Source organism: Musca domestica, unplaced genomic scaffold (genome assembly GCF_030504385.1).
Source record: "Musca domestica strain aabys unplaced genomic scaffold, Musca_domestica.polishedcontigs.V.1.1 25, whole genome shotgun sequence".
In the NCBI taxonomy this organism is placed as follows: domain Eukaryota; kingdom Metazoa; phylum Arthropoda; class Insecta; order Diptera; family Muscidae; genus Musca; species Musca domestica.
This window is the reverse complement of record NW_026712277.1, coordinates 10,598,811-10,670,899: the sequence shown is the minus strand read 5'-3', so window position 1 is coordinate 10,670,899 and position 72,089 is coordinate 10,598,811. Positions and strand designations below refer to the sequence as shown.

Here is a 72,089-nt window from a genome sequence, read left to right as displayed (position 1 = left end):
TATGTGTGTATCTTTATGCCTGCATGCCTATGTACATATATCTATTTACAACTAAATGAACATCAATAAAATTAAAAATATTGCACTAGGCGATTACAAGCTGATAATTATTATGATGGGAGGACATCCTTCTTTTTTTTTGTTGTGTGCACATCAATAAATAACAGTTTATTGATGTAATTCTGAAATTTAAAGGCTAAATAAAATAGACTTATATTCCAAGAGGAGAGGGGATTGGCGGTATGTCAGCCCTCACATCAACTGTTATTGTGGTTGATACCTTTAAACATAAAATATCCTCACATTTCCCATAGCAGACTCGATATTTTGGTGTGGCGTTATAACATTTTCATGCAAAACATGTTCCCAACTCCCCCACCCCACCAACATCCAACATTTCGTCATATGAAAAACGTTTTCTGTTTTGCGCTTCTTTATCGGATACATCATCTCTGTAAAGAGGTTAGCACCGTTATAGCCAAACATATTTTTGTTTGGGGCCGGGACAACTAACATAAACAGCTGTTTGGTTTATTTGCTGTTGCTACTTCCAGTGAGAGTAACATTTGCAATGTTTACTCTCCGCCATGGATTTAACTCTCAAAATGTGCTTAACATTGGGGCTATTTCACTTCCAATGAGAGTGTGCAAAAAAGGTAAACAATGTAAATATGCTCTCCATACAAATGGTGAGCTGGGGGTTCAGTGTGTATTTTATAGCATGCCAGAGAAATGTTATATCATGATAGAAATAGAATAAGTAAAACTGTAATTGTTATAACATGATATGAAATTTGGCCATGTTAATATAAAAAATCTTTTTTTGAATATATAAAATTTAGAAAATAAATGGATTGGTTGATTTTTTTATTTGATTTAGTTATAAAAATTTTAGATCTCGAATTATATTTTGAGGATCTTCTGGAAGAGATACAAAACTAGACCTCTTATAGCGATGGAAGCATTGTTTTATTAAATTATAAAAATTTTCGACATCATTTTTATACCCTCCATCTTGAAAAATTATGTTTATTAATATTGTCATTCCGTGTGATCGAAACACGCGTTGCAATGGCGTGGTGGTGAGCTGAACATATCGCAATATTCCATTCGGCAAATATTGAAAAATGAGCTCGCCATTGAAATTCTGAAAAGTGCAAGAACTTACACCGCAACAGAAAGAAAATAGACTCAAAACACCTAAAAAGTTGATTCGCTTGGCCGAAAGTGCTGAACTGCCGAATATGGATTTCTCCGTTAAGAAAACATTCGCTGTCCAGCAGTTTGTAAACAACCAAAATGATCCGCTCGTGTCTACTTGTCAAAGAGGTCAGCAGAAAATGTGCACCTTCGGTTGGCCACCAGAACTCAAGGGCCAGCCATGGTGATGGTGTGGGTCGCCATAATAGCCGATGGTCGCTCTCCGTTCGTATTAATCGATCGTGGCATCAGAGCATATGCCGAATAATATCGCGAAAATATTCTGGAGGGTGTATTAAAGCCTTGGGCACGCAAACATTTTGGCCGCAGACCTTGGACATTCCAACAAGACTCAGCACCATCGCACTCAGCACGCGCCTCCCAAGAATGGTTACAAAATGAGGTTCATCGCTTCATTTCCAGCGCACAATGGCCACCAAAATCTCCGGATACCAATCCGTTGGACTACTGTGTCTGGAGTATTTTGGAAAGCAAGGTTGGCACTAAAAAAAAAAACAAAGTGTCGATCACCTCCAGCAAGCGCTTCGCCGGGAATGATACAAAATACCGCAGAGCAACATTCGGGCAGCGTGTGACAATTTCATGGACTATTTGAAGGCCATATTTCATGACAAAGGTGACCAATTCGAACAAATCTAAACTTATTCTGAAATTTGGTTCTATTTCCGACATTTTTGCTTTCATTCAATAAAATTAAAAAAAGAAATTATGGCGTTTGACTTTGTTGCAGTTTTTTTTATCTCACCCTGTATAGTCCTTTGTATTAGCTTTTTATAAATAAAGTCCTTATTTCCTAAGGATTATAGTAACGTAATTTATACGAAATCTATTTCCTAAATTACTCAGAGGATTCTGTCCCTAAAAATAATTTTAAACATATATTTTGGGTTCTCTACCCTTCAAAAAAATCCCAACCTCCCCCCAAACTTGTCTACATTTCGTCGTAGACTTTTTGTTCGCCTAAATCTCCATTTGTTTTTAATTTTAAGTTTTTATTAATTTTTGTTGCCTCCGTGTTTTGCAAGGCTGAGAGAACAGCAGCAGCAACAACTACAACTCGTATGCAAATAAATGTGAATATTAAAATATCCTTTTAGACGAACTCAAATCTCCATTGGGTGTGAGATATGAGAAAACATTTTAATATTTGCATAAGCGAAACTAACTTAGTCTATGTGAGTGTGTGTGTGTATGAGAATGTGTCAGTGTATGTGTGTTTTAAGAGTGGGCGGTTTTGTGTAGAGCGCGTGTACTAACTACAGAAGTTATGCAAACAGAAATTCTTTTCATAAAAATTCCAGAATTAATAATCACCATTAAGATGATGATGATCATCATCATCACCGTAATTATGATGGAGAATGGCACATGTGTGTTTGTGCAAATTTTGACGAACAACAATGAAATGGAATGCTTGGGGCCAACACCAGACACTAAATGCCAAAACAGTGGTTAAACGCCCAGAGTACAACAACATGAAATTCGATTTTTTTTGTGTGTTGCCCGATACAACGACCAGCAGAGCAAACGAATCAACAAGCAAGAAAACAAACAAACAGAAAAAAACCATCATTACTGTCATCAGCATATTCTTGGGTGCTTCGTCTTGGGCCATAGCCACCGCCACCACCAGCTACATCAACAACGTTGACGCGCCATGGTCCTTGCCATCATCTTCGACAGCATATGATTGGTTATTACGCGCAATTAATATGCTAAGTGCAATTATTGAATACTAATGAATTTTAATAAACACCACCACCAGGAGCCGAAGTCGAAGCAGCAGTAGCAGTAGCAACAACAATGCCAACAAAAGTCATTCTCATTGTCTTTGGCAAGCTATTGGCGTCTTCCTTGGCATTGTTGTCTGGAGGTTAGTAGAAGTTTTTCAAAGTTCTCTTTTTTTTTAAAGAAAATTACACAAGGATGTTGTAAGTTATAATTCCTATATATTATATACAGATATTTAGATGAGTAACTGACTAACTTTATGTCTGTCTGTCTGTGTGTCTGTCCTATCCATCTGTCGATAAATATGACTGACTGCTTGTCGTCCTTTTGTGGAACGCTTGGCAAATCATTATTGTTTAAGGGAGCAGCATTTGGGTTCGCCTCGAAATACTTGAAAGTGTTCGGCAGCAAAATTAAATTTAATAATATTCCTTAATGCCATGTTGCTGTATTGAATATTAAGTTTACATTATTCTTCTTCTTAATTGATTAACCCATTGTGGGGGAACGTTTGTGGAGTTCTATGGAGTTTAAACGTTTGATATGATGATGAGACACATAATGTTAGACATATGCGATGCAACTTTTTCCCAATTTTTCTTTAGAATGTTTATAGCATACTTTTGGGCGCTCATACATTTTTTTATGCATATCATAGGTATAGTATTAGAGTATAGTAAAGTATAGTATAGTATAGTATAGTATAGTATAGTATAGTATAGTATAGTATAGTATAGTATAGAACAGTATAGTATAGTATAGTATGCTACAGTAAGAAATATTTTTTCCTCTCCTGAATAATTTTTCGTAAATCTTCTTATAGCTCGGATCTCCCTACCAGTAGTGACCTTTTTATACCCTCCACCATACTATGGAGGGTATATAACCTTCGTCATTCCGTTTGTAACTCCTCGAAATACTCGTGTCAGACCCAACAAAGTATATATATTTTTGATAAAATTCTAAGTCGATTTAGCGATGTCCGTCTGTCTGTCTGTCCGTCTATCTATTGTAATCTCTTCGCTATCTTTCGAACGAATTGAGATATAAAGCTAAAGTTTAGCTCACATGTTTATTTTTTCCAGTAGGCAAGCTAAGTTCGTAAATGGGCCATGTAGGTCCACGTTTTTATATAGCCCCCTTATAACGGTACCTCCCGATATTCAGTATTTTGATGATTTTAGCGATATTATTCACCGGAATTCTTTCAAATTTGGTGTTTGAATTTCGTAATAAATACTACAGCCTAAGACAGAAAATTTTCTGTGCAGGTGCACGTCCTTCGTATAGCTCCCATATAAGGTACCTCCCAATATTCGGTATTTTTATGATTTTGGCGTCATTATTTACCAGACTTTTTTCAAATTACTTACTTAGAATTCGTAATGGGAACTATAGTCTGTAACAGAAAATTGTCTATGCAAGTCCAGTATAGGCCCTATATATACGTACCCCTCTATATTCGGTATTTTGACGAGTTTAGGTACAATACCCACCGAAATGGTTTGAGATGTCGTATTTCAAGATCGTAATGGATGCTACAGCCTATGACAGAAAATTGTCTATGCTGGCCCAGGTCTTCGCACAGCTCCGATATAACGGTACCTCCCTATATACGATATTTTGAAGATTTTAGCTACATTATTCACCGTTGATTTCAAGTTTTCGAATTTGAATATGGTAATGTCTTATGACAAATATTGCCTATGTAGGTCCATGTCGTGCAGACCCCAATATAACGGCCATATTCGGTATTTTTTAAATTTTAACAGAATTTTTTAAGAATTTTATTTTCTGTAAAATTCCAAATTAGTTCCAAATGGTGGAGAGTATTCAAAGTTCGGCCCGGCCGAACTTTCTGCTTTTTAACTTGTTCCAATTCAATTTATATTATTTTCCGCATAAAATGCAAAGTTTGTAAGTGAATAAAATTTTTATTTGCTTTTTTCAATTTACAAATCTTGATATTGGGACAGCGCTCCGCAAGGGGTTAATGTCACACCATCTCCATCGCCAGCAATTATTTCTATTTCAACAAAGAACACACACCGTGCGACGTTCTAGCCAACCAACCAGCCAGCCATCCAGCCCGCCAAACAGACAGACCATGAAACATTTACTTTAAAATAAAAGTAATGATTAATGACTTGACCAGTCAAGAGAGTCAAATAGAAATGAAATTTACGCGCATTTTGCAATGCCACCAACAAAGTGCAGCTCGCTGCGGAATGCCCGAGGAAGAGCAACAGCAGCAGCAAATGCAATTGCAAGTCTGGTGAAATGCCGGGCAAACATTCTGCAGTGGTCGATGGCTCATTTAGAAATATTAAGGATGGTGTGCAATATACACAACTTATGTGTTGGTTCTGGCCGGGCATGCTTGCCCCCTCATCACATACCTCCCTGTATCTCTCCCTCCTTAGCCCTGCCAAAAATGAAAATCTTTTAAAGGTATGACTGATTATGCGAATGCTTTGTCTAGTCACTGTCATTTAGTGGTCCCTGACGCCATGCCACTGCACAACAAGCCTGACAAAACCGAACAGAAATCTCAAGCGCATGGCAAGCGCTTGAGTGACTTGACAAGCGAACTGCGAAAAGAGTGAGACAATATTTTGCCAATCGTCCAATGCAAGTAGTGGTCTGTGTGTTTGGTCTTAATTCTTTTATGACTATTTCAAATGGCACTGGAATAGCTCCGCCGTAGAATACATCACATCATGGCCGACGTGTTCTTTTAACCAAAACAATATCTCATTGTCATAATGGACATGGTTGACAATAAATTAAAGTAGGTTTATATTTCGTTGGCAACAACAACAGCAACAACAACAAAGCTGTCATAACATAACATGTTACTGCTCTAGCAGCCAACAGCAAAAGTTAAGCATTGTCATCATGAGCCACGATTATGCAATGCCTTATTCTGTGTGTCCTGCCACTTGATGTTCTAGCTGGAGAGCTGACTGGCTGGCTGGATGACTGGAGCATATCCCGGGCCCAAAAGTGGTTTATTATGAATTATGTTTTGCTGTGGTTTATTGAAATTCGTCTGTCCGCCCGTACGCAATGTTCGTCATAATTGCTTCTTGTAGAATGTGTTTCTTTTTTTTGTCGTCCATCTCCCGGTGATAGTTTGGAATTTTTAAAGTGGAGTTGTCATCATTTTGTAAGATTTTGTTGTAATCTATTTTTTTCTTCTTTCTTGAAAGTTGAAAGCCCACCAACTTAATTTGCGGACAGGTAAACTTAGCAGTTATAGTTTTTTCTTGGACACAATAAAAGAGGACGGCCATAATGTTAGGCTTTGAAGCACACTAAACCACAGACGAAACGATTAAAATAACAATCATGACAGGTGGAGTGTGTTAGAGCCTACGTGCTCTTGGGCCTACTGCTCTTCAAAATTCGTATTTTTCACAAAGATATAATCATTTTTTGGAGACAGGTTCGTAATCATATGGAAAACTTTGCGGAGGGGGTTTGAATGGGGTAAAATACACTTTTTCCTCAGCTCTCTCTTCAAACTGTACAGGTGTGTATAGGGACAATCAATTGAATTTCAAAGGACCTCTTTTACATCGGCTCTGAAATTGTTTTCGTTCTGTCGGCCGATGGCTTTACCAGAAAAAATCCTCTGAAGTGATTGAGCCAGAACCTTGAAATTTCGCATGAAGGTCATGCAGGTGCTAGGTATGAAATTTTTTAAATTCGTACAAAATGTCCTAAAAACAGCAAAATATTGAACTTTTGCAATTTTAATTTTGAAATTTACTGAGTCGTTTCGTAATGCGAAGTCAAACTGTTCTGCTCAAACCGATTCAAAAAAGGACTTTTTGAATATTAACAAGTAAAAAAACATTAAGTTCGGCCGGGCTAAACTTTTAATACCCTCCACCTAAGGGTAAAGGAAACATTAGAAGAAATGTGGCAAAAACCATTAAAATGCCGAATATCGTTATAGGTATCGTTATATGGGGGCTATACCAAATCGTGGGCTTACACATGCAATGTTTCATCAACGAAGCTAGAACCCATTATAACCTACAAATACCAATTTTCAGACAAAAGAGTGAAAAAATGTGGCAAAAACAATCAAAATACCGAATATCGGGAGGTACCGTTATATGGGGACTATACCAGAACGTGGGCCGATATATCTCATTTTAGACAGACAAACGGGCATCGTTAAATCGACATAGAATTTTATGCTGATTATAAAAATATATAAAATTGTCAATAAATTCAGAAACTTTGTAATTTGGTGGAGGTACCCTCCATTATGGTATTTGGTGTATTCAATTATCATCATCCTCACCAATATATGGGCCTAATACCACTATCTCCACTTGAACAACACCCCAGATAAAAACCCAAAAATTGTTACACAGTATTATTTTTTTTATAATCCCCTATAAAACCCTGTCTTGTAGATACAAACCCCATAAGCTTCCCATTATATTTCCCAACTTCGTGTACTCCCAATACCTTACCTTTTCTATTAACCGATAACCAAAGCCAAGGCAAAAAAATATCCACTTCAACTAATAGCCCACTATGATATGAGATGTTCCACCATTGATGCTATAATGACTCTTCGCTGTCATTATTGATGGGTGGTATTCGCTGCTTAGCAATTGTTTGAGTAATTTTTCTTCAGCTGCTTAGAGCTGCTCCTGCCAGGCCTATTTTGGTTGTAGAAAAATTTCACAAAGCCTACATCTCATTCTGGGTGATCACTAACCAGGTTTGTTTGTATGTAGTTTGTCCTACCTATGATGGCACTGCCTGGCCTTGTTTGCTGACATTGTCATTTGTGAAGGAGTGTGAAGGAAGAAAAAGGAGGAGTGAAGGAAGAAAAAGGCCTTAAGCATTTTTTAAAAGATTTTATTGGTTGTTATCAACGTGAAACCACTCTAAATGTCACTTGGACCAACAGACACACACACACACGAACGCCAAATAATATCCTGGCCAAACATGCGGACACGTTCATTATGATGGCCCTATACAACATAGCTGATGATGGCCATTATTATTGGTCTGGTTTATTATTACTAAATGGAGGTTGCTGTTGTTGTTGTGGTTGTTGTTCGCAAAGTTATGACCATCATTGTCATTTTATGTTGCCCAAGTCATGCGTTTCCTCTTTTATTTCTGTCTGTTATGCTTTGACATTTATCATCACATTTTTCATATCAAACAATGCCATCCGAAGCTTGGCCCGGCTGACTATTGCGTTTCTTTTGCAGGCTTCCTTTTGTCATAGTTTGTCATGCCACCAAAGTAGTCCTCTTTGCACATCATTTATTTAATTGTTGTTTCTATTCTTGAGTTGGAGTGGGAGTTAGACGGTCAGTCAGTTACAAAGTTGGGGCCAGTCAGCCGGAACTGATGGGTGATTTGACAGAATAAATGGTTTCATTTTGCCTTGGGAGTTAAATCATTAATTGCGTCATCAAAAATTCGATTGGTAATTACGTTTTGAATACGATGTAGTGAAGAGACCCTTGCTAGCCGATTTCACAACAAGGCAGATACGTTGATAAATTAGAATTAAAAAGAAAAGGGATTTACATGTGAACAGGAACACAAAAGTAATACACAACTTCGAAAGCACCTTAAATCGGTTGAGGTCATCATATGGGAGCTATATGTCCCGTTTTCATTCTGTTTGGAAGCTTTCTACAGCTCCCCTGACACCAATTTTCAAATGTATGTGTGGTGGTTTCTTTATAAATATTATAAGTCTAGCTTCTTCTTCTTCCTTAAGGTATGCAGTATATCCGACTCAATTTTTAATTATATATGTAGGGTATATTAAGTTTGTCATTCCGTTTGTAACATCTCGAACATACATTTTAGACCTCACAAGGTATGAATATGAGTGTGAGTGATGTGTGTTTGTTCTACAGGACTTTTGTTATTAAAAAAGGGTCCAAGTAGGTACACGTTCTGGTATAACCCCCATATAACGTTACCATCCTATGTTCGGTATTCTCATAATTTTATCGACTTTATTCATCGGAATTTTTTCAAATTTCCTATTATAAGTTTGTAATGTGGTAAAGCCTGTGACCGAAAGATACAGGCCCAGGTCTTCGTATAACCTCCCATGTAACTCCAAATGATTTTAGCGACATTATCGCTGGAATTGTGCCAAATTTCGTAATAAAAATTCACCATTGGTGCTACAGCCTGTAACAGAAAATTGTCTATGCAGGTCCAGATCTTCGTATCGCCCCCACATAACGGCACCTCCCTATATTCAGTATTCTGATGATTTTTGCGACTTTATTCACTGGAATGCTTTAAAATTTTGTATTATAAGTTCGTAACGGGTGCTACAGCCTGTAACCGAAAATTGACTATGCAGGCCCAGGTCTTCGTACAACCTCCATATAACTGTTCCTCCAAATATTTGGTATTTTGATGATTTTAGCGACATTATTCACCGGAATTGTGCCAAATTTCGTATTTGAAGTTCCAAATGGGTAATACATCCTATGACATAAAATTGCATATGCATGCCCAGATCTTCGGATAGCCTTTTTATGATTTTAGCAGTATTTTCCAAGAGTTTTTTTTTTTTGTAAAATGCTTAGTTCGGCCCGGCTGAACTAAGTGCTTTTTTACTTGTTTTATTTCTCAGCGATGTAAATTACAGACTCTAGTTTCAATAAAAATAAATGAATATCCAACTCTGCATCAAATTATGGGAAATTTTGAGCCATTCCTATACTATTCTAACATGCCACTCGATTTTAGCCCTACTTTTTTGAAAAAATCCATTTAAGACTTGCTATAAAATCAGTGCTCCTAAATGGAATAATGTGGAGAAAATTGGTTCTTATACTATTCAGTAAGCTAACTCTTACCCGAAGCCCTTAAAATGGTTGAATTTCTGCCCATTTTCTGCTCAAATTTGGAATAGGGTAACTCTCTCTCCCACAGACATACGTTAGACCTTCAATAATATCGATTAAACATCCATTAAATCAGCAATCTGTCTCAAATATCCCTCATTCCCAAATTTTGTTATTTATTTTTATCGTGAAATTATTCCGAAAATATATTCATTTTAACAAAATGTCTTCGTTGGTTTCACATGGCCATGGTGATGTTGCATTCCGCTGGGACATGGTCAGCAAAAGATCGAAGACCGGCCAGCAGCCGAACAAGAATCACAATTTATAATCTTTTCTTTAAAGTACAATTTATGCAAATTTGACAGTCAACAAAGTGTGCAAAAGAGAGTGGAGTAGAGATTCATCCCCTCACCCTTCCCCTCTGTCCAGTGTGGTGGTGGAACTTGCAGGACTCAGTCGAACATTTGTTTGTTCAATTCAATGCTAACTGACTCGACTGAGCTGGGCCGCATTAACATATGGCAATCGAGACTTGTTGTGTATGGCTGGCATGGCGTGTTCGCATCCCATTGAACAGCAAAAAAAAAAATCGGCTGGATGTCGCCGTCACACAACAGCAATCAGTGTAGCGTGTTATAAACCAACAAAAAAAACCAGGGAAAATAAACAACAAACCATGATTTAACAGCCAGGGGAGGAGTTCACAAAAAAATGATCAATGATCATAAGGCTGCTGTTAGAGAATTTCATCAAATAGCCAGTCTCCCCAGCAGGCAAGGAGGCAAGGAACCCAAATTGTCGATGCTTCTTCTTCTTCGGCTGGGATCCATGAATCTGCTCCAACCACTGCATGTGTTGCCGAAGTGAAGATTATTTATTTTTTGAGGCACGCTTAGAGGATTTAAAGCCTGAGCATGTGTAAAACGAACATTACCGTCCACTATTTGTTGAAATGTTCAATAATCTGCTGGCACATACACACACACACACGCCCACACATGCGAGCACAGATTTGCAACAATGGGGCTGTGGTGAGTTGTTATGCTTAGTTGCAAGTTAATTTATGCAAGATACAAAATTGTTTTGCTTAACTTGTTGTCTGTCTGTCTGTCTTCGCGGCCTGTCTTCCATTGTATTGTCACTGTTGTTGGTTTTGTTGCTAGACTTAATACCAGAATCCTGTGCGAGGGGAGGAGGGATAATTTTAGTAAACGATTTGAGATCAGTTAATTGCCTTTGAGTGTTTATACATTTAAGAATTGTTTCTCGAAGATTTTAACCTTCCTAATCCTGTCAGCCATTGTTAATAATAAATCAGGAGTCTATAGCAAGGTCTCTGATTGGCCTGGCGTATACAGTTTGATAATATTACTCCATGTAATAGTATATTGTCTTCAATAATATTGCTGAGAAAAATACGAGAATTATTTTGGTCAAAAATATTAACCCTCAATCCAGTCAAAAAACAGGGTCTTTGTGGTCCTTTTTTAAAATAGGATTAAAAAATTCGTTTAAACGGTATCGTAGCGAGTCAAAATTATTTTTCATCAAATTTTACTAGGCCCCTGAAAACATTGAAAGTATGAATGCAACCTAAATGCAAGGAACTTATAAATATTAAAAACACATTTTAGTGTTAAAGCCGTAATTGGTGTGATTATAAGCAAAATTCTCCTACAAAGCCGCACTTTAGGAGGATGATGTAAAAGACAAAAATATTCCAGATCAAATTTCACTATAAGTCACCAAAAAAAAGAAATCTCTATTTCGATTACATATATAAAAAATATTTGCATCAATGTTGCCACAAAAATGCGAAAATAATTAAATAGAGAAAACAAACACATAAATAACTAAATATATTTTTCATCATTTTCTCCTCGGCCTTTTTTGATGCATGAAAGTACCAAAAAATTTCATTTTAGGAAGAAAGTGTCAAAAGATGAACTGTTCTATACAAAATTTCACTGCAAATCTTAGAATACACCATACATCTAGGTCTACTAGGTTTTAAGAAAATTGCACTTGAAATGTATATATTAAAAGTGAAATATATATGTTCACGTTTTTCACTGACAATTGAACAGGTTTCCATTTTAAGTCTAAATCTCTCACAAGACTTGATTTTTTGTGTAAAGTCTCAAAGGAAGAAATGTTCTTAATCAAATTTAAATGCAGTTCTCTGAACGAAAGATACGTGTATGATTAGTTTGTTCCATAAAAAACATCATCAATTTTTGTTTATAAAAAAAACATTTTTTATTTTCACATCTTTGCCGAATTCACTGCAAGTTTTTATAGTTCTCCTATCCAATAGGCAATCTATGTTGCAGGAAATTCCAACTAGATTTGTAAGTACCTGCTTTGTAGATAAAAACTGGAAAAGAGTTTCGGTTCTTGGACCAAACTTTTTCAGGCCTTTATATCTATTGTCCTCATGCAAAGGAACCTCAATATTTTGAAGTACATTTAGCAGGAAATTTATGTTTATATCTCACAAACAATCTGAATTTCTAAAAACAAATATTTAACCAACTGACCATACCTTCCCTAACTGCCTCATTTTTTTATTCTCCTCAATAAACTTTGGTCCTGATGATCTTTTGGCTTATTGCCTGCATTGCATGGTGCAATGTATTGCCTAAATGACATACAGCACCCAGTGAAACTTGGAACGAGAGAAGAGACAAAGACGGGGACCGCAGGAGAACTCAATGCAAAGAGGCTCAACGAGAAAAAAAAAAAAGAAATCAAAAGCGCAGAAATCATTTAAGTGTTAAGCGGTTGATTAAAATTCTTGTTACAACAACACTCTTGACTTGGTACAATCTTGTTGTGTGCAGCTCAGTTGTTGGTCAGGCAAATGTTGCGTGTTGCCTGCCAGATTGCCAGCCTTTCTGCTCCTTACGTATCTCGTATCTTGGCGGTGATGTTGGTCCGACGGTTGTTTAAATTGAATTGATTTGCATATTTCACGCAGGCGGTAGTTAAAGTTCGTCGCCGTTGTTGTCGCTGTATTTTTGTTGGTCGTCATCATTGTCAGCATGTTTGCATGCGTTCGTTCCTTTATTTATTTATATTTTGTTGTACACCAAAGCGCGCGCGAGAGAGAGCGAGAGAGAGAAACGTTTATTTAAAGTTAATTTATTAAGATATGTTTAACTTTCGTTGTCATATCCTTATAAATCCATGCATTCAAAACGCACTCACGTCCCCGGCGTTGCATTGTTAAACGCTGTCCCATAATGAACTCAAACGTCGCGCACGTTTTGGCGAACTGTTGCTTGGCCCGCTGACAATAACTTTAACAATGGCCAATACATTTGACAAACAAACAGCCTGGATCGATGCGGACCAAACAACAGTCGGCAGTATAAATATTAACATATTGTGGGAATTTTATTGAAAATTAACTGACGAATGGTGGCAAAGGAGAACAACAATGGCTGGTTACGCATCGTTAATTCAACAGTTGCAGTTGCACTCTGGATGCCATGACCATGCCAATCATGTAAAAATGCAATTCAATAAACCGTTTTTTGATTAATACTCAAAATGGTTTTAACACTTGAATAGAGAGAGAGAGATAGGAATAAACGTTTTAATGCCAGACGACCAGGGATGGGAAGTTGGACAATTTTGTGAGGTTTTTATGAAGTAATATCGAGGATATAAATATGGGACACCATAGAAAAAACTGCCACCAACTTCAGACTGCTGTCATTTCTAAGCCACTCGTCCGACAGCTGTCAGAATTATTCCAGTGACATCTCATTATATTGTTTACAAGCGTACAAAAGCATTCTGGCGAGAATTTTCCAGAAAAAATATTATTCGTGATGGAATTAAAGCGTGATAGTGTGATTTCTTTATATTTGGCTGGAAACCCACATGTGGCTATCGTTAGAGCACTCCAGCATTTAAATGCGAATAAATCTTTTGCGTCTCGTACCATCGCTCGTTACCTTGATACTGCTAAAGTAACCCGACGTCAAGGAAGTGGACGAAAGAAACCAGCAACACCAGATGAATGGATTCGAAAAGTAAAGAAGCGACTTGACCGTAACCCGCACCGCATTGGCCGAAACATGACTCGTGAGCTGAACATATCACAAAATTCCATTCGGGAAATATTGAAAAACGAGCTCGGGGTAAAGCCATTGAAATTCCAAAAAAATTGAAGAACTTAGACCACTACAGAAAGAAAATAGACTCAACAGAGCTAAACAGTTGCTTCGCTTGGCTAAAAGTGGTAAACTGCCAAATTTGGTTTTCCCCGATGATAAAACAAAAACACATTCGGTTGGCCACCAGAACTCAAGCGGCGGCCATGGTGATGGTGTGGCCGCCATAACAGCCGATGGTCGCTCTCCACTCGTATAATTCTACTGTGGCATCAGAATAAATGCCGAATATTATCGCAAAAAAATCTGGAGGGTATATTAAAGCCTTGGGCACACAAACATTTTGGCCGCAGACCTCGGACATTCCAACAGGACTCAGCACTAACGCACTCGGCACGCGCCACCCAAGAATGGTTAAAATGAGGATCCTCGCTTCATTTCCAGGGCACAATGGCCCCCAAAAACTCCGTATACCAATTCGTTGGACTATTGTGTCTGGAGTATTTTGGAAAGCAAGGTTGGCTCTAAAAAATACCACAGTGTCGATCACCTCAAGCAAGCGCTTCGCCTGGAATGGGCAAAAATTCCACAGAGCAACATTCGGGCAGTGTGTGACGGCCGTTTGAAGGTATTAATTCGTGCCAAAGGTGACCAATTCGAACAAATCTAAACTTATTTTAAAATTTGATGCTATTTCCGACATTTTTTGCTTTCATTCAATAAAATTTAAAATAAATGTGAAAATTATGGCTTTTGATTTAGTTGCAATTTTTTATCTCACCCTTAAAAATATTCAATATGCAGTTCCAGTTAGTATCGACGTTTTTTTAATCGGAGTAATTTGCTCTGTTCCAGTATCTCCAAGAATCTACTATTTTTGCAACTTTCCTCAATGTTATAAAGGGAAAATCGGCTATCGTAGAAAAAACTTTTAATTCTTGTAGTTCCGGAATCAACCAATTTTATGACTAAAATTTTAATTATTTCCAAATTTACATATTCTTTAAACATTTTTTGTTATTCAAATAAGGATTGACATTTTTGGCATATTGTGACAACCAAAATGGTGGTCAGATGTTATCACCCCCACTGCCTTGAGCATATTTTCCCAATAGTTTACATTCAACTAAAAATGTCTCAACGGAATATGACTTGACCATCTAGCTCACTTTAGAAACTAAGCCAAAAAAGGAAACCACAAAAAAAATCAATATTCCCTCGGCACGGGTGAAGAAAAAACCCGCAGTCTGCAGAAAAAAACAAAAAGTCAGCCGAACACGCATAAATATTGGGTCACATGCTGTAATCCAATAAACTGAATTTCTCAATAAAAATAATGATAATGTTCAATTTGGAATGATAAACACACCAAATGAATGTGAAACCGAAACAGACAAAAAATAAAAGGGAACAGGACTGATGCCGCAACAAAAAACGGAAGCACAACAAACCAACACACAAAAAATCCATATAAAATGTTGCCTTTTCGGCAAAAGCGTTGGGATGTGAAAGGAAGGTCCAAAGAGTAAATTAAAAAAAGGATATGGGAACATTTGCCCACCCCACCACCAGGAGTGATGTTGCTGACTTTGTAAACCCAGTCCCCAGGTTTGGGACTCATTGAAAATATTCATATTAAATGGACTATGGCAGTGGCTTTGTTGGTAGGTCGGTTGGCTGGTTGGTTGTTTGTTCGGTGCGACTGCAACATTTTTCTCCTTAGGACTTTCATCCCCATGTGTATCTGGGTGTGTGTGTGCATGTGCGGAGGAAGGGCTGTAAAACGCTACGTTTTTGGAATTTTAATTTTGCATTGTGGCCTATGTAAGGGTTTCGGATTTGTTTACGCTCGTTTAACACTTGAGCTTAAAATGAGAATCAGAATGAACACCAGCAACAACTACACCACCATCGCCCCCACCACGACCATTTCGTAGTGAAGATAGACTGCTTGTCTCACATTTGACTGTTTTGAAATGCTGTCTCTCTTTTCTGTTGCTAGGTTTGAGTTCAGTTTGATTGAATGGTTCATACATTGATGTTGTTGCTGCTTCTGCTGTTACAGATATTGCCAAGTTTGATTGCTGGGCCAAAAAAAAAAAAACGAACGAACTTCATTTGTATGCATAATGCGAGTTACTCTCTATTTTCTTGGTTTCAGTTTTGGATTTTGGTGTTTTTGTTTCGTTTGGAGGTTTCTTCTGCTGCCGCTTCTTCTTCTACTACTTGAGTTTGGCAAATTGTAAAATGAACTCTCCTTTTTCATTTCAATATCGACCTAGTGCCTTGTTTGTGTTGCAGGATTCCATGATGGATGGGTTGCAATCCAACATCCCTTATCGAAAGGGGTTAGCAGAACAATTCTAAACAAGGCAATTATTGAGGTTTCAAACAAAGATACAAATATTTGTTTAAAACTGACTTCACCGACTGACTGAGTTATTAATTTCCAGGGGGAGGAGAGCGAGGAAATAAATAAAGAAAAATGTTTCTTTCAGCTTTAAGTTGAGGGAATGGGATTTAAAGGTGATCGGCACTTTGGTATTTTTTAGTAACAACCTTGCTTTCCCAAATACCCCAGACACAATAGTCCAACGGATTGCTATCCGAAGATTTTGGTGGCCATTGTGCGCTGGAAATGAAGCGAGGAACCTCTTCTAACCATTCTTGGGTGGCACGTGCTGAGTGCGATGGTGCTGAGTCCTGTTGGAATGTCCAAGGTCTGCGGCCAAAATGTTTGCGTGCCCAGGCTTTAATACACCCTCCAGAATATTTTCGCGATAATTTTCGGCATTTATTCTGATTAATACGAACGAAGAGCGACTATCGGCTGTTATGGCGGCCCACACCATCACCATGGCCGGCGCTTGAGTTCTGGTATCTGGTGGCCAACCGAAGGTGCACATTTTCAGCTGACCTCTTTGGCAAGTAAACACGAGCGGATAATTTTGTTTGTTTACAAACTGCTGGACAACGAATGTTTTCGGAGAAAACCAAATTCGGCAGTTTACCACTTTCGGTCAAGCAAAGCAACTCTTTAGCTCTTTCGAGTCTATTTTGTTTCTGTTGCGGTGTAAGTTCTTGCAATTTTTGGAATTAAAATTTGCCGGCATTTTTCGATCAAGTCGCTTCTTTACTTTTCGAACCATTTCTACTGATGTCGCTGTTTTCTTCCCTCCACTTCCTTGACGTCGGGCTACGCTACTAGCATCACGGTAACGAGCGATTATCGAATATTGTCAAAGACACTATAAACCAAAAATGCAAGGATTCCATGGTGTCCTTAATGCGGAAATCTCTGAAAATTTGAAAGAAGCAGGCACTTCCCCTCTCAATTTAGGGTACCTTGCGTTCTAAACTTTCCAAAATGTCGATACACGTGTTTTCTATTTTTAGCTCTCCTTTCATAGTCGGCTGAGGTATGTTTGTTGGCCAGTTTTAATTGTCGTTGAAGCTTTGAAGTCCACCCAATTTTATTTTCAGAAAAACATTCATACACATCACACTTGCCTGCTTACAATTTTCTCCTCAAGCTCTCGCATTTTGAGGCTAGGTTACTCCAAAAAGCAGTTAATATCCCACATAACAGTTCATAAGGTCAAATAGTGGAACAATCTTTATTTTCCTTCCCATTGTCGATTTTTCTTTTCTAGCTTTCTTGTAATTTGTAACCATCTAAGACCTAGACATGTGCCAAAGTAATAAAATTATCAATAAACCGACCATAAAATCATTAACGTTATATATGAATGTCTGACAAACGCCACACACGCATTTTATTTCGCAAAAAGAAATTGAAGAGTTTTCCGCATTTCTGGGAAAAACGGAAACCCATAAAAAACTATGCTGTCGACAAATTCTAGCCAACACTATGAACAACTAGCATTACATTTGGGTGGCCCAAGAAGGAGACTTAAGTCAGTTAGTTGTGTAATCACCAGCCAACCGACAATCGAACACAAGACATTCACCCACCTCCCTACACCTATACGAAAGGCAAGAAATTCAATTAATTTTTTATGATCAGAAGTGAGGAAGACACAAAAATAAAAACGTGAAAAAGAAATTGCATTTTTGTTTTGCCCTCAATGGAACTTGAGCAGCCAAGCGTTTGTGGGAATTCCAAAGTGTTGGGCAAATAATTACAAGCCGTAAGGGTAGGCAGGATGCCACTGGGCAGATGAAAACTTTCTCTTTCATCTGCGGCATAAAAAAACATATCACAACACACACATGCTCACACACACATGTATATATACGTGTATGTAACACACTCGGATTGCAATTCCATGTTGAATGTGTCATTCTCGCTGTAAGCTTGAGTGTCTGCGTTAATGAAAAATATCTTTAAATTAATTTCAACGCATGAATTCTTTTAATTTCCTACTCATTTTCCTTTGCCAGGCAAAGGGAGGGTAGGTCGCCGAATAAAAAACATTTGTAAAGCCATCTCCAAATAAAAACACCAAAAATAATCTGCAAGCGAAACGCATCATTCAACAGATTGCTTCAACTAAATGACAATAATGGCTGTCCTCTCTCTCTCTTTCTCTCGACATGGTGGGTGGGTGTTTGGTACACCACCATCTCCATCATCATAATTCTCTTCTCCTGAATACCATTGCCGCCGTCGCCGATGTTGACGGTATCGTCATCATCATTAACATTGACGTTGGCATGTCACGTTCACACAGGACACATGTGCAAATTTAATTACATTTATATTATGTGTCTCTGTGTTGGGCGAGTCGGACCACCACCACCACGATCTATACGAGCGCAAGATGGCCCATTGTCGCATAAAGCTATATTCCGGCGTCTGGCGACTCAAGTCTATGGACTATGGCTTTCCCATTCCCGGCGCTCCTGTTATAGCCGCCGTTGCTGCTGCTGCTGATGCACGGAAATAAACAAATAATCAACGCGGTGGCAACAGCGAAAGGAAATCATAGCTTTGTTCGCCATAGCTGTCATTTATACCCGGCAATTCTTCCTTCGTCCATTCGTTGATGTCGTCAATGTTGAATAATGCGGAAAACGACAATTAAGACAGAAATGGTGGATCATGTCGTGCGTGTTTTGGCAAACATCCTTCATGTTGACCCATCTGTGGCTTCCATGTGTGTGCCAAGATGTGTGTGTGAGTAAAACATTTCTCTCCGTTTTTGATATGGTTTCAATCATATTGCTGTCTGAATGCATGTTGGAATTTAAGCCTTAATTTGTGTGTATCATATCCATTTAAATGATCATTAATGAAAGAAATGTGAATTTATGGTATTGCATACTTTTAGGAGTTGAGGTTGTGGTTTAATATACCATGTGCTTCTTTGAGAGAAGAATTTTAATTTTAAAAAGAAAATTTGCAACTTCTATTTTTTATTTATTTTATTTTTTTATACAATATTTTTATTATTATTATTATATATATTTTATTTTATTTATTTATTATATTTTTTGAATATAGGTGGAAAAAAAATTGAATCTAATTTTTATAAGTCGACGTTTCGGTAGAATTTGACAATTTACTTATGTACAACCTCTGCGCGGGATGTACCATAAAATTTGGACCTACATATCCCGTATTTTCTCTAAATTTTATTTTTGATGATTTAGATCAAACTCTAAGTAAAAAAGCTGTAGCTCCATGAGATTTAGAGATATAGGAAGATATAAGAGAATTTGATAGAAGAAAAAAATAAGATTCGTAGAAAAAAATATATATTGCTAATTCATTCATAATTCGATAGCTATTATTCGTTGGCAGAAATTCCTCTTTATAAGCTATCATATCCAATTATTTTTCTATCAATTTTTATTATTTTTTTTTTTTTCAATTTTTATTTGAAATTAATAATAAATTATATTTTTTCGTTCCAAATGGGTCAGTACCAGGTTAAAGATTGATTGTTCTTTCTCCAATTACACTTCATCCATTTGTTGTAAAAATAGTTTACCACATTATACTGCACTTTTAATGAATGTAAATTCATTTTCCAATATCTCCACCTGATCAATTCTTTGAGATGGCACCTCACATCCGCATGAATCTTTTGTGTTCTCATCAATCCACTCCAGATATTGGCTAACACGTGTATAAACGCCAGGATAATCCTCACGGGCACAACCTTCGCCCCATGAGACCACACCGGCCAGGTGGAAAGTATTCAGGTCCCCATTTGACACCATCAAGGGGCCGCCACTATCACCTTGGCAGGCATCAAGACCACCCTCAGCGGCTCCAGCACAAAGCATATTTTCAGTAATGCGATCCTTACCATATTTCGTTGCATGACACGCCATTTGGGAGAGAATGGGAACTTTGACCTCCTAAAAGTACAATTCAAAGCAATTATTAAGCACGAATGTAGAACCACAACTTACCCTCAATGTCTGTGACACTTGGCCACCCTCGCTGGTAACACCCCATCCGGTTATGACAGCCAACTCATCGTCATAGCTCCTCTCAGATATGGCCAGGCACACTGGCCTCATTACACTGGACATTTCCACCACTTGATCCAATTTCACCAAACCAATGTCATTGTCATTATTCGACATGGAATACTTTGGATGCACCACCACCTTGTCGGCCCTTCTATCAATCACCCGCACCGTGCGATCCTTTAGATTATGAGCCATTAAACGCACACTCACAAATGGCCGTGGAAAACTCCTCAAACAATGAGCAGCTGTCACAACATAACGGTCGCTGATGAGCGATGCACCGCAATAGAAGTGACCTCGAAACAACAACATGGCCATCCAGGGATACTGGTTTACCTGAGTCTCATAGCCACCCACAATGCGCCGTATGGAATTGGCTGCACCGCATTTACAGGCCTCACAAGCACTTGGTTCGGTCGTCACCGGTGCTGTAGTTGGGGGCCGACCAGTTGTGGGTATAACACTAAACGGTGGAATGGTTTGGAAAATCGACAGCAACCACTCAAAGAAATTGTTTTGCCTCAGCACTGATGTCGATGAGAATCCTTGTGGTGTGGAATTTGCACCCAGCACAGGGGAGGTCAGCAGCAGGAACGTCCATGGCAAAACAATTTGCCAATGTCGCTTATAAGCGTTCATGACGTTCACAAAGTGATGTGTGTGTTGTAACGGCCACAGATGTGGGCTAACTAACTTAGCCCAGCCAGCGATTGAAATAAAAGTTTTTCTTCTGCATTTTTTTCTTTTTCATTGCCGGCCAGCGTTTTTCCCAATAAACTAGCTTCTTGGCAGCCGCTTGGTTGCCGGCCAAAAGTGAACGCATTAATATGCTCTGCACATATGTCGTGATACCCCATCCCACCGTTCCATGTGCATGCATGTCGGCCATACAAGTTGTCTGTGCGAAAATAAATCGCTGCTGTCTGAACGACTTCAAGTGCATTCAAATTGAAATCCTACAATGACTTTGCAGAAAACCGGCTTTTTTGCCTACCAACCTGTGGTCAGTCTGTCGGCCAGTCAGTCTGTCTGTCTGTCTTGGAGAAATGAAAAAAGAAAGTTTCTTTTGCACGTCTTTTTTTTTTTGCTCTCTGGCACAGATAAATGTTGGCACTAGCAGATAAGTGTTTATTTCATTTTCAACTTAATTAATAATAATAATAAATAGCAATAAATAAAATACAAATAGGTTAATTTTATAAATAAAAAATAAATCCGTTTATCTTCTCATGGCTGGCTTTACTTTTTGATTTTCTTCGTCTCCGAGTGACAAAGACAGGCATTTTTGGTTAGGGTCTTTATCCAGGTGCCGTAACGATTGACACGAGCATAGACACCAGGGTAGCCTGGCTTAGCACATCCCTCGCCCCAGGACACAACACCGGCCAATTGGTGTTCCCTGGTCCCAGTGGCCACAATGTGCAATGGTCCACCACTATCCCCCTGGCAGCTGTCCTTCATGCCATCAGGATAGCCAGCACAGAGCATATTATCGGTGATACGTGATGCGCCATAGCGTGTTTTGCGACATTCATCTTGTGACATTATGGGAACTTTTACTTCCTGTGGCGTGGTATCAAAGGAAAGAAAGAAAATGTGTGTTAGATAAAATCAAAATAAATAAATAAATAATAATAAATAGAAATTGGAATTATTCGAATTCAGAGATCATTTTATGTTGTATAAATAAGTATGCTTCTATAAATGTATAAAGAAACTAGAAAAACATGACGGTCAAGCTCCATACTTTTGTCCATTCAAAATCAATTTGAAGACCACGTCGAAGAGCTTTTGAATAATCATATCGGATATTTAATAAGAAATACTCTCATTTAGAGAAAAAGAACCTATTTCAAGGATTGTTGAAAGAACTCACATACAGTCAAACTTAAATTACTCCCACATCCCTCTTTATAAGATCAAAAATGTGAGGTTGAGCTCTCCGAGAACTTTAAGCACATGACTCACAAAAGAGAGACCAAAAATATGCACCTCTCTACTACTATTCTTCATTAGTGTATACCCATACAAAATGTTGCATCGGACTCGAATCTTTATAAAACTGATTTGTAAGTTCTAGAATATTCTCCACATATCAGCAATAGATACATTTTAAACACCTTCTATGTATGATTCGATCTGAGTCGACAAATATGTTTTTAAACACCTTTTTTTTTAAATACATTTTTGCTTGAGATCGGTCTGGAACAATGATGTGCATAACTAAATTGAGAGTGAGTGTATGAGCATAACCGAGAACTCACCATCAAAAATCGGTGACGAAAAGAGAGGATAGAGAATACACGTATAATCAATATAATCTATGCGGCCTACGTACGTTTTTGGTTAATTTCGCACATCATTGGTCGGAACCGATATTTAAAAAATGATACTGACTCTTATATTATTCGAGGTCATTAATTCCCATTTGGATATTTACTCGAGAAATACTTCCAAGCTTAAACTATTTTAATGGAGCTTGGGTATTTGGATGAAACCTCAAAATTAATTTCTGACTCCATCAAATCCTTTTCTATCGATTTTAATCGATTTTTCTCTGAGCGATTGAGTTCGATCTCCCACTCTCATGCGATATGCATAAAGTTGTGCCTCAGACACTTTCATCAAATTCCATCAAACCACATCTTATGTAAATAGTTCTAACATATCTTACCTGCAACGTGTTCGAAGTAAATCCACCCACTTTCAGGGCACCCCAACCGGTCACAGTGCCCGTTTCACCCTTAAACGATTTTCCCGGGGTAGGCATACAGACGGGATGCAACAAATCAGTCATCTCCACAGGTTCATTCAATTTAATGATGGCAATATCATTGTCATAGGTTCGAGCATTATACTTTGGATGGGTGGTGATCTCTTCAACCTTACGATCGATTTTCTGGAAATGTGATGCATTACGATCATGCTCCAACAGACGAACACTAATACGTTCCTTGCGAAAACCATAGACGCAGTGGGAGGCAGTGACCAAAAACTGATCATTAATCAAGGAGCCAGCACAATAGAAACGTCCGCCATAGAGAAGCTGGGCCATCCAGGGATATTGATGGACCTCGGTTTCTTGACCACCCACAATACGTTTCTGAGTGTTGGCAATGCCACAGACACAGTCCGAGCAATTGCGTGGTGGATTGAGTACTGGCGGAGGTGTGGGGGTGGTAGATGGGGGTGCTGCAGTAGTAGTTGTTGTTGTCGAAGTGCTGACAGTCGTTGAAGGTGATGGTGCAGCAGTTGTCACTCTCTCGGTGGTGGTGCTGGTAACTTCAGCAGCTGCTGTTGTTCTGTGTGGAGCTGCAGTGGTTGTAGTTGTTGTTGCTATTCCCAGAAATCCTGTTAATGGGTCCAAGCTAGGCCTCTGAGGCACCAACGACAGTACCCATTCGACAAAGGTACTCTGCGACTGTTTGAGAGTTTGTTCTTGTTCCTCATTGATGGGAGTGGTCTTGCGTCGTGCTCCATGCAGCGGCATGGGTCCACAGATGAGCAGCACTGCCCCAACAAATGTTAACAATTTCAAATTTATTAACATTCTGTTCACCGTTTAGCCGAACGATATTCAAATGTATTTCACAAGCTAACCTTTTTGGCGACTGAACTATTTCTATTTCTACGAAACCGTTTGTTACGTTTGACGCTTAAAAACCGACTGTGCATATTTTTCATTTCGTATTCAACAGGGAGCCGTGATTTCTTTAAGCTGCGCTCGACGCTGTTGTGCGCTTCTTTCACTTTAATTACAGCGCACTCTCTTGGCCGGTGAGACGCAGCAGCGATGCCAAGCGTTGACAAAGCTGACAACTTGTTGTACCACAAAGTGGTGGTCTATTTGGCTGGCCGTTTTTATTCATGCTCCAGTGTTGCGGTCAGTCGGTGCTGCTACTGTGGTTGTCATTGCTGTATTTGCGCATGCGTGGGTGCCTAGTGGCCAGTTTTGCTGTTTTAGCCAAGCGGTGATGTTGTATGTTTTCGCAGTAGCCACTTAAGTGGCGAAAGTTTATCGATTTCGCTATCAATTAACATTGTCAAAGAGGGCAGTATGGGAATGCGGTTGAAGTGGATGTAAACAAACCCACTCAAGCCGTATTGATGTGTATGACTTCCCCCAATTTAGCATACCCCCCTGTGTGACAACCAAACACAGGGGAGTGATTTACGACTTTGTCGTATTATCAATTGATGGCTCTGTTGGCCATCTCTACGTGAAGTGTATGAATAATAATGGCCCTTCTCGCCTTCAAAGTCAATGGGTGTTGATGGGCTACGTAATTTTCGGTCATATATCTATTTATTTCATAAATCTATTATTTTGGTGTTTTGTTTTGCTGTTTTTGGTTTTATTTTTTTTGTTTACTTTTTATTTTAATTTGGCTATCTGCCGTTGTTGGCCATTGTTTTTGGTTGACTTTTATCGAGAATCCATATTTGGATGAATTAAAATGTGATTGTTTGTGTGTGTGTGCGTGAGCATTTCTGTTCCATTTACAACAACAGCTGACTGCCAGCCACTCGAACTGTTATTTTTCGTATTCGATTTATTTTGCTTGGTTTTCTTTCTCCTCGCATTCGTATTTTTTGTTTGGTATTATGAATTTTAATTGAATTATGGCAATGTTTTGTTTTTCGAGTTTTTTTTCGAAATCTCTCATTTTTTTTGGTGAGTCTAAAATTAGGTCAGTTTTTTCGCTCTTCAATAAAGAGTTAAATTAGAATCTCTTTGACGTGAGTTCTCTTGAATGACAAAGTAGTGCAGAGCAAAGTAGTTTGATGTGTTCGATATTTATATTTTAAGCTGAAACACTATTTTGGAATAGGATTTTATACTCTTAGTTTTGGATTTTGAAATCTGTAAGTAACATTGGTTTATTAGGAATCTCCGTTCGTAATTTAACTTATTTATTTATTTTTTTTAATCTTGGTTCGCATTTCGAAATGATTGATTTACGATCATTCGAGGTGGTGCAAGTGAAACATATAAAAGCAAAAAACTGTTTTATTGAATATAAAACTTTCTCCTTATCTTCGATTGTGAAAGGAGTGTCGAAATTCACAATATTTAAAAAAACAGAAAAATTTACGAATTGCGGTCTCTTGAATATACGAGGATTTCCCTCCTATGTTCCCTTTAATGTAATTATTGGGCATTTAGATCCTACAATATAAAAAGTTTCTTAAAATTATATTTTGATATTTAATGTTTCCCCGTTGTAGCTTTTTGATTGAAGGGCACACTCTTTTCTAATTTTAAATTTTGAGGTGAAGATAACACTGCCCAACACAAAAAAAAAGCGAAGCAGATTATGAAAGAGAGGCTAATAACAACAACAACAAAAAATACGTTTTGAAAATTTGGTTCGAACCTAAACGTAGCCGACAAATTACCCCTTCTCCAAATTTATTTTTTTATTTTATTTTGTTTTTTTTTTTTTGAAACATTCGAATTAAGATTCCTTGGAATCAGTGCATTTTAGGGATGTAGTGTCTTCGACAATATTACTGATAACAATAGTAGGACTATTTGGATCGAAAACGGTAACCTCCACGCGAGTCACCAAAGGGGTATTTTGTTTTTCGGAATATAGCAAAAACTCCCTTCCGCAGTCTTTAACATTTTCGGTATAAGATTCCTTGGAGACCCTTCATTTTATATATAGTGTCTTTAGCAATATTACTGATAAGAATTCATGGATAATTTTGGTTAAAAAATGAAACACTTATGGGAGTCACCAAACGGGTCTTTTAGGTCCTTTTTTCAAAATATGTTAAAACAGGATTTTTACCTACAAAATTATTTGCCACAAAATTCTACTATAGGTCCCAGGATACATACAAAGTCTAAATCTTACATAAATGTCAGGAATTCACAAACATTACAAACACAATTTAGGGTTAAAATAGAACATGATGGGACTTTATCTGAAATTCCCCTACAAAGCATAATTTTAGAAGGATGGTGTCAAGGGCAAATATACTCCTCATCAAATTTCCCTATAAGTCACCAAAGAAAAGAAATATCTACTTCAATTATATATCAAGAAAATATTTGCATCAACGTCGCCAAAAAAAAAAAAAAACAAAAATATTTTCAAAATTTTGTTGGTCAATTCGTGATCGGTTTTTTAAATTCTTGCACGAAGATAACATAAAATTTTATTTTGCACAATAAATGATAAAAAAAGAAATATTCTATACAACATGGACAAAAATATTCCTCATTAAATTTCACTATAAGTCACCAAAAAATCTACTTCCATCAAGAACCGAAAATATTTTCTAATTTTTTTTGGTCAGTTCTTGATCGGTTGTTTTTTTAATTTCTTGCATGAATGATACATAAAATTTCATTTTACACAAAAAATGATAAAGAAAGAAATATTCTATACAAAATTTCAATAGAATTTTCAGAAGAAACTATATATCTAGGAATAATAGTTTTTAAGAAAATTACATTCGAAATTTATATATTTTACAAATGAAAAATAAAGTGTTTACCTTTTTTACATGCTAATTCAGCACGTTTCAATTCTAAGTCAAAATCTCCATTAATATGTCGTTTTTTGAGGAAAGTGCCAATGAAAGAAATATTATACATAAAATTTCATTAGGAGTCTCTAAACAAACGAAATTTGTATTCTTGCTATGAAGCATAAAAAATATCGTATATTTTGGCCCATAGAGAACCTATTGTAAATTTTCGACAAATCTAGCCCTTTCTACGACTTCAGATATTTTCCACAATTTATAACCAAATTACTTGTAAAACGGAATTTTTCGCGCGGAATTCGTGAAAGGTAACCCTATTTAATATGGGAAGTATACAACTTGGATCCCTCTGAATTTACGTTTCGCTCTAATTTGACTTTCTTTTGTTTAGTTATGAATAATGCACCAAAAAACGATAGAGATATTACACTTATTGTGAAGGGAGGGAGACGTATAGCAAATATATTGTTTTCAAAACCTTTATTTAATTTTTAAAGGTTTTGATACCTTCATAGAAACTTACATTTGTGTTACAGATTTTTTCTCTAATACAACTCAGTCTTCAGAACTTGCTATCAAGTCTCCGGTAGCAATATTTTCTGTTGGATAAAAGAAGCCTTCTTCTCTCCCACCTCAAAAAAAAACTGAATTATCTTTCAAAATATTTCCATCACCTTCAAATGAATAATTTCCTTATATGTTTGGTTTAATAAGTGTCCACACCAAAAACAATGAAACTTGACGTGCTTTTTCCGCTTAGGTAATTTCGCATTTAACAGCCAAAAAATGATGGTCACCAAACTTTCATTAACCAACCAACTTAGCCCCAACAACCAAAAAAACACAAGGTCGGTCAAGTTCAATGTGCACACAACGCTTACAAAAAACAACAACAACAATAAAAAGCAGGAACAAACTGCAGGCAACATTCATGCCAATGGTCGACGACTCAAGCATGAAATAACCAAATTACCTTTTCCATATTTATTTATTTCTAATTCATAGGTTTGTAAACGTAACACCAGCCAGTGTCTGTGAGGTAACTAAATGGTGACGATGATGACTACGACGACGTCGGTGACGGTGCGGGATGGATGAACAGAATATTGAAGCTTGAAATTTACAAATCAAAACAACACTGCCGCCATAAAAGTCAAACAACTGTCAACTATTCATCAGAAAATCAGAATTAAATTACAAAAACAAAACAACAATGCCCCAGCACACATGTCCGAATTGAATGCAAAATTTTTGTGGCACAATGTGTCATCTTTGGATCTAATTAAACGATAAACAGTCGAACATGGCTATAACGGTTGAATGTTCGCCTCAATCGTGTTTGGAGTAATTTTAGCTTGTAGGATGTTTGGAAAATTATTTACATTTTCATTAGTTTCTCATGAGCCAGGTTCTTTAAAGCCAGGCTTCACTTTAAGTTTTAGTTGAATTACATCTGCTGCCATAATTAAGGTGCAATTTTACACTAAAGTTTATGTTGTTTTTAGTTTGGTATTTAACATATTATTGGCATGTACGTAATTACGACGATAATGATGATGATGATGCCACTGATCATGATCACGATGGCAATGATGATTACACGTTACAAAGTTATTAACAATTTGCCTGAGAACACCGAACAACCGAACTCTGGCCAAATCCAATCCGTTCAGCTAAAACAGTGGCAAAGCTACGCCTCAGTTACTTTCAAGTTCAAATGTGATTATCACGTTTTTGTTTATTTCCATCTTCCTACTCTGCTGATTTTTCGCCAACAGCATGGAGGGGAAAAATAAAATAAATGGAAATGAAAATGAAAATGACTTTAAAATAATTTGCCACACATAGCTCTCGCTCTCGCTTCGTTTGCATGGTTTGGGGAAAATATTCACACGTTTTTATTATGTTTTCATTTTTAAGCTTTTATATATTTTTTGTTTTTATTTTATTTGTTTAAATTAAGTACAGTTTGGTTTTAAATTATTTGGCACAGTTTGAATTAATTGTTGTTTTTTTTCTTACTTTGTTGTTTTTCAAAGTTGTTTTTTTTTCGCAGCCATAAATCTGTGAATTAATCACTCAGGCACTCAATGTCAGGCAGAATGGTATCAAGTCACTTTGTTCCCGTTTCAGTCATGGTTGGTCCAAGTTCTCATAAAATATTATAATTGCATAATTTGTTTATGGTTCAGTTCATAATGATCATCTCTGCCTTGTCTTGATGGGCCATCACAGCCGTGGCCCTCTCAGGGTCTAACTAATCTACAGTTGTCGACACGGGCATAGGTGTCAGTGTAAAGCAGGTTGCAAATTGCAGCATTGTTGTCAAAATTCATTTCGGCTACCTTGAATTCCGGGTTGATGGCAATTTTCAAGGTATACGATCCGGTGTTCATTTCCGTAATGTCAACCCACTGACAGTCCAAATTGTAGAGATAAACATCGGAACAATTGACGGAGATGCCTGAAGAGAAGAAATAAACAGATTAAAAGAGGAGTTGTTAGATGAATTCGGAATTAAAATGTCAATGATAGACTACCTCTAAACAACCGACAACTCGGGTTGCCTGCCACCTCCGAAATGGTACTTTTTTAGATCTTTTTGGAACATTTTGCTAGAAAATTCTAATTTACTTACTGCTAGTTTCGAAACTCATTTTTGGCTAAATAAATATATAGATATTTGATGTCAAAATTGCTAAAAAATTAGGTTTCGCCCTCAGTGGACACAAATCTTTTCTCATATTCAGCAAATCTCACCACACATATTTATGGGGTACATTGGTATTAAAAAATTTTGGCTATTTACGGGAGAGTTAAAGAGGGAAAGGGTCAGGAAATCAAATCTCCATGTGAAAAAAATCGGAAATCGATTTCCTATTTTAGGAGAGGTATTATTTTTAAAATTTGTGAGATACCCATTTGTTTCCTGGATGTGAGGCAAACTTTGGCAGTATCAAATGCCCTCTGCAGCCATATGTCTCGGGATATAAAGAGTTTAATCAAACAGATATTTGTGTAGCATGCTCTCTCTCTCTCTCTCTCTCTCTCTTCACTAATTGGAGAGTAGTGTATAGCTCTAACACTTCGACTCTCTGGCTGATGCTGCCATACGCAACGACGAGTGCAAAATTTTCCTATCAAAAAATTAAAATTTGAGAAAATCACTTGTTTTCAAACTCCCCAAATTTAGCGAAATTCTGTATCAAAAATAGGTTTGATGACCCCCAATTTAACTTCAACTTCTATTCTCTGAGACCAGGGGTTGCCAAGCATTACCAGCTACTTCATACAAAAATAATATTCTTCTCTTTTCCGAAATTCCAAAAAAACTTACCTTGATCTCCAAAATTGGCACAATTATATTTCTTGGGTATGCCAGGCAGACATTGGCTATCCTCCAAACAGAAGGAGGCCTTATGGCCCTGGGCCACTTTAACGCCACTGTGGTCGAATATGTCAAATGTGGCGAACACTTCCATGCTGTGGTAGTGCCTATAAAAAACATAACCTGCATTAATTATTGCTCTTTCAATCCGTCTCTCTCACTCACATATGACACATATGCCACTCCCACATATTCTTCTCCTTGAACGGACGAAAATCGATATTTCCCGTATTCAAAGCGCTGGCAGTAAACTTGAGTAGGCGCCTTGTGGCATAGCGCCAGTCCGGGTCATCACGTTGTATTTCATAAGCCTCATTGGCCACACAGTTCTCCTCCATTGCACATTGCATCAAAGCCATGGGACGATCTTCCAAATGGGCGGTACGCTCAATTTCATAATAATCGATAACTAGATCTGGCGCCAGGTGATCACATATCACGACGGCCACATGATTCAATGAACCATGACACGACAATACCCCGCGCAGATAGTCATGGTGCAGGCAATCATTCAACGATGTCTCGTTGCCATAACACTCGGTGCCGGTAATCAAATGGGGAGCAATATCGGAACCACCAAAGAAATCCGTTTGCATGGCATCTCGGGCATAGCCCAAACCAAGTTGGCGACAAACCACATTGGCCTCCAGCAGGCCCCAGCCATCAGAGCAAATGGTACCCCATTTGCCGTTGTTGATGCGCACCTCAACACGTCCCTCTTTGTGGTGTCTGCCACCCCTTAGGCGTACATCCATTTTATGGGTGTAATGTACACGATATTTGGGTTCATAATACTCCGGTTGCACCTCAGGTTCTGGTTCCAGCCCCACAGGAGCATCACAAATAACACCAGCTGCCTCGCTTGGTTCACAGTCATTAACACCCCAGCCATCGAAATGGCAGTGGGTCAACTCCTTTTCATGGCCTTCACAGAAAATATTGTCCATCCAGAAACGTCTCTTGGCCGGGCCAAAGTAACCGCTATGTGTTACCTTTCTCACACCAGCATAGCCCAGTTGTTCACACACAATTCTGCCCTCCACCATGTCCCATTCATCATCACACACCGAGCCCCATTTGTTGTTGTGCAGGACCTCGATGTTACCTGTAATAGAGCGTAAGGATAATTATGATGTTCTACATTTAAATTTATCTAAAATATTCTATCAGGTCGTATACGTTGCATCAATACTCATACGCCACATATCCATTACATTTTATTCATTTCCCTCACAAAACAATTCAATCAACCCGTTCGTCAGTCCGTTTGACGTAATCTAACCGCCACACAGTTCTAATGAAAAGGAAAAAGTGATTGACTAACAACGTAAACGATACAATTTACACCGCATTTGATGAAATGTCGAAGATTGATTTGTTCATTATTTGATTGATTGAAATGTAAATGCAAATTTTTCAAACCCATCTGGATGGCGTTTAAAGTCAATACTTTCATTGAAAAAATAGTAATAATAATATACATATATAGCAAATGAATGCTCTGATAGACATGTTAATTGTATGAAAAAAAAATAACAATTTCCACAATGTGTGTGTGTGTGTACGGTTATCCACCAGTTGGCGTGTGCAATTACTGTGAAGTGAATTATTTGAATCAATAGCGGACTTAAATATGTTAATACCTTTGGCCAGATGTGATTGAAATGTGGAACATATTAATCTATAAATCTACTACTTTGACATGTTATGGGTTTGAAATTAATTTTCTTGCTGAGACACTGTTTTTATTGAATTCGAGATGGAAGGATGTGGGAGCGTATAAGTGTCGTCATTACGTATACGTAACTGCAAAGCGGAAATGTAATTGCATATAAGACGATATTATCACATACATATGTCAAAAAGTGGTAGCGTAAATAGTGGAGAAACTGAAGAGAGATATATAGGCCACATTTGTTAAAATAAAAACAAATATTCGATTATTTGAATAAATGTTGACTCCTGTTGTAATTATTCAAATTTTTGACCCTCTATGGCGTAGATTGCGAAGAAATGGACCAGTATTGACCATTTCGTATCGTACCAAAACAAATATATAATAAAAAAATATTGCGACGCGCCAGGTTTGGACCACTTCACTTTGTATGCGACATCAGATCTTGTTTTAGTAGAAATAATGCGATGTGTGAAATATGAAGATTTCGGATTTTTTAATCGTTTCGGTTATTCAAAACTTTGAACCTTTGTAGGGGAGGTACCACAAGGAATGATCCCATCCCTACCTTCTTTATAACAGATCTTGGGTCGATAGATGATGTTGCCAAGTCTGAATGGAATCGGATGTTAATTTCGTGTTTTATGAATTTCATGGATATTCAAAAATGTTTAACCTTTCTTGGTGAGGTACCAGAAGGAGTGGACCAATGTATCCCATCTTCACAGCAGGTCTTGTGTTAGTAGAAATAATAGGAGGTGTGAAATATGAAGAGAACCGGGAGCTTATTTCGAATTTTATAGTCGTTTTTGTTATTCAAAATTTTGAACCTTTATTGGGGAGGTATTCGAAGGAATTGTCCGATCTCTGCCATCTTTATAACAGATCTTGGGTCGATAGAAATATTCAGATGTGCCAAGTCCGAATGTAATGGGATGTTAATTTCGCGTTTTATGAGCTTCATGGATATTCAAAATTTGTGGAGGAGGTACAAGAAGGAGTAAATCGATATATCTCATCTTCACACCAGATCTTGTATTAGTAGAAAAAAATGGGATGTGTGAAGTACGAAGATAAACTAATGGTTATTTCGGATTTTATGATCGTTTTTGTTATTCAAAACTTTGACCCTATGTGAGGGAGGTACCAGAAGGAATTATCCGATCTCTACAACCTTTAAAACGGGTCTTGTGTTGATGGAAATATTGAAGTCTGAATGGAATCGGATGAAATTTATATGAGCTTCATGGATATTCAAAACTTTGACCCTTTGTGGGAGAGGTACCAGAAGGAGTCGGCCGACCACCTTAACACCAGACCTTGGGTAAATAAAAATATTGTACTGTGTGAAATTTGAAGATGGAGATGGAAATTTAGAGATGGAGATGGAGTGGACATATAATGTCTATTTTCACACCTGACCTAGCACTGTGGCAAATATTAGGATTTGCAAAGTTGAAACAAAATAGGATCATCCTTTCTTGTTCTGTGGAGTAAAATATTTTTTTGAAAATATTGACCTTTTGTGGGGGATTTGCCAGTAGGAGTAGACCGTATTGTCAATCGCCAAACTCGACCTAAGTTTGATAAAAATATTACGATTTCCAAATTTGGATCAAATCGTTTACCCCCTTCAAGAGTTATCGTGTGCACCAGCCAGCAGAGAGGCAGACAGACGGACGAACGGAAGGATATCGCTAGATCGACCCCAAAAAATGCACATATTTTGGTGTAACGTTATATCCAATCAATAGCGTAATGGTGTCTCACAGAAAAGATCCCCTTGAAACACATGTTCCATAAAGAAACTGGAAAGGACCGCATACGCAATTCGGAAACCCGAAAAGGATAATACAAAAACATCTGCAGAGTTGAATCTCAAAGAAGACATAGTCCTTCCCACGCATGGTAGCGCCCAAAAATAGGCAATAGATTAATTCAAATATAAGATTACGAGCTGTATAAGCGGATACAATACTTTATGGTCCTTACAGAATCCTACTACGATACTATAATCTATTTATTGATATATTCTCTGTCTTACTTTCCATATTGAAATGGGGAACCCAATAGGTAGCCAAACTTAAAAAAGTTTTAAAATTTTAACTAAAATTTTTTATTTGTCCGTATATCACAAATTTCGAGGGACTAGAGCATAGGCACACCCTTTCCTCTTATTATAGTTCAAATCGCCTAAGCAATATTAAGTAATATTCTTCTGAAATTCTTTTAACCCAATTTTCCCTAGCATATCCTGCATACCTTCATATTCCGCATCTCCGCCCACAAGGCGTATAGCTCCCTCCTCCTTATTCAGGGTTTTAATGTATTTTTGCACTAAACGTTGGCGTTCTGAACGGGCTTCATCCAGCGAACGATGGCCAACCGATTGTGTGGAAATCAATTGCACTAAACACACACATACAAACACAATTAGCCAAAAAATCCTTAAGGATGACATATTTCCTTCGTATTATTTTCTATTCACAATCAGCCGAAGTAATACACGATATGGCGACGAACACACAAGAAAAAAAGGATCGAAATCGTTTTCTCGTTTACGATCCCCCCAAATCGAACGGAATAACGAACAGAACACTGAAGTCCCTCACGAGAACAATGTTCATGTATTTGGGAAGAGAACCGAAATGAAACTATTTCCATTATTTTAAATTTGAAACTATTAAAGCTGAGCTTCGAACTGCAAATGCCCGTTTGCAATAGTTTTGTTTTCGTTGTTGGTGTTGTCGCCGTCGTCGCCATTGTTGCCGTTGTTGTTGTTGGTGTCGCTTTCAGTCATCAGAGATATATTAGAGCGTCTGACAGTAATAGCAAAAACATTAACATCTATGCGAGCAGAATCTTTCTGATATGATTTGTTGTTGTTTTTGTTGGTGTTGGCGTTATGGGTGTTGGTATTGTTTGTTTGCTGGCGTCCATCTCCAGCTCTCGTCCAAGCGCGAAACATGCAACAAACACATGTAAACCACTGGCATCCGAGCTGTTATTCTATTCGAAATTCGATAATGAAACGAAAAAAAAAACACACAAATACTGAAAATGAAATCAAAATTGAAACTGAAACTGCAAAAAAAAAACAAAACACGAAAATAAAAATAAAAACGCTGGACAAAATGTTTTGTGACTTCAAATAGCGGAACAGTTTTTAAGCATATTCGCATTTGTTGCGGCTCACTGATGACGATATTGGCTCCATCCACCACTTGACTCCACCACCATGTTGGGGGTATGTCTCAAGTTGTAACCCACTCGCCGGTTTGGGGAGAGCTGGGGGATGATATTGGCCGATGTTTTTTTCGGGGGTATTTGCAATTTGTTTTGATGGATTCCACATGACCCGTTGAGCGAACCAAACCAAAACAAAAAAACATGCTCAAAACAAAGCCAATGCGAGATAAGCTTTTAGAGCAATTTTAGATAATAGTTGGAAGTGCTTTACTTTGTTGTCAAGTGCCCCTGTCAACTGCCGAAGTGTACAGTAAATTTGGTGATTTTTTTTATTGGAATCGTGTTCAGTGTTTTCTAGAATTTTAGGCAGTTTAGACAAGCTTTATTTTATGGAGAAGAGAAGAGTTTATTTATTTTTCGTTTTAAGAACAAATTATGGAAGAACAAAACTATAGAATACCAGTAAGGAAAAGTAAAAAATCGGGCGGGGCCGACTATATGATACCTTACACCACTATACATATTTAGTAGAGCTCCCGTAACAAAAGAATGTATTTGAAGTAGATCCTGCCACCTATCAACATTTGGCTCTAGACCAGTTATTATTTGATTTCAAAGTGAGGTAATGTGTAGGAGGTTTCTCTAAATTTGACGGAGACATTTTTATCTTTTATAGGGTGCATGATATCACTTCGGATTATATGTACGTCCCTAAATCCACTAAATCCGTTCTCGATAAAATTTTGCATAAATATTTCTGAGATTCATAAGATATCTGGTACCAAATATCATTGTTGTGGAGTGCATGTTACGCATGTGAGGGGCTTAGAACCCCAAATCGGATGAAACATATATATGAGAGCTACAGCGTATCTAAACTGGTTTTCAAAAAATTTAATGTGATTGCTTCTAGACTGAACTCGGTCGGATTTGCAAAAAATTCAGGACATTTGGACTGATATTGGCAAATTGGTGCACAATTAACCCGAAATCGGTTGAAGATACATGTGGGAGCTATATCCAAATCTGAACCGATCTTGACAAAATTTGATGCACTTACTTCAGAGCTGTATCAGATATCTGGTACCGAAGATCATTGTTGTGGAATGAATGTTACACTTGTGAGGTACATTAAACCCCAAATCGGATAAAACATATGTGTGGGATCTATAGCTATATCTTTACCGATTTGATGTACTGGTTTCTGGGATGAATGCGGCCGAAATTGCTAAAATTCCATTTGGGCTGATAGTAGCCATTTGGTGCACAATAAACTTGATATCGGATAAAGATATATACGGGAGCTATACCCTAATCTGAACCTATCTCGATAAAAATTGGCATACGTATTTTCGAGCAGTATCTGGTTCCCGGTACCAAATATCATTCTTTTGGAGTGCATATTACGAATGTGGGGGACTTAAAACCCTAAATCGGGTGAAACATATATATGGGAGCTATAGCTATATCTGAACCGATTTTCACCAAATTTTATGTACTTGCTTCTCTACTGAATTCGGTCAGATGTGCCAAAATTCAGGTCATTTGAACTGATTTTGGCCATTTAGTGCACAAATAACCTGTAAACGGTTGAAGATTTTTAGGTGAGCTGTATCTAAATTTCGACCTAAGCTAGTTTGCACATCATGTAGGATTTACAAGCAAATTTACTTTTCAACTATCATATTTAACATTTTTAGAGCATACTTTTAGGGTCTCAACCACAATATTTGTACTGAAAATGAACACTTTATTAAGAATAGCAGGTCTGACAACCACACGGACCTCAGTTACCAGTACCCAATCTAATAGGGCCGAAATCAGAGGTCCCTTTCTAGAACCACAGGTTGTATGGAGAAATGAGCAAACTATCCCTTTACACTATCACAGATTTTTACGATCTGTGTTGAGGGTGCTTTCACACACAAATAGGTTGCCGTTTGCCAGTTCCAGAGCGAAGGTGTATCAGGTTTAATTCTAATATAGTTGTTTTTATCGAAAAAAAAAATTATTTAAAAGTAGAATACGCTTTGTATTCTTTAAGTTTGTATTCTTTATGCGAAGCGCCCAAAAGTATGCCTTAAAAATATTAAACATAAATGAGGATAAAGTTAATTTCTCTACGAATCTAACACGATGTATAAACTAACCTTTATGTATGTGGTATGGGGAACTTAAAATCCTTAATGGAAACATAAATCAATTAAATTTAATTTTTTTCATTACATTTAATTTTTTATTGTAAAATATATATTTCCTTATTGTCATAAAACAATTTCACGACAAATTGTATCCTGATATCCTTGTCAGTGGAATTCATTCAATTACATATGCGCAACAAAGTGTGTATATTTTTGCATATTTAATCGCACTTCATCAGTGACATCAGGAGACACGCAGACATTCGCAACAATAACTCCGAAAAAGCAACAACAACATCTTTTTTATACAATCAGACATGCATATTCATAAATAAATGCGTCGCTAACAATATATGATTCGGTTCATGTTAATGGTAGAGCTGTTGTTGTTGTTGGCTGGTATAAAACATGCAACACTGACTCTGACTCCAGCGCTGGTGATGGCGATGGCGTTGATAATGATTATGATTGAGTTTTCCCTGCTGTTTTACTTCTGAATAATCAACTGATTTTGAGCGGTTCATCCCCCAAGTTGATGTTATTCCCTGGTTCCATTTGAGTGTGTAATCACACCATGTTTTGTTGTAGACCTGCATAATCCCTCTGGGATATGCCATGATTTTTATGCAACAACCCCGAAATAAAAAATGAGAAATTTAAATAAAATGAAATGAATTAAAAGTGAACAACACCATTTTTCAAATGAATTTAATGGATTCTTGGTGAAAATGTTGAAAAAATAAGTATTGCTTATTTTTGGGGATAATATGTTGTCGTGAAATCAAAGTCTGCATTTAGGGCGAATTGGGAATACATATATTTTTCCATTTCCAAGTTAAGTCTCTGTAAAATTTTATTTATTGTCTTAAATCAATAATTACTTAAGGAAATTTATTTATATCTTTTTTGAAGAAAACAATTTTCCACTGACTGGCTATAAACCTAATTTCTCCGAGAAAATTAAATATTATTTCAAGGTTAGCCAGCTGTAATTGCCCTTAACCTTGAAGTGTCATTATCCATGATATAAAACGGCTTTTTTAATTTTTATTAATAAAATCAATTATTCGATAGGATATGGCAAGGTCATGGCCAGTATTTAAACACTTGTTATCGCCATGTTATGTTTGGTTATTTTTCCATTTTTAAGCATTTCGTGGAAACCCATTTAGAATTGTTTCAAACCAATTAGCCTTAACAAAAGGCAATTATTCAATCAATTTCCAAGCATATTACAAATATATAGCATATTTTCAGGCTTAGAAAAGTATCGTAATTTAAAAGCATATATTTGACAAAAATGTTTAAATGTTACGTTTTCCAATGAAATGTTCATTTTCCAAAAATCGGAAAAAATACATTCAGTGACCACCAAAACCACATTTTTGTTGGTTTCTTTTGTGGCCGGGATTTCCCGGTTGTTTATTGGTTTGTCAGATTGTTTGGATGCCATGACCAAAATTGAATTTTTTCCAACTGTCCACTTGGTTTCACATGGATTTTAATTCTAAATCGAAATCTCCGGCATGTTGATTATTTCAACATGACCCTCGCGTTTATGTCTATATATGTGGCCATAAAAATGTATATTCATGGGATTCAGTTGGTATTCCTTCTATTTGCTATAAATTATAGTTCCATAAACACATAATGCAATCATTATGCCGCTGCGAAAACGAATCTATTCGGAGCTTAGGGTAATGCTATCAAACATCTACAGTGGATAATCAATAATGAAGATGAGCAGAAAAGCTTAAAGTTAAAAAATTTAAGAAATAAGAAGCAAGGGGAAACATGGAGATATAGGGCAGATATAGATATGTAGATAGATATAGGATTATTTTGGATATTATTTGCTAAGACGTTTTAGAAAATACACATATGTTTTGATGGATTCCTTAAGTGCTAGTTGACACATAATGTTAGTTATGTAAAGTTTGTGCCTCTTTTTTTTGTATTTAGAATTTTTGTAGCATACTTTTGGGTGATTACAGAAATGAAAAAAATATAAATAATATATTTATACAACCATTCTTTACTTCACTTATCCCTTAAACTTATTAAACATTTTTGAGTTTTGTCTTGTTATTAAACATTTCGTTTAAATTTTTGGGGAGCGCCTAAAAGTATGCTATAATAGGGGCAAAGAACATTAGAAAGAAGTCATTTTACATATGACTCTAACATAATGTCTCATGTGGCCCTTAATAATCTAACCCTTCTCTTATTACTTAACTTTATATATTATGTATGTGTGGGGAACGCCTAAAAGTATGCTATTAAAATGGCAAAGGAATTGGGAAAGATGCAATGACTGTAATATAATTTCTTAAGTAACCCTTAATCTTCTGGACATGTTTTCAGAATATTTGAATATTTTTTTTCTAAATATTTTCCCTTTTAAGTGGTCTCCACTGTTCCCGTTTCCAATTGAAAATCGAACAATGACGACAATTGCACACAGAAAAAGGAAACAAGCACATGTTGTAGTTTTGAAATCATTTCATCATCGCTATCGTCATCGAGATCGCATTTTGTCAATGCTCTTTGTGTATGTGTGTGTGTGTTTCTATGTGTTCACCACCAAACCAAGGCAACAGCAGAAAAATTACCCCCGCCAAATAAATGCTTTCAACATGCAACACATGCTTAGACACGTTATGTCGGCATACAACACGCTTGCGCTGCCTCTGCTCCATCATTGCTCTGATGGATTTCAAATCATTTCAGAGTCAAGTTCATTAGAGGAATGTTTAAAACATTTGTTTGGTATTTTATTTTGACGATGCCACTGCGATTGCGACACAAACATCGGCTATGCGATAGCATTGTGCGTTCTCACTTACGAAATGACTCTGTTCCGATTGTGTTTGTTTCAAAAGCTTAGATGGGCTTTAATGAGCTACAAATTCGAATTGATTATCGCAACCAAGGAGGGGGCAAAGAGGGTTCTCCGAACATTTGCTATGTCAATGATACAATTTTGCACAGAAAAAAAATAATCGCTTGGATTTTAAATTATAAACCGATTTACTGGACACATGTTTTGCAAATGTTTTGACATGACAACAGTCACGTAGTTGGTTCTGTCAGTATTTCGGATGATACCTCCAAACGCCACGACACAACACCACACCAAAATACATAATTCATTTTCCTCCCATTTGCACAAGGAATGCATGAATGCTAATGAGCTATGCCATAAGCAGTTTTATTGGGAAATTTATCCAAGTATTATGTTTCAGAAACTAAAGCAAGCGTTGTGTTATAGTTTTTCTTTTTTGCTCTAGCGGCAGGTGATTCATCATTGTGAAATGTTTTAAAAGCTAACTTTTTCAACTCTTACTCAGGTGCATTGAGAATGCATTTTCTTTAAGAAAAGTTAAAGTGAGAGTGGATTTTTCGGGAGAGATTGTGGGACTTAGATGTCGTTGGCAAAAATATGGCAAGAATGAGAGGGCATCATGGCCAAACAGTCAAACAATAGTGGTATGATTCAGTGATGTGGCGTATACGTTATGCCAGTAATTATACGCACCTGTTAAATCAGAGGGTCTAAAGTAATAATTTTTTAAAGAATGTTCGGATGTATTCTAGTCTAGAAAATATATATCGAATAACATAAAATGTATCTATGTTATAGAGCTATTAGGAAATGTCAAAAAGGTTTCTGGGAAGATTATGATATTCTTGATTTTGGTCTCAGTTTGGTTTCCTCATTAATGGGATATTTGTAATTGAATTACTACTTTAAAAGGCTCCATGCTATTTGACGACGTTCCAAGGTCCCATCCCATCTTGAAAAGGAGGGAATATTAACTCTGTCATTCCGTGTGTAATATCCTTAAATATTCGATGTAGATCCCATAAAAATATATATTCATGATCAGCATAAGTCGACTTAACGATGTCCGTCTGTCTGTCTATTGAAATCACGATACAGCCAACATTATTTGACGTAGAGCATCAAAATTTGGCACAAATTATTGTGTCTAGGATAGTTGGAACCGATAAATATCGGTCCACGTTTTGGCACAGCAGCCATATAACGGTACCTCCCGATATTCGGCATTTTTTTACGGATTTGTCCAAAAATTGGTATCTGCAAATCATAATGGGGTCCACGTTTTGGTATAGCCCCCATATAACGGTAATGATTTTGTCCACATTTTTCCACGGATTTGTCCAAAAATTGTTATTTGTAGGTCATAATGGGTTCTAGCTCCTATTGCGAAACATTGCATGTATAGGTCCCATATAATGGTACCTCCTGATATGCGGTATTTTGATGATTTTAGCCACATTTTTTCACGGATTAGTCCAAAAATTGGTATTTATAAATCATAATAGGTTCTATCCCGGTGGCAGAACATTGTATGTATAGGTCAACTTTTTTGTATAGGCCCCATATAATGGTACCTTCGAATAATCAGTATTTTGATGATTTTTGCTACATCTTGTATGGATTCGTCTAAAAGTTGATATTTGTAGTTCGCAATGGATTCTAGCTCCGATGGCAGAATATTGAATGTATAGGTCTTCGTTTTTCATATTCGGTATTTTGCTTATCCTTGACATATTTACTCACGAAATTGTTTCAAATTCGGTATTTAAGAAGATTTGGTACATGATAATCCTTGAAGCACAAAATTGAGTATAGAGGTTCCAGTTTTGGTATGGCCGCCATATAACGGCCTCACTTACTTTAAAGGTTTTTGAAAAGTTTAACAGCATTATCCAAAGGGTCTTACTGGTATTTTTGGATTAAAATGGAACTCGTTTGCATTCAGATACGTTTATAAAAAATGTATTCTTTAGGCAATGGAGGAAGGCATTAAAAGTTCGGTCCGGTCGAACGTAATTTTATTTTTACTTGTTTAAATTTTTTAGTGTTTTTAGCTAAAGAAGGTTAAAAACTATTCCCTTCTTCCCTTTCATTGACTCCACTCATGATTACATAAAATTACCATCAGTAACCCTAAGAAATCATAGCATACTTTTAGGACTCTTTTAAGATTACAACCTTTGAGGTATAATTTTGGGAAATAGCTTAGCCCAATGCTACAAAAAGGACCTGGGGTTTCTCTTCTTATCATATTTGTTGCATATTTTTAGGATTTTTCAATAATATTCTGTTTCATATTTTCCGATAGTTTCTGTTTGTGTTTTACGCCTTAGAAGAAGTTAAAAAACTTTACAATATTTGACTTTAAATTTAATGTTGATAACTTGTCCCTAAGCCAATATTGACTTAAATTATTAAATATATTTCCAAATATTGTAATGAAGAAAGGATTTAAAATTCCAACAATTATGGAAATTCCCTTGACCACACAGCAAAACTTATTTGATATTTTCTTCTGGCTGTCCACCACAATTTCGAGATTTTTTTTGCTGTCATGCTTAATCAAAACTTTTTCCTTTGGCTGTGTCAAAAATCCTTAACCTCATTTGTCATTTGCTAAATTAATTAGTTTTTAATTGAAATTAATTGGAAAAAGTTTTTACACAGTTTTGACATAAATGCCTTTATCATAATCTCTTGGCAGAATTAAAAAAAAAAAAACTTGGGACAGGGAGTGGCTAAAGGGCAAACCACCAGCCAGAAGCATTCATCATTGATTTTACAAACATGAATTTCAGTTATTATTTTCATAACTCTGTGAAATGAAAAATGTCACAGCATCTGTGACACTGCCCGGTGCTCCCTAAAAGGGTCGGGGAATTGGAATTGGGCTGCACTTACTCGCTTCCTTACTTACTCATACAAATGTAATTATAAGGATCTGTGATTCTGTTGCATTTCAAGCTGTCAGTTGTGTGAAGTGTGCAAGGATATCCGTTGTGTTGATGTTACTGTAATGTGACCATTGTCACTGGTTGCCTGGCAATGGTACACTCACACATCAATGTGCGGGTGTGTGTATATGTGTCTGGCATGCATTCTGCATAAGATTTTTCGCCCAAAAACTACAAAACAAAAGGATATCCAAGCAGACAATCAAAAGGAATCATTTGTTATAAATTCCTTTTGTATTGAAATTCGTTTCAGTTACAATATTTCGAACAGCATGATAGTGTTGATGGCTATGATGATATCCCCCAAAAAGGGACTTGAAGTAAAAACTATAAAAACTTGTGAATAAATATTTTATATACATGCATTCATACATGATATATATGAATAAGGATATTTTTCAAATATTATTTTAGCACAAAGGAGCATCAAGCAGAACATCAGGAATATTGTATTACCCAAAAAAAACCTGACGAATTTATTCTTCGGAATATGGAAAAGAAAACTGGTTTAATGGATGAAGAACATATATGGAAGAAATATCGTGTCGTATATTCAGGATACGATGACAAAGTCCTTTTATAAATTCCAGTCATAGTTCATCATCTATTTGACGATTTCTATTTATTTATTTACTTATTTATTTTTTTTTTGACGCATTTGCATTTTGCATCAAATAAATCACAATAGAGCCCCGTAATATGATGGAGAGCGTAAAAGTAACCTTTATCCTTTTTTCGGATCATGTCCTGCATTGATAAAGTTGTGACCATATTCGCTTTAATTCGGACTTTCAGTTCATAGTTTCACCCCTCGAAAATAGATTCAAGCTATACCCACTTTTTGGTACTAGCCCACTATATCTCCTAATTTAGATATTTTGAAGGATTCTCTCTAAGAAACAATCCTGACAGGGTGGTTATTTAACCCAAATTTCCCAAATATTATGAAAAGTTCAATGGGAATGAAAAAGTTTTCGGAGACACCTACCCTTTCTTCGGGGGTTGTTTTGATTAGCCTTTGCCCTAATTTCATGTTTAAATATTTATTCATTCATTTGTCAAACAAAAATGGACGTCCATCACATTGTCATTATTTTAAATTAACAATAAAAACCATTCAAGCTTCAGGCATGCTACCTAATTGCCCTGACGCCCCCAGGAGACTTGCTCGGATTGTTTTCCTTAATATGCCTTAATTTATGCTATGCAAATCAAGCATTACTCTATTTTAATTATGCGTCTAAAAGTATACTTTAAAAAAAGACATATTCATTAAAGAATTAACTTTAAACAGAAAATGGGGGTTGATGAATCATCGAATGTAACCCCCAGATATGAATAAAGTCTCCAGCTAGCATCGCATGATATCAGCTGACACTTGAAAGAAAGATAAATATTTTCCTTTTGTAAATCTGTATTATTTTATCTCAAAAAAGACTTCTCTTAAATCTTTGTCACAATTCGGTTTATTGTTCTCCTTTCTTCGTCTTTTGGCCCCTTTTAGTTCCAGTAACAAATGCCATTTTAACATCATCATTTAGTCGATTTCTTGAAATAACCAACCACCATAACGACACTTTACACTCGTCATAATCAGAAGCATTTTTAATCTAATATTTCATGGGATTTATCGTTCCGACAAGGAGTTCAGTAGATCTTTAGTTTTTATTTCGTTTTTTCTTTCCTCCCTTTCTTAGCGAGCACACAAAACTTTACATCATTTTTACAATGCTTTGCTGCACTTCACTGCAGTTGACATTTTTATTAAAAAAGGATATGAATGCAATGCATGTGTGTGTGTGTGCATGTTCTACCGAGTATGTGTGCGAGCGTGTGTGTGTTCATAGTCAATACTTAGCAAAGCTTTTATTTTAAAAGAGTGAAAGAAAAATGGGCAAAAAAATGTTGAAAATTCATACACAAGTTGTAGCATATCTTTTTACAACTTCGCCTTCTTGAAGAGTTCCAGCAGCTTTAGCCATGTGCGACAGTGGCACCACCACATTATGCCAACTCCAAAGACGCCAAGCAAAGGGGCAGAGGATGGAGGAAAAACAGTTATATGTTAAATGGACTTTAACCATGGCAGTTGCAAATGCCATTGCCCAAGAAAATTTCCCGTTTGGATGGTGGGGGGTGCTACTGACTGCCAAAGAAAAGTGCTTTCATTTCTTTTCTGAAAAGAAAATTAAGAAAACGAAATTGTCGTGAAATTGCACGGCAAAATGTGCTGAGTTGCATTTAAGAGTATTAAAATGAATTATGTTTCTCAAACCGCATTTATTCTCTTTTCAGAGGAGTGAGGAAAAAACGCAGGCTCCATTCATTTCATCTTCTTCTTCTGGTTCTTCTACTTCTTTAAATGGAGTAAAGCCAGCGGAAAACTATGGCAGTGGGTACAAACAAAACGTATGCAGATCTGCAGTGAAGAACCGCAAAAAATGCAAGGAATTGAGACAAATTGAATTATTCTGAAGCCTACTTTATGGCTGGGATAAAAGGAGATATTTAAAGTGTGCTTTTAGGCATTCGGGGAATATTACAATTATTGCATATAAATGAAGAGTAGTTTTAATAAAAGATTGTAAAGAGGGAAAGGTAATGCATAGCCAACCAAAAAATGTCGATAGTTGAAAAACAAGGGGGCTATAGGGGGAATCCCCCGGGGGCTGTAGGGGGAATCCCCCGGGGGCTGTAGGGGGAATCCCCCGGGGGCTGTAGGGGGAATCCCCCGGTGGCTATAGGGGTAATCCCCTGGGGGCTATAGGGGGAATCCCCTGGGGGCTATAGGGGGAATCCCCCGGGGCCTATAGGGGGAATCCCCCGGGGCCTATAGGGGGAATTCCCCGGGGCCTATAGGGGGAATCCCACGGGGACTATAGGGGGAATCCCACGGGGACTATAGGGGGAATCCCACGGGGACTATAGGGGGAATCCCACGGGGACTATAGGGGGAATCCCACGGGGCCTATAGGGGGAATGCCCCGGGGCCTATAGGGGGAATGCCCCGCGGCCTATAGGGGGACCCCCGGGGGCTATAGGGAGAATCCCTCGGGGCCTAAAGGGGGAATCCCACGGGGGCTATAGGGGGAATCCCCCGGGGGCTATAGGGGGAATCCCCCCCGGGGGCTATAGGGGGAATCCCCCGGGGGCTATAGGGGGAATCCCCCGCGGGCTATAGAGGGAAATCCCCCGCGAGTTTTCTATGCGGAGTCCTTAAGCCCTTCTATGCGGAGTCCTTAAGCCCTTCTATGCGGAGTCCATAAGCCCTTCTATGCGGAGTCCTTAAGCCCTTCTATGGGGAGTCCTTAAGCCCTTCTATGCGGAGTCCTCAAGCCCTTCTATGCGGAGTCCTTAAGCCCTTCTATGCGGAGTCCTTAAGCCCTTCTATGCGGAGTCCTTAAGCCTTAAGCGGAGTCCTTAAGCCCTTCTATGCGGAGTCCTTAAGCCCTTCTATGCGGAGTCCTTAAGCCCTTCTAAGCGGTGTCCTTAAGTCATTCTATGCGAGGTCCTTAAGCCCCTCTATGCGAAGTCCTTTTGCCCTTCTCTGCGAGGTCCTTAAGCCCTTCTATGCGACGTCCTTAAGCCCTTCTCTGCGAAGTCCTTAAGCCCTTATATGCGAAGTTCTGCACCACTTCTATGCGACGTCCTTGAGCCCTTCTATGCGAAGTCCTTTTGTACTTCCATGCGAAGTCCTTGAGCCCTTCTATGCGAAGTCCGTCACCACTTCTATGTGAAGTCCTTGAGCTCTTCTAGGCGAGGACCTTGAGCTCTTTTAAGCGATAACCTTGATCTCTTTCAGGCGATAACCTTGGGAACTTCTAGGCGACGACCTTGAGCCCTTCTAGGTGAAGACCGTGAGCCCTTTTAGGCGAAGACCGTGAGCCCTTTTAGGCGAAGACCTTAAGCACTTCTAGGCGAACTTAAACTCTTCTAAACGAAAGCCTTCAGTTTTTCTTTTAGAAAATCTCCTCGTCTCCTGAAAAGACCTCCAGACCTCTTTGTCTTCTATCAGAAGATCTCGAACAGATCTCCTGGTTTTCTACCATTAAATCTTCAGATGATTTATGCATAGACCCCCAGAACTTTTTTTGAGAAGTCCTCCTGATCTTCTATGAAAAGATATATTTTTCTATGAAAGTGTGCGGATCCAAAAAAGGACATCAAATCAATGAACAGCAAAGAGGAAAACCAGTCACTGCCTTTTGTACCCAAATAGGGCACATTTAGTTCGAAATCCATTAACGCAATAATAATTGTGGGCTGTACTCTTCAACTGTCTTTAGTTATATAAAACCCATATAGTTTAAAAAGATTTATAAGGGTTTTTTCTAACAAAATTCCCCCCATAATTACCACCATTATGGTTTCCATTGAAAATCATTGCCTACATTTAGGCGTTAATTTGCAAATTTTCGCAACACCTACTTTTAGGCAAAATATGCAAATTTCGCAGGCAATAAAGGCATTAGTCACACCAAATAACAACATCTATTGATATGCTTAGCCATAATCCAAATGATTATTTCTCTTTTGTTTCAAAACAAAATTGCCGTTTTCATTAAAAGTGCTTTTAAAAACAATAAAAATCTCATTTATATGCAAATGTTGACAAAACATTCCCCGAAATCAACAAAAAACACACATATTTGTATAAAAAGTACATTAAAATAAAATTACACATAAATAAAAATAAAAAAAAAATTATTATCATGTGTGCGAGAAAAAAATGCTCATAAAACTATTTACGCAAATGCCACATCCCAAAAGAATGAAAAAAGCACAGCAAACACCCCAAAAAACAATAACAAAAGTAGCAAGTAAATAAGTTAAAGAATGTTAATATACCACAAAATCACTATATCAGAAGGCAAAAAAAAGAAACTCCATAGAGAACAAAGGACTTTTTCCTCGGGAATTGAGGGAAGGGTGGTCCGTAAGACAAGAAAACAAGAATGTCATCAAAAAAATGAAAGACTAATAAAAATAGTCAGCTAGAACCAAAACCAAAACCGAAACAAAAAACATGAACCACAAAATAACATTTATTATATCTCTTCCGACAAAACCATTCAAGTCGCAATAATGTTTCGGGGAACTAAAATTTATGATCTCCATATGATATGTTGTGGTATGGTGTGTGTGTGTGTGTGTGTGCGGGAGGCCCCCGTTTAGACGATGACAACACAGGCTTTGTGTCTGCCTTTCGAAAGACAAAAACCCTCAAAACATTCTTGTTCTACATCTGCCTCAAGTGTGGGCGTTGTTTGTTGGCCTGATGTTTGATTCCACTCTGCTCTTCGGTATCGGGAATTAACATAGAGAAATGTTCATGTTTATACACACATATGTGACCGGGTTAGAAACAAACAGTGCTACATAATCATATAAATGCCAGTCCGTCACTCACTTAACATACATATGAGGCATGTCACAAATTTGTCTGTCTAAACTCCTCCAAAAGAAAATCTTAAGGAAAGGGACTTGTTTGTGTGTCCTTTTAAATGTAGATGAAAGTCAAGTCATTTAAACGCTAAGTAACTTCAAAAATGTGTAAATTTCTTTCTATATTCTATGTATGTGTGTGTGTGCGTGATGTATGTGGACTTGTCGTATGTGGTTGTGAAAAAGGCGAAAGTTTTGCTTGTCAACATATTTTTCATCCCCAAAGAATTTTAAAAGTAACTTGGAAAAAGTAATGCCTCTAAACCCTAATGTTCGTTCAGCCTAAAATTATGCTAAAGTTGTGGTGTTTTTTTTTTTTTCAAGAACCTCAAATATGTGCCATAATTACGAATTCAACAAATAGTTGTGTCAAAGTGTTGTATTATCTCAAATGTTGGGGAATTTTTATGAGAGCACACATTTTTTGACAATCTTCAATGGAGAATTTAAGAAATTTAAATTACGGTAAGTTCAAATACAGTTTTTCTATAAAAATATCGAAATTAAAAAAAAAATACTTTTTGTAAAGTTCATACGATAATTGCATATGTTAAAACCACAAAAAGATAATGAAATCAAAACAAAGTGGGATTTAGGCAAGACATAAAAATTCGTACTCTCTATCCTATATTTTTTAGGATATGCCAACGCAGTTGTGCTAAACATGAACTCGAACTTCTGATTCCTTTTTTATAAAAAATATCAAAACCGAAATAAAAAATGTACCCGAACATATCCTTCACAATAGTATGGAAGGTATATTAAGATTGTCTTTCCCACAAAGTATATATTCTTCATTAGCCTAAAATTCTATGTCGATTTAACGATGACCGTCCGCCTGTCTATCTTTCCGTTTGTCCGTCCCTGAAAATCACTCGAGCTTCTGAACGAGTTGACCTAGGTGGATAAAATTTTACTCAAATGTGTGTTTTGTCTGCAGGACTTTTGGTATTGAAAATGGTTCACGTTAAGGTATAGGCCCCATATAACTGTACCTCCCGATATTCGGTATTTTGATGATTTTAGCGACGCTGTTACCGGATTTCCGACCGGATTCGCTTTAAATTTCTTAATTTTAATTCGTAATAGCCCCCATATAGTGGTACCTCCCTATATCCGGTATTTTGATTATTTTAGTGACATTATTCACCGGAATTGTTTCAAAATTTCATATTTGAAGTTCCTAATAGCAACATCAGTCCATGACAGAAGATCGAGGTCTTCGTATAGCCCCCATATAACGGTACCTCCCTATATTCGGTATTTTGAAGATTTTAGACACATTATTTGCCGGAAATTCTTTAAATTTCGTATTTGAAGTTCCTAATGGGAACATCAGTCTATGACAGAGTATTGTCTATGTAGGTCCAGGTCTTCCTATAGCCGCCATATAGCGGTACATCCATATATTCGGTATTTTGAAGATTTTTAGCTACATTATTCGCCGGAAATGCTTTAAATTTCGAATTTGCACTTCGTAATACGTACTACAGCCTTTGACCCCAAAATAACGGTAGCTGCATATATTCGGTATTTTTAAGATTTTAACAGAATTTGTAAAGGATTCTATATTTTTTTTTTTATTTTTTTTATTTCTTTATTTATTTATTTATTTATTTATTTTTTTTTTTGAGAATTTTGATTTTTTTCAAATGGTGGAAGGTGTTCAATGTGCTTTTTAACATGTTATTGAATGTTAGTTTACACATCATGTTATAGTCGAATGCAAAATGAATTTTTCACATTTATTTTGAGCATACACTTAGGCGCTCCCACAATTTTAGGGCACATGAAATGCTTTATGATATAGTATAAAGTAATGTACTTTACAGCAATAGTATAATATACTATTGTGCAGTAAATATAAAATTCATAATTTTTGAAGTATGAAAATTGTTTAGAGCGCTTAAAAATATGCAATAAAATTCCCAAAAGTTCATATGATGTGTAAAAATAGTTTTTATAGTTTATAACTACATAGTCTAAGATTTCAGGAAACTCGTATTAAATTCCTTTCAGTGTAGATTGTATAATTTTTTAAGTTTACAATATTTGTGAGCGCCTAAAAGTATGCAAAAGCAAATATTTAATCTTAAATTTCTTAGCTATATTGTTTCCTTGTTTAAAGTAATATTTCACGGAATTCATCTTCCATTCCCTTAATTGTTTAACACTTCCTTTTGTTCATTTATCATTAACTCCTTCCCAGCGGATGGCTGATGATATCCTTGACATTAAGCAAGCAAAATAATTAAAAGTGCAACCTGAAAGTATACCTGAAATTCTTCGTTTACTTTGGCTAATTAGCCATGTTGCAAAATAAACCTTTGCAACTTTTATGAACTCGCCAAACAGTGCAAAAGTGCAACAGCAACAACAACCCCGCAGCACCCGAACCCGCTCCCACGCCGGCAGCAAAATGCTAAACGCCAAACAAACTTTGCCGTTATGCTGAAAGTTGAAACATACTTATAATTCACTTATAAACAGCTCAAGAAATTTGAAACTTTGATAATATCCAACACAAAAAACAACAACAACAACAGCAAAACTTTCACTAAAAGCAACTAAAAGTATGCTTTAAAAATTGCAATACAGCATTGGCGATTTTCAAATAAAATAAAAACCAGTGAAAAACGAAAACTTTTTTCATTTTGTTTTGAAAAATGTATTTATTTTTATTATTGTTGTTGTTGTCTTGCCATTGAACTGCCATCGTCCAGCAGCATTCTGCTTTTGTCTGTGATATTTATTCTCTCTTTGTAAAATATATCTCTATTTTGGAGAGGGGGGCAGAACAAATGATATGGTCAGACATATGGTCATGGTTTCATTCAAGTCTATATACATTGTATCCTACCAAAATCCGTACGGCGCAATGATTTTGTCCATATTTATCCCCTAACCCGCCCTCCAAACAATTTACACACACATACACACCACTACCAAATACCAAAATTTACTTTCATTTACCCAGCAACCATCGAACGGCCACACAACAATTGTTTGATGGTTTTGACTTGGCTATGTGCATTTTTGAAATGTTGTCTCTGTGTGTGAGTGTGTGCATGTGTGTTTGTTTGTGTAGGGTACATATTTACACAGTCCGACAATAATGGTGGTCTGCAAACAAGTATTTTCTTCACTTGTCTGTGGTTCTTTGTTAGTGGGAAGATAGGCTAAGCGAATATCCGATTTACACTGAATTTCTCAATATTTGCCAAGATTCCAGAGAAGTTTTGTTTGTTTGCTACCGAAATAGGGGTTGAGATTAAACATCAGCTGCATTTCGAAGTAGCAGTGTTTGTTTAGGCTATTTGCGGAGACATCGGACTAGACAATGTGACAATTGTTTGTGGCTCTTTAAATTTCTAAAGAAATCAAGTTATGGAAGATTTTAAAACGTTTTCAAAGGAAGTAGTTTTCAGATAATTTACCTCACGTTAGGCAATAGACTAGTATTGTAAACTGATATGTCTAAACTATACCAAGGCCATTTATAAAACAGAGGAGTGCAAAGGATGGGGAAAACCCTCAAATAGAGTCGTGTTTTTACTCCGGTGCCAGAGGTAGTAATGCTTTTTTGCAAATTTATAGATGACATAGGAATCCGTGTCTAAATGCACCCCAAGATCAGTTGTCGATAGCTCATAGTCTTTCCCTTGATAGAGTAGGACAGTGGAATAAAAAATTACTTTAGGAAAAGTTTATTCGCAATATTCGCCGGAAATGCTTCAAATTTCGTAGTTGAAGTTCCTAATGGGAACATCAGTCTATGACAGAAAATTGTCTATGTAGATCCAGGTCTTCCTATTTATTTTATTATTTATTTAGCGCCTAAAAATATACAATAAAAATATTACAAATTAAAATGTATTTCCCTTGATAGATGTCATTCCGTTTCATTCTCATCCTCACACAGCCTTATTTTTTAAAGCTTAATTTATTTGATACTTTTAAGAGCTGCTTGACATCAACATAAATGATTTCCATAGTTTTATTCAATTCTGCGGCTTTCATGATCGCAGGGATCTCTGCCTGAAAAAACTCTGCTCTTTCCATCCAACTCGCAGGAGTAGACCATTGATAGTTGCTCACTGAAGGCTCCGGTTGCCGTGGATTTTTCCATTTTTTGATACATCTGTATATATCGGCAGACCGATTAGAGGTAGGTTGGCCCTATTCCATTCATCCATGCTTGGAATTAGTATCTCAATTCTCTCAAACTTCACGGTTGGATGCAAGAAACCGATGTTCCGTTAATGAGGGTTAAAGTTTACTGTAGCTCTTTAAAAATCCAGCAAGCTGGCATGACGCTGTCCTATGGTATGCAGCATATTCTGCTCTGACAGTCCTATAACACTTCGTACAGCCTGATACTGAAAACTAATTTCGACCGGAGCTATAAGCTATAGCATTACGTTCAAGGCAGTTTGAGGTCTACTTTTTGATGCGTCTGTGAATAGTGTCTGGAACTATTTACCTTGCACTTTAATGTCACCAGACAAGACTTCCATGAGAATGGAAGCCGATATTTGTTGGCATAAGATAACCCGATCTAATATTGGTCTCCAGCACTTATATTTTTTCGAAATTCTCCCCTTTTTTACGTATTTATATGTGATGTTTGATATAAAACAAGTAAAAAAGCAGCTAAGTTCGGCCGGGCCGAACTTTTAATTTCTTTAATACCCGCACCATTTTGAAGGAACTTGAAAAAAATTAATAAAAAATCCGTAAAAATACCTTTCAAATGAAACCCCATATAAGGGGGCTATACGAAGACGTTTTCTTTCATAAGTAATTTTTTGTCATAGGCTGTAGCCGAATATAGGGAGGGTTTGTTATATGGGGGCTATACGAAGACGAGAACTTGCATACGCGATAGATCGTGGTAACCATTACGAACTTTAAATACAAAATTTGAAGTAATTCCGGTAAAACAAAAATGTAGCTAAATTCATTAAAATAGCGAATATTGGGAGGTACCGTTATATGGGAGCCATATGAAAACGTAGACCTACACGATCCATTTACGAACTTATCCTGCCTACTTGTCATATACACATGTGAGTAAAATTTTAGCCTTCTATATCAGTTCGTTCGAAAGATAGCGTGATTACAACAGAGAGACAGACAGACGGACGGATATATATACTATGTTGGTTCTGACATGAGTATTTCAAGGAGTTACAAACGGAATGGCAAAGTAAATATACCCTTCATAGAATAGGGGGATATAAAAATTATAATTCGAGTCCGAAGATCTGTAAAATAAAATTATTATATGATTCATCAGTAAAACAAGGCCCCAATTTTTCGAAAAAAAATATTTGGCCTCGAAAGACCTCCTTAAATTTTCAACTCCCAGTAATGCCACCCCACTCATGTGAGCGATATTGCCTGTCTACCAGTTTTCTTTCTTGTTATGAACTTATTCATAACAAAAAAAGAAACTTCCCCAAAACAACTATAACTTCTGTCAAACTCTTGATGGCCACCGGTATCGAAATCCTTAAACGACAAACTCTCCTACCAGGCCGTGTGTCATTTTCCTACCCTCATTCGATTACGAAAACATAAATCGTAATATGTAAACCGACCCTTATAACCAATTACCTTCGTTTTTTTCTCTGGCCATTGTTTAGACGGAGACAAGGAACAAACGATTTTCGCAAAAATTCCAAACTTTGATATTGACCAAGAAAAACAAAGCCGAGAATCACCGTTTGTGGCAATGACAGTGACACAGCCTCCACCCCCATTCTGGCCCCCATTGGAACATTGTTAATCATGTTTTGTGGTAAGAACACAACATGTTTTCTAGCCTGCATCAAACTCGGCGAGCAAAGAAATGATTTAGATTGTTTGACTGCAATTGTTGTCATTGACGTTGTACAACTCCTCGTTTCCCTTGTTGTTGTAGTAGTTCTACACTGGTATAAACAACAGCAGCAGTAGCAGCTAACATTTGGAGTTGGTAACAGCTATGGCATCATCACCAGCAACAAAGACAAAGACAAATGTCAATTACAAACTTTTATTGGAATTTTAACAAGTATTGATGAAACGGAACCATGCAACCAACCAACGAATCAGCCAACCCAACCGGCCAGGCAGACAGGCAACGGAAGGCAGACAGCCAGGCAAACAAACAAACATCAGCAACACCACAGTTCCCACATCCCCCATATATATGTTTGCCTGGCTCTGTGTATGAGTACTGTCCAGGCTCCACTTACTGTTTACAACCCAGCATGTTATCGAACATACCTTTTGCAATAGCAACAACAACGACGATGACTACACCACAACCGTAATCGGCTCATATGGACCAAAAAGCAGCCGTTATGCGTTGTTACATTCCGGCTTCACTCCTTCGAACATTGTAATCGAGGTGTGAGTTATTTGTATTTGATCCCTGTGGAGAAAGTGGATTTGCTGCGTTACATTTTCGGTTTTCGTTGTTGCTGTTGTTTTGTTGTTCTGATGTTAGTCCTGTTTTTGTTGTTGCTGTTTTTTTTTTATTTAACAACAGCGCATATTTTGCGTTTACAGTAAACGTTTTTATCTCGTTAGATACAAATAATTAATTCCAAAACACTATGGCTCCAAACGGCAGCAGCAACAACAACAAGTAAATTGCCAACAAAAACGACAACAACAGTGGCTGTGGCAGCAGTAGCTTGCAAACCCAAAAAAATAGAAGAAGTGAGCAATTTTTTCGTTATCTCAACAGCAACATTTTTTCGTTCGCCACGATTGTCATTGGGAATGCAATGCAAAAACGTGGCAATGACCAACAGAACAGGGAGTGAGCAAAAACGCAATGCTACGCTTTTAAATGTTTAACTGTTTATACGCCATTGCTTGCAATCGAGCTGAATATTGCAGGCCAGTCACATTCGTAGATGTGTGTCGGCGTGTGTGTGTTTTTGCTAGCCTCCAAAGAGCAGTTAGTTGGCAGTTTTTTTTTTTTCTGTTCGCAAGCTAGCGATATGCTTTTGCCGCGTTGCATCTACATGTGGCCATTTAGTTTGGTACAACTATCGAGATGGTGAAATGGTGATGTTCAACCTTGGCTGAGCCCAGGAAACATTTCTCGGACCATTAATTAGAGATATATAGTATAAATGGAGGTTACACTTCCTACAAGATTTTGTTGAACAAGTGAGGCACATATCGTCAGGGTAATGCCTAAATGCCTAATTTCAAAGCTTGCATCTTGTTCGGAAAACATATTGAACTCAGGATATGACCTCACCCAGATGTGATCCTTTATTGTCAATTTATTTTGCTGATGAATGAGCTGAAAGCTCTCTGTTTATAGGTAAGAGGAAATTATTCGTCAGATCTTATACAATCACCTCGGAGACTGTAGACTCATGGATATTGTGTTAGGAAATCGGTTGCTAAATGATCGGTTCCATGCATCTAATAACACTGTTATTCTACAAAACTTTCTTATTATGTAAAAGAGTAGTGAAATATCTGACGGACTGATTGACCGATCCAGAATCAACATACAGACGAAACGGCTTAAGCTAGAATTTTCAAATTTTGCACGAAGGCCAGGCCAGTCTTGGTGCGTAGGCGTTTGATAAGTCTGGCTTTTTGGGAGGGTGAGATGAAACAACTGCATCCAACTTCAGACTGCTGCCATTTCTAAGCCACTCATCCGACAGCTGTTAAAATTATTCCAGTGACAGATCTTTATATTGTTTACAAGTGGACAAAAGCATTTTGGAGAGAATTTTCAAGAAAAAAAAAAAACTTCTCGCGATGGAATTCAAGCGTGTTAGTGTGATTTCTTTATATTTGCCTGGAAAACCAAAAGTGGCTATCGTTAGAGCACTCCAGCATTTAAAAGTGAATAAATATTTTGTGTCTCGTACCATCGCTCGTTATCGTGATACTGGTAGCGTAGCCCGACGTCAAGGAAGTGGTCGGAAGAAAAAAATACAACATCAGCAGAAATGGTACGAAAATTAAAGAAGCGACCTGATCAAAACCCGCGTGGCAGTAGCCGAAAAATGGTTCGTGAGCTGAACATATCGGCATATATTGAAAAATGGGCTCGGGGTCATGGTCGAGCCATTGAAATTCTAAAAAATGCAAGAACTTACACCGCAACAGAAAGAAAATAGACTCAAAAGAGCTAAAGAGGTGGCCGAAAGTGATGAACCTCCGAATTTGGTTGTTTCCGTCTACGATGAGAAAACATTCGTTATCCAGCAGTTTGTAAACAAACAAAATAATCTGCTAGTGTTATCTTGCCAAAGAGGTCAGCTGAAAATGTGCACCTTCGGCTGGCCACCAGAACTCAAGCGCCGGCCATGGTGATGGTGTGGGCCACCTAACAGTCGATGACCGCTCTCCGCTCGTATTAATAGACTGTGGCATCAGAAAAGAATGCCGAATATCTATAAATATCTCGAAAATATTCTGGAGGGTGTATTAAAGCCTTGGACAGGCAGACATTTTGGCTGCAGACCTTGAACATTCCAAGAGGACTCTGCACAATCGCACTCAGCTCGCGCCACCCAAGAATGCTTACAAAATGAATTTGCTCTATTCATTTTAACGCACAATGGCCACCAAAAAACTCCGGATACCAATCCGTTAAACTATTGTGTCTGAAGTATCGCCTCAAGCAAGCGCTTCGCCAGGAATCTGCCAAAATAAAATGCCTATTTTATTTTTGACAAATTTAGCACTTATTCCAATTTCTTCAAAATACACTTTCCAATAGCTAATCGGCTGAGAAAAAATTCATGTGAATTTGAAATTTTGTAAATCAAAATCCCAACAGAGTTTCGGGTTCTTATGTCAAACCTTTTAAAAACCCTATACATAGCTTCGGCCATATACAAAAGGGACCCCAATATTTTGAGATATATTTCACAACATATATAGAGCTTTGAAAATTTATAGAAGACTTTGGATTACCTCGACTCCAAAGTTGTGGCTGGTAAGTCGTCACTTCAATTGATAATTTAGACTATTTTAAAATACAATTTTTGTCCCTATTATTATGATATGTTTCATTAAATGAATAGTGTGCTTTATTTTCCCCTCCACTTTCTTTGCTGGGTTATCGTCTACTCGTGACACTCATATGCTAAGTCAAGAAGTTTGCAAACGTTAGGTTTCCGCATTTGTGTAGCATTTTGCACATTTGTTGGCATCTCCTGTTGGTATCCTGGTCTTTTTATGCAGTTCATTTGTTAGCTTTTTCGCTTTTTTTCTCCAGCTCCATTCTTCAGGTTTTTTCCTCGTTCTCTCTCTGTGTGTAATTTACTTAACTGCGCATGTGATTAAATCTACAAAAGAAACGCATTTTTTTCTATGCTGATCTTTTGCGACTAGGTCGTGGAGTGCTGCTACCATGGCGGCGTTAATATGCACAAGTTGCAAGTTGCCGTTTTTTTCTTAATTCTTTCTTTAGCCAACCTTTTTTTTTTGGAGGCGCTGGTCGCACTGAGGTTAACACAATGCAGTAAGTCTATGCTGAGTGTGTGCGTGTTCTTTTTTCTGGTGATATCTTTGGCTTGGGGAAAAAAGTAATCGTAGCGAAGGAATAGAGTTTATAAATTTCAGCATCACATATTGTCAAGGCTACAGCGACAGTAATAATATATTCCCAGGCGTACAGTATATATATGTGTGTGTGTGCAATGTTGCAAGTGTGTTAGTATATATGTGTGTGTTTTTTGTCATTTGGCCAAACATTAAACTTGACACTATAATACATTTTCGTATTTTAATGTTAACTTTATTTGTTGTGTCCTTCTTTTCTTTTAACATTCACTGCGTGCAAATGTCACATTTGGACACCAAATGCGTGTGAGTGCGAGTGTGCAGAGAATTGCAGCAATTGCATGTTTTATGTGTGTTTGTGTGAGTATGTCATGTACAACCTATATATATTTTTTCAAGAAACTGCACACTTTCCAAATGACCAAATTACAAAAAGTAATGGTCCCCGGAGTCTCCAATCGTTTGTTTCGGATGTAAAATGTTGTTACATTTATTTCTCTCATTACCAAAATGGTTATTTGAAATGAAAGTTTCAGTCGTTTGTTTTATTCTGGCAGTTCCATTTCTTGGTTGGAAATGGAAATTTGGTGAAGGGGAAAATGTAAGCCAATTACAAAGTTTTCGAAAAGAAATTTATCTACTGGGAGAAATTGATATTCTACTTTCTAGAAGTTGTATTAAATCTAGGTCAATGTGTTAATAAGAAGTCCAAATTATGTTATATGAACAGGATTATGTGAAATTTTCCAAAAATCTACATATATAAATAAGGGAATGTATCTCACAGGTCTAGACCCTATGTTATATAATGTGGTAAATAATTTATGATGTAGATATATACTCTCAGACAATGTTCGATTATTTAAATATCCTTTGGAATAGGTTCCGAAGGAATGGGCCAATATTGTCCTTTTCGTATCGGACCTTAATAAATATGAGATATATATTGCGACCTGCCAGGTTTGAACTATATCGACTGCTTCTTTCACTTTATATGAAATATGTGAAAATTTTTATAAAATGTTAAAACGTGCGTGAAGTTTCAGATATACTCGACCGAAGTATTCCATTTTCTTACTTGATCTAATAGAGATAAAAATATTGGTATGGGCAAAAATTACAAGAAAATCCAACATTTATATCCAATTCTATGCGAAATCATAAATTCCATATTCATCTCAGGTTTCTGATTGAGAGAAACATTTAGACATAGCAAGTTAATAAAATAATCGCTGATTTGTTTCGCAAGTTATGACAGATAAAAGTATTGGAAATTGTGACCCTTTGTGGGTGAGGTACCAGAAGTGGTTCGCAGATATATATCATTTTCACATCAGATCTTGTGTTAGCATAAATGTTTGTAGGTGTGAAATTTGAAGAGAGTTGGATGCTTATTTCCCTTTCTTTGAGCGTTTTGTTTTTCCAAATCTTGAACCCTATGTGGGAGAGGTACCAGAAGAAATTGTCCGATCTCTACCATATTTATAACAGATATCGTGTTGATGGAAATATTGAGATGTACCAAGTCAGAATGGAATCGGATGTTAATTTGAACTCTTTGTGGGTGAGGTACCATATTGAATGATCCGATCTCTACCATCTTTACAAAAGATCTTGTGTTGATGGAAATATTGAGATATACTAAGCCTGAATTAAATCGAACGTTAATTTCGAGTTTTATGAGCTTCACTGATATTCAAAATTTTGACCTTTGTGGGGGAGGTACCAAAAGAAATGGTCCAATCTCTACCATCTTTACAAGAGATCTTGTGTTGATTGAAATATTGGGATGTACCAAGTCTGAATGAAATCGAATGTTAATTTCGCGTTTTATGACCTCCATGGATATTCAAAATTTTGACCCTTTGTGGGGGAGGTACCAGATCGCATATCTTGTATTACTAGAAGTAATTGGATGTGTGAAATATGAAGAGAACAGGATGCTTATTTCGGATTTTTCATTCGTTTTGTTTATTCAAAACTTTGTCCCTTTGTGGGAGAGGTACCAGAAGAACGGTCCATGTTTAGAGCAGATCTTGTGTTGCTTGAAACATTGAGATGTAAAAAATCGGAAATCGGATGTTAATTTACGCGTTTTATGAGTTTCATAAATATGAAAATTTTTAGTCCGTGGGGAGTGATACTTGATGGAGTGGACCAATATATTCTATCTTCACACTAGAACATGGGTTAATTAGAATATTGTGATGTTTGTAGTTTGACGACAATCGGACTCTTGCATCACATTTTATAAGATTTATAAATATTCGAAATATTGACAATTTGTGGGGGAGGTACTTGATGGAGTGGACCCATATTAGTTAATTTCGCACCTGACCTAGCACTGATGCAAAGATGAGGATTTGCAAAGTTGGAGCAAAATCAGATTATCCTTTCTCTTACTGGGCAATAAAATATATATATATATATATATATATATATATATATATATATATATATATATATTTTTTTTTTTTTTTTTTTTTTTTTTTTTTTTTTTTTTGAAAATATTGACTTTTTGTGGGGGAGATACCATAAGAGTGGGCCGATATTGCCCATCTCCGAATTCGATATAAGTTTCACAATAACATTACGATATACCAAGTTTAAAGCAAATCGAATTCTTCATTTCGAGAGTTATCGTGTGCACCAGCTAGACTGACAGACGGACGGGCATCGCTAGAGCGACTCCAAATGTCCTAAAAAGGATTTGGTCCAAAAAGACCAAGGTTCTAAAACCGTTATTTCGATGAGGCAAGTTTTGATATAGCCATATGGCTGAGGGTATAATCACCAATCCGAATTTGTTTTATGAGAAATATAACAATAAAATGTTTAATTGGAGAAAAATAATTCAATCTTTTGGTCTCAAGTCATTATAGCTGAAAGAAGTCATGATTTTTATAAGGACATGGTCAATTCTATTTTTTTTATAATTAAACGAATGAAGGTTATTTCTTTTTTGATTCTTCGAAAGAAAGCGAAATTAGTATATATTCTGAAATGACTTTGGAACTCTTTTGGGTCTCAACAGCCTTCGTTTCCAAATCAATCATTTCTATCACCAAGTAAGTGGTTATATAAATAAACATCTTTTCAAAAAATCGCATATGTACATAATTGGAAATGCTTCACCCTTCAGTATCATTACAGAATGTGCAACAAAGACAATCGTATTGCCTCTTAAAAACTCAACAAAAAACAGAATAATAATCCCAAATGGTAGCCAACACCATTTTATGATTATGACATTTTTAATGGTCATTTGTTAAAAATCCGGCTAACGAGTTTGTGATCTGTACTTTGGAGCATATTCTAACGACATGACATAAAACAAAAATTTCATGACAACCATTTGGCGAAACAAAAGCCCAGCAGCAACAAAGTAAATTCCAATCGACCACAAGAGAATCGGCTCTCTCACACACACACTCACTCGAATGTGAATTTCATTGAATAAATAAGTTGTGAAAATATGGCCCATTAGCTTTAGATTAACTTTGGGAATTTTTGTTATTTCTTGTTAAATGTTTATGTCAACCGCAAGTATCCTTTCTGTATGGCCTCTTCAATGGTAATTTCATAAATTATTCCTAACCATTTTCCAATTGTTTTTTCTGCTGCTCCCTCTCTCTCTCTTTCCCTCCCCGATCGAAAATTGGACGCTTTGTGTGTTTGGGGAAATTGAAATAGGAATAACATTGGATTTGTTAGGCAACCAACTAACGATGCAATTTTCTTTAATTTTACATGTGAAACCAATTTAAAAGCATTTAAAGCGAAACGAGCCATAGTCGGCTTCCAGCAAGACGACGTCGTCTAGTCACTCACTTGGTTGGGTTGCCAGCCAGCCTGCCAGCTTTCCTAGCCAGCCTGCAATGGCAGTGACCATGGCTATGACAATCAACAACAAATAGACAATAACAAATAGTGTGCGTGTACACCCGTATGGGCCATATAGGTGCATGAAATTGAAAGACAAACAACCCATGTTGTGGGGAAAAGTTGTAATAGGAGCATGGGGTGGGGTGATAATGAAGGGAAATGTTGACAATAATGGAAATGGTTCCAATTTGAATAATCTGCGAAATATATCTCCAAATATTGGGGTTTTTATGTAAAGGACTTAAACTTTTCTATAAGAATCCGAAACACTTTTGGGGTTTTTATCCAAAACCCGGTGCTATCAAATTCATATGGAATTTTCCACAAGCCACACTGGCTGGGAGAAGGAAATTAAAAGAAAATATGAAGTAAATTTCGGCAAAGTTGGTAAATGTGTGAAAATAAAATATGGATTTTATATAAAAAAATATGATAATTTCTATGGTAAATATTAAGCATACAAATTTCTTTTTTAGAATATTTCTCCCTTTAATATTTTCCCCAAAAAATGGAGTATTAAGGGAGATTTTGACTTAGAATGGAAATCCGTTCCATGAGCAGTAAAAAACTTAAAAACTTAATTTTTAGTTGTAACATGAAAGATTGGAATATAATTTTCTTAAAACCCATAAAGCCTAGACATACGGTTTATTCCGATATTGATAGTAAAATTTTGTGAAGAATATTACTTTCCTTAACCCTTTTTGTCTAAAATGAAATTTTATGTTACTTTCAGAAACCAATTCAAAAAATAACGTCGAGGACAATTTTTTCAAAATATTAGAAAATATCTTCGTTTTTTGGCAACATTGATACAAACATTTTCCTTATATCTATTGAAAATAGAGATTAATTGTCTTCTAAGACTCACAATGAAATTTGATGAGGAATATTTCCTTCTTTGGTTTTATCTTTCTAGCACGATGTTCTGAGGGAGAATTTAGCATAAACTCACACGTGGTACGGCTTTAACCCTGAAATGTGTTTATGAATTCCTGGCACTTTGGTAAATTGTAGACTTTTGACGTCTTCTAGGACCCATAGTAGAATTGTATGACAAATAATTTTATAAAATATTTTGACTGGCTACGATCCCTTTTAGAAGGAGTTTTTAGCTATATTTTTAAGAAAGAGCCAAAAAGACCCCATAAGTGACTCGTTTGAAGCTCATAATTTCCGACCAAAATAATCCTTGTATTGTTATCTGAAACATTGCCAAGAACACTATTGACCTAAAATGCAAGGATACCAAAGAATACTTAAATGTGAGAATTTCAAAAAATCTTAAATCGAAAATCTCAAAAATTGGTGGAAGAAGGGTAGCTTTTCCCTATACCAGTCAAATATAACTATAAAGCCTTCATAAAGGTTTTTGTGGGTTTCTACGTTTCATATAATCTTTTTTTTTAATTATTAGAATTTTTCCCACTACTTCTCATACCCCTCTTCAAAAACACACACACACACATCATTAGCCCCCCAGATCATTCAGCCAACTAAGCGAAATCATCTCCATACCACTTGCAAGTCACTTACTATTAGTTTTAACTAACTTGCAATCAAACACAAGTAATCACACTAAAACTAAACTGCACATTGTCGATGGGATATTGAAGAACCAACAAACACAAGAACAGCAACAACAACAATACCAACAACTGTTGCAGCCTGGACAGCTAACAACAGCACTACCGGCAGTTTATTTGTATGCACATTCGCACTACAAGCTGTTGCAAGTTCTTGGTTCACTTTCTTGAAGAAGAAGAAGAGAAGAGGAGGGGAGGGGAGGGGGACTTGCCTTTTTTACGCATTCAATGTCGCTAAGTGCCAGACATCGGTTACTGGCGGCCTAACCAAAGTTGCACGACATGCATTGAATGCGTACGCTCTATGCCATTCAGGCAACCGGCTTCAGTTAACCAAGTGTAACAGCATCAATGATGATATCGTTCAGCAGGAAGACGATGAGGATGGTGATGATTCTACTGATGGTACCCATGTCGGAGATGGCGTCGGCACTGGCAATGGAATCAGCATTTTCATGCAACGAGGTAATTGTATAATAAAATTGTTTAAACGTCTTTTCGAATTGGCACAGCAGCTAGTTTTACACACATTTTGGTTCTTGCTAGCTGGCCTCCTTGCTTCGCTGTCCTCCGTTGTCTTCTATTCCTCGCTTTTTCGATTTTGAAGGAATGTAAACGAGGAAATTGCTAAACACTTATACTTGTCTCCAGTCTGCCATTGTAAGGAACTTGTTAGCGTTTTTTAACAGACCGTTTGCTGCCACGGTGTAAGTTGTCCTTTGTTGGATTGGTGTTTTGGGTGGCAGTGTGTGCCTGTGTGTGTGTGTTTGTGCGAATGTGTGTTGCAAATTGAATTAACTCTCTGTATCTCTTAGTTCGTTTAATCTCTATCAATAAAACTCGAAAATAACTGAAAATCTGATTCGGTCATCAATCTCACAACAAGCAAATGGCACAAACCAAACTAAATGAAATGAAAGAATTCAATGACATTCAAGCAACCAACCAAACAGTCAACCAGCAGGATCGGCAAATGAATGAACTAACCACCAAACAACCAGAAAGACATCCAGCCAGCTAGCCAGCCAACCAACCAGCCACCAACCATCTAAGCTAACGTTTGCAACAGTAGTTAACCAGCGGCAAATTGTAATTGACATCATTAATCCTGCATATCTTTGAATGTTCAAAGGTAAACGTAAACGAGAGTCAAGACAGAAGGGGGAAAGGGGAGCGGAGGGTTACATTATTGCGTTTCATGCTATGCGAAATTGTTTAAGAAAAGTATATAAATTTCATTGTAATTGCGGAAAAATGCTTTGCTGTCACAGTTAGCTAGGAATTCTATTTGCCACAGCATTGAATTGTCGGCAGTATCAAACAGTGATAAATTGTCTTGACTTTGTCCGACAATTTTCCATACATTTCGGTTGGGGACAAAATAGAATTGTGGAAATTGAATTTTTCGGTATTTTTTAGTTTAACGAAAAATAGTTGACACAAATAAATAGGTAGAAATGGTAAATCGGTAGATATGGATTGCATAAAATTGAGAACGCAGTAGCAAAAATATTATTTTCGGACAAAATTATCTCCCAGACCGTGAATGTTCAGTTTTTTACACCCTTCACCATAGGCAGGTCTGCAGGCAGGTCAAATTCGAAGATGGGTTTTATCGGTTACATATCGGGTATAGCCTCCATATAACGATACCCCCTGATATTCGGCATTTTGATGATTTTTGCCACACTTTTCAATGGAATCGTCGGAATTTCTAATTAAGGAGTTTTTTGTGAGCACTCGAAAAGAATTTTGTATTTAGGTCGTATATAACGGTACCTCCCAATATTCGGTATTCTAATGATTGTAGCCAACATTTTCAATGGAATTGTCGGAAAATACACTCAAGGAGTTCCACCTGAGTACCTGACCCCTGGAAGATAATTTAATTGGGATATATATAATGGTATCTCCCTATATTGGGTTTTATGGTTTAATGGGTACTAAAACCTATGATAGAAAATTTTCCAAGCGTGTCCACGTCTTCGTATAGCCCCCATTTAACGATATTCGATATTTTGATGATATTTGGTATTTTGATGATTTTAGCGTCATTATTAATAGGAATGGTTTCAAATTTCGTATTAAGGGTTCGTCTTTGTATTGCCCACATATAACGATTTTCAAATGGGCGGCATTTTTCGACTTATTTTGTTTTTTTTTTTTCTTCAAAGTTTCTTCCAAATGGTGGAGGGAATGAAAAGTTGCGCCCTGCCGAACTTTTTACTTGTAATGTAGTAAAGCTGTTTCCAAATCCTCTCTATCTCTCTCAAATTGCTATCTTTTACAGAACTCTTATGTAATGTCAAATTCCTTCATAAGTCAAGGACCCAAAGCTTTATATAATAAATTGAGTTAGAAACTCTACGGCTGGAAGAGATCTCTTCCTTCGCTATGAAGCTTAACTTCAAAACTCTTTCGGTTAGGCTCTTGTTATGTTGTTAAGCGCAACTGTGCTCTTACCGTTTTCAATGTTGCAACCAGAGCTCATATTTGCTCGCAAGCGAAATATACTCCCGAGTAAGCGCTAGAAGAGTATGAGTTTTACACGAAGTTTACTTCCTCTCTACACTTTTTCGTTTTCTCTGAGTATACAGTGGGAGTCGAATTGCTCGAAATAAAGTAAAAGTTGGTTCTAAGAGTAAACTAAAATAGATTTTTTCTTTGCTGATTTTTGTGTTCATACGTGTGTAGAAAACAGCTTTGGCTGTGAGTTGAAGAGAGTTAAAGAGAGAGGAAGTGTGGATTTTATCAAATGGAGCATGTAGGTTGAGAAAATACAAATACATGCAAACAATGGTAAAAAAATATAATTGTCCACTTGGACAGAGTAGAATTGGCTTGATTTCGAGTGACTTTTACTCCCACTCGAATCGAGCAAAGCATATTCACTCTTATTTGCTTGATTTCAAGTAACTTTTACTCCCACTCGAAAATGAGCAAAGCATACTCACTCTTATTCGAGTGACTTAAAAAATAGTTTTTTTACCCACTCGCAGAAGAACTCCCTCTCAAATTCGAGCCAGTTTCAATCTCTATTCGATCGCAACCGGAGATCTTAGGGAGCTCGATGTAGGGAGCTATTTTTTCCTTCGGCGCCTATCAATCTACCGATTACCAATGTTTTTCCTGATTCTTGAATAAGTAGATGTCCACAACTGAATCTCATCACGGCAAATTTTGCTCTCACTACTGTTATTGATCAGCTGCAGCTATAATGGTGGATCTGAAAGCTCCCAATTCTCTGAGATGACCGCTAGTAAACTCTCTGAGATCAGCCCAAACTACCATGGGATTAAGGGACGTTTTACATTAAAAATATATAAAATGGGCATTGGGTTTATCAAGACGCTTATGGGTCGAATGGAGAAATAAAATCATTTCCATTCATCACATCCGATGATACGAACTATTATTCTCTCCCCTTATTCGTGTAGAGACACCCTCTGTCCATGTTTAAAAATGAAGCTGTCAATTTGATTTTCCTGACCTAGGACACGATGGCATTGAGTGTCATTAAGTGGAACAAAGAGCAAATATTGATCTGCGAGATATATATCTCAGTTTTACTACCTTACTATGATTACTACCCTCATATGATTCACAAGAGACTAGCCTAAGCATGATGGCTCATTTCTGATGAAGATTAGCCAAAACTATTGACACCACCCTTAGAGCTTAACCGTACCCTAAGATTCTTGATCTCTTTCAACTGTCTAACACATCTTGGCTTTAATTCTATCGCTCCCCAAAAGATTGATGAATTTATTATTAATGTTTTGTTCATTCAATTTTGTTTGCTCATTTCTCAAATACCCGGCTATGCCAATATAAATTCCTAAAACCCATTCTAATATTGTTGTTGATGTTGTTGCTGTAGTTTCTTTGGTGAACGTTTTTGTGTTATGATAGCCAGTAACTACTGCCTGGTTGGCCTTTGTAATAGTTTCATGTAAATGATGATGGCCAGCAGAAAAACATGGTTTGGTTTGGTTTTTTAATAAAAATTCCTGTATGGCTGCCAAAAGCTTTGCTGGGGCCATTGCGGCACAAATGAGTCCATAAAGTGAATACTTTGTTAAATAAATGCGGCATAGCCAAAAAAACCGAGAATAGAAACAGGAAAAAAAGACAACACTACAACAGCTCACAAAGGAATAGAAAACCATAACTTGGTTGGGAATTGCCAAAAAAGGGAAAATCTAAATAAAAAAGGAACAAAAAACTATGGCTTAAAAATTGCAATTTTGTTTAGATTGTTATTATTTGTCTAACACCAGTTAGTTCATTGGCCATGTTTGGGGCTTAACAAATGAAATACGACAGATGTCGAAATTAGTTTTGCGTCTGCCACACTCCTCGAGAAATGCCACTAACCCACTGCACCACAAAACTTTTTTCCTTCGGCCTGTGCTGGACGACTTACCTTATCTATGGCAGTCATTAATTTACAACAAATCCAATTTTTGCCGTAACTCCAACTGTTGTGTTGGAGGAAAAAAATCCTTGTAATTTAACATTTTTATCTTGGCACACAAAAAAAGAGAGGGGAAGTGGGGAGGAAAAAAAAGCAAAAGAAAATGAATGATTGAGTATGGTCGGCAATTAAATTCCCTGCTAGAGAAGATTTTCTTTCTTCTCTAGCTGAAGATTTCATCTGAAATTGAAGGTATTTTATAATATTGCTGGTCTACTTATCGGATACTGCTCTATTTTCAAATTGGTCTTCCACTCGATATGATATTCAATATCAACTATTCCCATATCTTACCTCAAGCTTCCTGTTCTGACAAAATTTCCAATCCCTCCTCTAATTAGTTGTACATGATGATTCCCTATCAAAATCATTGAAGTATGTGGCAATCAGCCACTCAACATCCAACCATCCTCTGATCGATATTTTAGGATTTCACGAAAATGTATCCAAACGAATGACCTACTTCGGATAACAAGATTTCCCTTTAAGTATGTTACTTAACCAAAACCAAAGGATACACAGCAACTAGGTTAAGTAGGTATGAGAGTAAAAGTATGGCTGTGTGTGCGACTGTGCCTTTGGGATAAGAAAGCAAAAACATGGACATGTGTCTCTACATCCACTCTCATCCACGCTGTGTGGCACACAACATTCATCTTCATCAATTTAACTTGTGTAAGATTACAGCAATTAAATTGTTAATTAACATTCATCCCAGAAACGGTCCAACGGCTGCCACAAAACGAATTTAGCGATGCTACAACTTATGGACCTTGTTAACGAACTCAGAGATGTTCCAACATAACAAACATCATGGCGAGAGAGGGTAAGAGTCGGAGGGAGGGAGGTAGAGTATGAAATATAGCATAGAATAGAAAATAATCTCAAGTAGGGAGTTGTAATAGTGAAGAAAGTGTGGGAGGGAGAGAGAGATTTTTTTTGTTTTGGGGGTTCAACTCCCTCTCTCAAATGACTTCTCTTAGAGACAATGTTGTGTTAAATAAAAATCTAAATGGCAACTACTGCCAGGCCTTGCCATTTAACATTCAAGGCTTGTTCACAGTCACTCACAGGGCTCTATTGGAGCTGAGTGGATGGCGTCTACATTTCCATCTTCAACACTATCTCCAATTGTTCTACACCCACTCCAAGGAGAATAGAGGCATCCAGTTAGTCAGTCAAGTCAGCCAGTGATACATTCATTTATTCATTTCGTTCCTTCGTTCGTTTGCTCATTCATTTTGTGATGTACTCCTCTTAAGCAGTAAATCACAATGTCGTTCAGCTTAAATTGATTGTCACCAAAATCAAGATAAAGCCCTTTTAACGAGTCACAGCGTCTAAGGCTTTGTTTTGTAATGCTTGGATGTATTTTTTTTTTTTTTTTTTTTGGACTTGCCTTAAATGGAACTCCACTCATTCCCAGAAAACTGGACAAGCTGAGATGTTGCACAGACATGGCGGAGACGCTGGAAACCATCACCCCAGAAAAATGGTAATAAAATCTATGCTCCATTTTATCATCAACATTCATCGTCCACTCTCTCTGCTTGTTTTTGTCCTCTCCATTCATGGACATTCATTAAAAATTTTGATTTTTTCCAAGCTCTTCCTTTTTAGTGTTTGTTTTCGGTAGCTGGTCCCTGTGTTTTATTTAAGAGATTTTAATGAGTTGATTAGCCCGAAAATTGAGTGGCAGTGATTAAAGACGATTATGTCTTTGTGGAGGCCATAAATTATGTTTTTTTTTCTTTTTATAATTTATAAATGGCATTAGAGCTTGACTTCGGGGACATTGTAAATGGAAATTTCAAATGTAGGTGGGCAAAAAAAGTCGAAATTAAAAAAAAAATGTTCTGGAAATTTTTTCAAATATGACTAAATTCGAGATTTAATAATGCATAACTCGGTGATGACATTTAAATTCAAGTCATCAGATTTAACTTTGGTTCAATCTTTAAATCATGGAACCTCAAATGGAGAACATTGATAGATGAAGTTCACGTCTTATATAGGATGAACCAGGGACTCATTGTATAACGGTTCCGTTTCGGCAGTTCACTGTGGGTATGTTTGATAGCAGTTTTCCAGGTCGTCTAAGATGGATTGAGAACTCTTTGTAAAATTGTTCAGGTTCGAATCGAGAATAGACGTCAAGGTCCCTTAAGATGAATCGGTAAATCATTGTATAACCGTTTGAGTATGGACCAGCGGCTCCCTGAAGATTTTTAAGGTTGTAGCTGTTAGCTGTTAGGTTCTCGCCAATGGATAGGAGTTTTGACTAGCTAAAACTGCAGTTTATGATTACCTCAAATTCAATACCAATATTTGAATTACTGTAAGAACAATGTGCCGAAACTCCTGCGGAACATGGAGCCAAAACCCCTGCGAAATAATGAGCAGAAGACTCCCCTGGATAGACGAGCTGAAACTCCTGAGATACTACGATTAAAAGACTCCTGTGGAACAACGAGCCGAAACTCCAGTGGAATAACGACCCGAAGGTTCTGAACCTACCACTCAATTTAATGAGACCCAGCTCAAAAGGTATTCCCAACTAACAATTGTGTCAATTGATTTAAAATCACTAACTAAACTTTAGACAAGTCTCCGGTAGTAGCAAACCAACCCTATCACATTGATCACTACATGTTAAAGAAATCACCAAGTAAACGAGAATTATTTACCCTATGAAGTAAATAACATTTTGTCGGTTGCAGAATTCTAGGGTATACTGGCTGGTTGGGTGGTGCTATCCATACTGCTATCATAGCTTTTCTTGTGTGTTATTTGTTGTTATTGTTGTTACTCGCCAATGTATTGAGGTCGTTGGTATTATGACTGCAATAAGTTCAATTGCATGCTGTGGCTAAATTATAAAGGCCGATAACACGTTTCTAACTAACATCGAATACTTCTCAGGTAATAGTTCTCCCCACCAAGGAACAGTTTTAAAATCTCTATTAAATTCCATATTTTCGGAACCTATTTTTTAAACTAAATAGCAGGCATGTCGGAAATCTCTCGTCAGAAGTTCTGTGGACATTGTTTTATTACGAATATCAAAATGGCGCCCAAACCTAAAATTAGACGTAGAGTCGTTTGGAAAATATGTACACATATCTGAAACAAGGTCTATATAGACGTTGTATCAAAATATGACCCGAATCCTATGCCGAAATGTCAGCCTCTGATCTGATAGGGTGAATCAGACTGGCCTAATCATAATCTAATCAAAAAATACATAAAATGCAGATCACCATTTTTCTGCAACTTATCTAAGGTGTTTGGGTTGTTGAAATTACAAAAAGAGTTGCTTCGCTTGGCCGAAAGTGGTGTACTGCCGAATTTGGTTTACTCCGATAAGATAACGTTCGTTGTCCAGTACTTTGTAAACAAACAAACAAAATGATCCGCATGTGTTTACTTGCCAAAGAAGTCGGCTGAAAATGTGCACCTTCGGTTGGCCACCAGAACTCAAGCGCCGGTCATGGTGGTGGTGTGGGCCGCCATAACAGCCGATGGTCGCTCTCCCCTCATATTAATCGACCGTGGCATCAGAATAAATGCCGAATATTATCGCGAAAATATTCTGGAGGGTGTATTAAAGCCTTGGGCATGCAAATATTTTGGCCGCAGACCTTGGACATTGCAATAGGACCCAGCACGCGCCCCCAAGAATGGTTACAAAATAGAGTCCTCGTTTCACAATGGCCACCAAAATCTCCGGATACCAATCCGGAGTATTTTCTAAAGCAAGGTTGGCACTAAAAAATACCTAAGTGTCGATCACCTCAAGCAAGCGCTTCGCCGGAAATGGGCCAAAATACCGCAGAGCAAAATTCGGGCAGCGGGGGAGTATGACGGCTTCATTGTCCGTTTGAAGGCCATAATTCGTGCCAAAGGTGACCAATTCGAACAAATCTAAACTTATTCTAAAATTTGATGATATTTCCGACATTTTTTGCTTTCATTCAATGCAATGAACTATCCATATAGATTCAAATTTAGTTATAGTCAAATTTGGTATTTTGAGTTCATAATGGATACTTCCTCCACTATCAGACAATT

The 72,089-nt window shown here is 37.1% G+C and overlaps 3 protein-coding genes across 4 annotated transcripts; all 3 read right to left on the bottom strand.

The window, feature by feature from the left end:
* Window positions 1-19,906: 19,906 nt before the first annotated feature.
* On the bottom strand, window positions 19,907-21,093 carry LOC101888079 (trypsin-1). Its single transcript, XM_059123511.1, has 2 exons — window positions 20,330-21,093; window positions 19,907-20,275 (listed from the first exon to the last, which is right to left on the bottom strand). The coding sequence occupies exons 1-2, from the start codon at window positions 21,029-21,031 to the stop codon at window positions 19,907-19,909; spliced, it is 1,071 nt and encodes a 356-aa protein (XP_058979494.1). The 5' UTR covers window positions 21,032-21,093.
* A 383-nt stretch (window positions 21,094-21,476) lies between these two features.
* LOC131802898 (trypsin-1-like) lies at window positions 21,477-24,230 on the bottom strand. The gene is made up of 2 exons (XM_059123652.1): window positions 23,067-24,230; window positions 21,477-21,955 (listed from the first exon to the last, which is right to left on the bottom strand). The coding sequence occupies exons 1-2, from the start codon at window positions 23,940-23,942 to the stop codon at window positions 21,632-21,634; spliced, it is 1,200 nt and encodes a 399-aa protein (XP_058979635.1). The 5' UTR covers window positions 23,943-24,230; the 3' UTR covers window positions 21,477-21,631.
* Window positions 24,231-28,816: 4,586 nt separating this feature from the next.
* On the bottom strand, window positions 28,817-34,606 carry LOC101898322 (lysyl oxidase homolog 3B). Of its 2 annotated transcripts, none has more exons than XM_005185206.4 (4): window positions 34,219-34,606; window positions 30,447-31,386; window positions 30,231-30,388; window positions 28,817-29,357 (listed from the first exon to the last, which is right to left on the bottom strand). In XM_005185206.4, the coding sequence occupies exons 1-4, from the start codon at window positions 34,415-34,417 to the stop codon at window positions 29,140-29,142; spliced, it is 1,515 nt and encodes a 504-aa protein (XP_005185263.2). In that variant the 5' UTR covers window positions 34,418-34,606; the 3' UTR covers window positions 28,817-29,139. The 2 variants fall into 2 exon arrangements, with proteins under 2 accessions (XP_005185263.2, XP_019892930.2); XM_020037371.2 differs by lacking the exon at window positions 34,219-34,606 and adding an exon at window positions 31,496-31,631.
* Between the last annotated feature and the right edge of the window lie 37,483 nt (window positions 34,607-72,089).

What these genes read in the sequence shown, in the direction of transcription:
- LOC101888079 (XM_059123511.1), bottom strand. Translation starts at nt 21,031, where the DNA reads ATGAACGCTTATAAGCGACATTGGCAAATTGTTTTGCCATGGACGTTC. An exon ending in AAGTGTCACAGACATTGAGG is followed by an intron (nt 20,276 to 20,329) that starts GTAAGTTGTGGT and finishes TTGTACTTTTAG; the next exon opens with GAGGTCAAAGTTCCCATTCT.
- LOC101898322 (XM_005185206.4), bottom strand. Translation starts at nt 34,417, where the DNA reads ATGTCATCCTTAAGGATTTTTTGGCTAATTGTGTTTGTATGTGTGTGT. An exon ending in CGGAGATGCGGAATATGAAG is followed by an intron (nt 31,387 to 34,218) that starts GTATGCAGGATA and finishes GCTCTATTACAG; the next exon opens with GTAACATCGAGGTCCTGCAC. An exon ending in TGCCAATTTTGGAGATCAAG is followed by an intron (nt 29,358 to 30,230) that starts GTAAGTTTTTTT and finishes TCTTCTCTTCAG; the next exon opens with GCATCTCCGTCAATTGTTCC.
- LOC131802898 (XM_059123652.1), bottom strand. Translation starts at nt 23,942, where the DNA reads ATGTTAATAAATTTGAAATTGTTAACATTTGTTGGGGCAGTGCTGCTC. An exon ending in TTACTTCGAACACGTTGCAG is followed by an intron (nt 21,956 to 23,066) that starts GTAAGATATGTT and finishes ACCACGCCACAG; the next exon opens with GAAGTAAAAGTTCCCATAAT.